Raw genomic sequence first — 60,948 nt, forward strand, 5'->3', positions numbered from 1 at the left:
ATTCACTTCTAAGATCTTTCTTGTTAGGTGTTGTAAGGCTACTAGTTCAAGAATACCATGAAAACTGAAGTTTGTTTTCAGTGTGTGTTCACTGCATAGTTGCTTTTGAGCCCAGCAGAAGGCATTATTTATATTTCTGTATATGTATGCCTTGGATCAGATGTAAAGCTTTTAATTATACAATGCCAAAATGTCTGCCTCCTGTAGTTAAGTAAATGTTCTCTTCTTTAAATCACATGTTTATATGCTCATGGACAAAAATGTTTGTCAGGCAAACAGTCATGAGTGGTGCAACCTCAAACCCTGCTGGCAAAGCAGCTCTCCTCTCGCTTCTCTGTACAAAGCAGATTGAAGATAGAAATCAGGGAGGGATCCAGTGGGAAGTGCCTGAGCCCAGGGAGGATGGAGATGGTAGGCATGTGAGCTCACATGCTTTGTGCTGCCACCGACCCACCAGAGCCAACCATCGGTCCTGCAAAGGTTTCCTTGGCTCAAGGGCTGGGTTCCCACCCTGAGCCCAACACAGAAGTGCTGTTCCTCCTGGGTCAGGAGTCTGAGCTGAGCCTGACAGATGGGCACCGCTGGTTGTCTCATGAAGGAATAGAAATTGGCTGCTCTTCTGATCTAGGGAGCAGCATTTATTTTATGGGAAATTCTGTCGTGGCAAGCTTCTAATTCTTGTCTTTGCAGTTGAGTAAGAACTGTCTAAGGCACACTGAGAAATGGAAATCAGTCATGTTACAATGTGAGGTGCACTGGTTATGAATGGGGGAATGGTGCAGCCTTCTGGGAAGTGGTCTTTAGGCAAATCCCTTTCTGCAAAAGGATTAGTTAATAAGATGGGACATAATCACCCCATCTGGGGTGTGCATTTTCCTGTTCTGTGCTCTCAAAACCCCAGTGCTGGTTGTCTTTGTCCTCACTGCTGCTGCCAGAGCAGGGGCTGGGTTGGGGTCAGAGCCTGTGCAGGAATGGCAGCTCTAAACGCCCAGCCTCAGAGTGTCCCGTGAGAGGCACAACGCAGCTGTCGCTTTCTCAAGCATTTTCTTCATGAGGCTGTCAAGCTTACTGTTATCTTTTAAATTTTTGAAGAGGAATTCAAATTGCCGACTGAATCATTCAAATAGCAAAGGTACTGACAGGGAAGTCAAATTAGGTCATTTTGCCTGCCACTGCCACTCTTGTCCTCCAATAGGTATTTTCTGATGACTTTGCTAATTTATTTTCCATTTGTCAGGGCAGTGTGTAGTTTCTTATTTGGAAAAACTCTACATCCTCTGCTGGCAAACTTCTGCGCCTTTTCCCAGCTCCCAGATGCTTTGTGCAACATCATTCTATCTGTAATAAAAATTAAATGTGGTTTAAAATAGGAAATTTGTTTAAAAGAGTGAAGCATGTCCCAGATTGTGACATGTTGTTCACATAATGCCGCCTGTGTCACTGGAAGTTGCTCATTACACCAGGAAGCATCTCAGGCTCCATAGCTGTGACTACAATGCTCACTAGACTCAGAGAATATTGTGTTACTTGAAGGAAATAGACTATTGACATTAGGTGGGATTTGACCCCTTCCTTCACCAAAGCTGACAAGCCTGAGCTGTGTCCTGAGTGAGGACATTTCCTTCCTTGATGTCAGTTCTATACAGAATGGTCTTACACTGATTTTCCTGTCGGTCTGGAGGCAGCATGTCTTTGATTGCATGTGAAAAGGATGTGATGTAATGACTGCATAACATTGTGAGCAAGATAAATGCACATCAGCCTTCATAGCTTGCTTTCTTCTGATGCCTGTGGGTTCAGCTGGAGAAGCAGCAGGACAGTGGTAGTAGCAGGTTAACACTGATTTCTTCTGATTCCTACAGGATTTGATAAAACTGCATCCCTTTATTACATGCATGATAAGTTGCAATGATGAAGTAAGTCCTAATTGTCTTGTTTCATGCTAAGTTAGAGCTGCCTTCTCATACTCTGCAGTCATGATTTACAAGTGTGTCCTGTTTCTGGAGGCTGACAGATAAACAGGGTTGTTCTATTATCATTCTTGCAGCAATGTCAGGACAGCCCCTGGCACTGCCTTTCATGTCTCAGGGAAAGTCAGGCTAAATACAAATGCAGAAGAAACAGTGGAAGAGTTAAGAAAATCTGATTGTCCCACTTACATTTAGAAGCAGAGGTCAGGGATGGGTGGGCTTCTTTGTTCACTCAGAAAAGGCAGGTTTATGAAGGGCAGGCGACTGATGAGCCTGCTATCTCAGTCAGCTGGGGCTGATGCCTGCATCACCACACTCCAGTTTCTAAACTTTCAGACATAGGCATGTTAGGTAGGAGATGAGACAGACCTTTGCGATCCTCCAGGCTGCTCTGCATGTTGGTCCCTGGGGAGCTGCTGTGCACAGGGTGTTGTCTTGCTGAAATCCTTCACCGAAGCCAAACCACTGCAGAGTCAGAAAGCCAAGGCATTTGAATCTGTCAAAAGCTTGTTCAGTATTTCATGCCAAAACCACAGGGAGAGCGGGTTAATAGTGTGGTTATTTCTACTGCAGAATGCTATTGTATTGTTGGAGGGAGTAACTTCAAGCAACACACACAGCCTGACTTCAGCATGCGTCGTACTAACAGAGACCACAAATGTGATAAGCAGCTGGAAGTTATAATCTTCTGTGCTTGGTTATTCCAAGAATATTTCTGAAATGCAGTAATGCTTTTTGCTCACAGATTTGTTTAGTGCTGAGCAAAACCCTATGGAAAATTCCAGTATTTCCACACATGGGGTATTTTTTTCTTCCTAAAATGAGTTGCTAGACAAAATATTAAGAAATTGTAATAGTGGAAAAAGAGTTCTGAAAAATTTTCTGTGGGCAATCCGGACTCTCCTTCTCCCTCACCAAGTCCTCCAAGGAAAGATTACTGTCTTCTCAGTGCCAAAGGACTCCCGTGGCACTGCAGGCCTTGCAGTCAGAGGCAAACTGAGTGAATTACGAAGTTGTTTGGGACAAAAGGCACCAGAGATAAGTAATGTTTTGAAGAGGATCAGAAGCACAGATCTGGCATCAGTATAAAACCCCAAATATTCCAACTTGGCTAGAGTGTGCTCGGCCTACCTGACCCAACAAAGAGGAACAGGTGGTGACCCTGGAGGTTCTGCACATCAGGTGAGCTCCAGCCACCTTCTATTAAGATGGACACACCCAGAGGTGTCACTCCAGATTTCTAGAACCAGCCAAGTAAACTTGTAGACAGTTCTGTTGTTTGCATGTCAATAGGTACCTTCAGGATCACAGTTTCAGGAATGGTGAGATTTTAGCCACTCTAACAGCTGTCTGGCCAGGTGTGGTGTGGGCTGTTAGGGCCTGGATGAGATGGATTTATATAAGGAAACACACATTCCATAAAAGTTTGAAGCCCAGAATATTCTGACAGACGTGTGCCACCAGATTCACTTCAAGAGCAGTCAGCCCACTTCCTCTGGGTTCATGTTCTGCATCTCAAAATCAGTCTCCTTCCACCTGGTCTGTTTGTTCCCTGCTTCTTGTATGGCATTGTCTAGCATCTTCCCTAAGCTGTGGGGCCTGGTTTGCCTGGTCTCACTGTGTGTTTGGCCTCTGTTGTGATGGCAAATGCTGACTTGCTTCCAATCATATCTGTTGTTGTGACTACCTCTCATTCCAGCTTATCTTAGGCATCACCAGCTACTCTCCTCTGTGCCTGCTTTTACTCCCAGAAATGAGCTGGAGGATTAAGCTGAGATTTCCTGGTTTCCATGGTGTTGCACTTGACCTAAATCAACCACTGCAGACCTACAGTGTCCTTTCTTTCAACCTCTCTCCCCTTCAACCTGTAGCTTCAGAGGAGTGCACTGATGCAAAAATGGGTGGTGTATCTAGAGATAATTAGTGATTATATGCCAGTGATTACAAGCCTATAACGAATAATGAGATGTCAGCAGAGTAGAGTCACAGTGGATTTAAAGGTACTATGTTTGCTTGTTTGTTTATATGGCTCCATGTGACTGTGAGGAAGCAAGCAGTCAAACATACTTTGGCCAGGCTGGTGAGGGAAACAGAGCTGCCATTTGTGCATTTCTTGTCATGGCCCTGCACAGCCTGGATAATGCACAAAAGTGGCTCTCTAAGTACTGCAGAAACCAGGCTGAGACAGAAGATCCTAGTCTGCTTGCCTGTCAGTCTGTTTGCTGCTGCTTTGGAGGAAAACCGTATTCTGTAAACTGGAGTGTCTGATGCCATGCAGGAGCTCGAACCTGTGCTTGCCATGTCTGTGACTACTTCTTAATTTTTCACTTAATTTTCATACCTCCAGCTGATCTAGTTATGTTAGAAATTGTGTTCAGTCTGTATTCACTGTCCAACAAAATTCTCCTTTGGAATCAGTGTTAAACTGTCCTACCATTAAGGACTGGTGGGCTATCCCTTCCACACAGATGTTAAAATAGATAAAAATAGATAATGTCCATCTATGTTGCTCGCTAAGTATGTCCTAGAGAAAAGCTTACAATCACCACTTTTCAGGGAATAGAAGAAAAAGGCTTCTATACCACCAAAACCCATCACCCAAACACAGCCTGCCCTCTACTCCTTTGTAAGACCACTCTTCTGCAAGCAGTCTTGGGATTGGTTGTTCCTTCAACTCTTTTTCAGCTGCTCACGTGAAACCCAAGACTCTGTCTGAAGGCCAGAATCCAATCTCAGATGCATCAAATACACCTGGAAGAAATCGCATGACAAAGAGGGACTTAATCCCAAATAAAGCCTGCTACATCAAGGTCAGTGTCAGCCTGTGACAGACCCAAAGGTTGAGAAGAGCAGGTTGTGCCAGTTTCAGACTACCTTTCTTTGCTGTTTCCCAGGGAAATCCTCACCTTACCTTATGGGATCACTGTGTTGCACAGACGTTAAATTATTTTGTCTGTGTGCTCATACCCACTTTTGTTCCTTGCTTTTCCTAGCTTCCTGACTTCTGGCTTGCTTCTTTCATCTCAGCTGCGTTTTACTTCTAAACCAGTGGACAGTGAGTGCCACACCTTGGGCAGACAGTGGTGAAAGAGCTGAGATGACTCATCAGACTGCAGGCTGTCTAACAGGGAATTGTGCATCACAAAATTCCATTGGCCTGAGTGTCACTGCTTTATGAATTTTAGTAAATATGAAAAATAAAGACAAAAGAGAGAACAGATAGTGAGCCAGATGCTATCTTGATGGAGAGGCTGGAACCCAAGGTCACATTGCAGCATTTTAATGTTGGTCCTTTCCTGAGCATAGGCGAGTTATCAGCATCAATTGCTGTGAAGTTTCTAATCACAGTAAGGTATTTTGCATTGGGAGAAGGTGAAAGGCAGTTTGTTAGTCATTTCCCTATGATAGCATATAAATGTTGCATCTTTTATGGTAAGCTTTGAATGCCTGAGACTGAAATCAATCTGCATCCCAGATGTGCTAATGCCTTACCTGCAATGCGGCTTTTATGCATTCAAAAAGCATATGTAATTCTAAGAATTTCAGACCCATTACTGCCAAATGAACCACTCACGTTCTGTGAAGCTAAAATCCTTTTCCCTTTCCCTGTACTTCTTCCATTGCTATGGAGCAAGAGATTTCTCTTGATAGAACGTGGCTAAGAACAGGGCAGGTTACTTTTGCATTGTGCCCCTTCTGATTCACTGTTAGTGATTTACCTTTCCATAATTTTTGATGTATATGTTGATACAGAAGTGGGAACCTGTGTGTAATCCACACATTTGTGCAGGTTAAGTGCAGGTTGAACAGTGTTAGGTACCATATCCATTGTTTGTTCTTACAAGTTTTGACTCAGTGGCTGTTCCTCAAAATATTCAAATCCTTCATTCAGTGACTAGGCTAGCTGATAAAAATTCAAGTAATAGATACCACAGTAACTTCTGAAGTTTCTGTGCTGAGAATGTAAAATCAGAGGTTTGTCTTTCCTGCCAAGCTGGAATGCTTGAATTCTTTTCACAGCCCCTATCAGTTAAGCAATTGTAACCACTGGCTGGCTTACCTGGGGCATAAAGAAGGATCTTGAGGGACCTGGCCACTTTACAAGTTCTCTGTTTTGTATACAAAGAAGCCCAAACTTCTGTAGGTTTTTACTATAACTCTTGGTTGATTTTGCTGTTCTTATCTCTTCTTAATTCTCAGAAGTGAAAGTTCAGCACCAATGCTTTCTATGTGTATTCAAAACCAAGAGTCTGGTTTGAGAGAGTGTGTTGGTTCTGGATGAAGAGGTTTACACAGAGGGCTTTCCCAGCGTCACCTCTGGAACTCCTAATGCTGCAGAGGGTCTGACCTACAGCTCAGACAGCTGCCCACTGCTCTCCTCTGGCTTGTCTTATAGACATGTAATATGTATGCATTAATTGTGTTAAGGAGTGTGTACCGTTTCCGTGTAATTTTTACCATACTTTACTTTGAAACTTGCTTAGTAATAGTTTCTAATGCATTCACATTTTTCCTTTGAGTATCACTAGCACTTTCCACGACAATAAAGAAAGGACCAGATTTTCCTGGCAGAGCTCCAACAACAAGGGCAGCTATGGAACAACCCAAAGTGGAGTGCTGGGGACAGTGCAGGCATCCGTGAGTGGTCTGCAGCTGAGGATGCATTTCTGGGAACTGGCAAGGAAAGTCCTAAAGCAACCGACTGAGAGAATGACTGTGGTTCTAAGCTACCGTGGTTCTGTGCCAGTTTCAGCTGGGGTAGAGTTAACTTTCTTCACAGTGGCTAGTATAGGGCTATGTTTTGGATTTCTGCTGAACACAGAGTTGATGATATAGAGGCATTTTTGTTATTGCTGAACAGGACTTACACAGAGCCAAAGCCTTTTCTGCTTTTTGTACAGCCACAATGGCAAGGAAGTGCAGCATGGGAGGCTGGGAGGAGACACAGGCAGGACAGGTGACCTGAAATGACCAAAGGAATATTCCATCCTAGATGATGCCATGCTCATATCTAACATGGGGGAAGAAGGAGGAAGGTGGGACATTTAGAATTATGGCATTTGTTCTCCCAAGTAACCATTGTGTGGGATGGGATGCTGCTCTCCCACAGGCAGCTGAACCCGTGCCTGCCATTGGGAAACAGTGAATTAATTCCTTGGTTTGTTTTGCTTGTGTGTGCAGCTTTTGCTTTACCTACTAAAGGGTCTTTTTCTCAATCCATGAGTTCTCTGTCTTTTACCCTTCTGATTTTCTTCCCCATCCTGCTGGTGGAGGAGTGAGCAAGCGGCTGCATGGTACTTTGTTGCTTGCTGACATGTTCTCCACATGAAAAACTGTTTCACACATTCTACACTGATGACTAATGATAATTTTGTAGTTTAGAATAATTCTCTGGATTTAAATTAAGGAAAGTATCACAGCTTGCAAACTCAGGACCTAAAATATAACTGCATCCAGTGCTACTTGTCAGAATGATTATGTAGAATTTCCTTGGCTTCCATTCATAAAAACATATTTTAGATCACTAATGAAAACACACTGATTTTCCTGTGTGCTAAGCATCTCCAAATCTGTCATTTTCTCACCTTCTTTTTCAGTGTAGTCTCTCCATTAATCCTAAAAACTATCTACTTGTATTCTCTGCATGCCTGTACAGAAGTTCAGATCATTAACTTGGAAACTGCTGTTGAAATATGCTGTCTTCTGCCAGGTCTCAGACCTCCTTTATCTGTCTCCAGGAAGTGAATTTCATTATGTTTCCCCTGGACCATGCAAAGCAGAACAATAATCTTGTTTTAAAAAGTATGTTTTGTGTCATGTTAACATGACTTAACTTCTGGGATGGTTGAAAACATACAAAGAATGTACAAACAAAAGAGTTCCAGTTCCATTCAAATCTCTGAATGCACATAACCATGGCTATTGTAAAGAAATCAGAATTAATGAGTCACTGATCATTACAGCAGAAGGATCTCGCTGAAGATGATCCTTACTGCATTTTTATCACAGTTTGTTGTTAAAGGAAATGGTCTGCTCAAGACCAGAGCATTTAAAGCACTTGAGTCAGCAGCTGATATCCCAGCACACGAGAGAGTTTGTGTCACTTGCTGAGTGGGTTTTTTTCTCTGATTGTGCCCTACGTGGCTCAAATATGCATGGTTTTCCTGTGTCTGAGGCAGTTGGGGAATTTGGGCAATTTGTAGCATTAGGTTAATTTCTGCATTTTACTAGGTAGGTTGTTGTAGTATAAGGCCAGAAGTAAACCAAAGAGTTATCATTAATTTAGGTACAACAGGAAGCAGGGTTGGTGACGGGGTCTCAGTTATGGCTCTGGACTCAAAGCCCTGCTGGCTGCAGCTCCAGGTTCATCAATGCCAAAGCTGTTTTCTCTCCCAGTCATTATCATGGAGCTAGGTCTGGAAACAACAAATTACACAGGGATAAGCTGACAGTGTGATTAGAATTCTTAGGGTTAGAGATCTGGAGTAAAAGTATTGTTGACCTTAGTTAATAGATGACCCTTGTTTGGCCCGTGACAATGGGGTCACCTGCTTGGTTGCTGATTGCTATCACTTCTTGTGTCCCAAGACTCAAAGGTATCAACTGAGTGTAGTGCTAGTTTTGTGGGCTCTGTACATCTCACTATATCGTTTGTTATTTAACTGACTGGGACAAAATAAGGCGCAGAGGAGTGGGAATAGTGTTTTCATCTTCTCCAAGGCCAGAATTCAGTAAGATGGGACCATACAGGGATTAGTATTATGGTCAATGTTCAGAATTGTATTTGGAGGTCCTGAAGATTTGTTACTGGTTTTTGGAGGCTCCCTCTTTATATTGAGAAATGTGACTGCCAATCCATCTCCACGGGAGCCTGTTTCATGCAGCTGGGCTCCTGCCTTTGAGTGCACGTCAAGCCCACTGCGCATGTTCCAGCTTCAAGATCTGCAGTGGACCAGAACTCCATGCAGCATTTGAAGATAAAAATGACCAAGAAAATGGTACTGTGACATTTTCCAATCTTTGTGCTTTCCCTAGTTATCCCTAAAATGGCATTCAGCTGTTGAGCACTGACCTCCCTTGACAGAAGTGCCTCTCATAAATGGTAAATGTTAGTCTATAATTAGGGAGTCTGTAATCCATGGATTAGTGGCTCCGTGCTCTAAAGTCTCCATCTGTTCTACACATTGAAATCATTATATCTCTAGTCTCAGTCCTGTTTCAGGCTTCTAAAATGGTTTTCACAGGATTTTCTTTGTTGTGCAAAGCAGCTTGTTCATGGCTGGCACTTGCTGTTCAGGCACTGGAGCAGATGTAGCACAATGGCCTCTTGTCAGTTTAGCACAAGCTATGGGATGCATCTCTACCCAAGCAGGAGCAGGGCTTTGAAATGTATATTTTGGTCATGTGCACACTTAGCCCCCCTCAACACAAAGCAGAGGGCACACTGCCAGTTTTTGGGGCTTTTACTATGTTTAGATGATATCCCAAAAATGGAAAACTGTTGCCATCCAAAGGGGCTACGGAGACAAGCCAGAGACCTTCCAATGCATAGTCAGACTTCAGTCTAGCCATGAGCACTCACCGTGCCTGCTCTGGCAAAAGCACAGCCTGGGACAGGGCTTAGTCCCTTGCTGGCCAAAGTATTTTATGATCAAATACCAGAGAAAATAGCAATACCTCAAGGATGGCTGCAACCCTGGGCCTCATATGATCACCCTACAGTCTGCCTGGGGCAGGCTGATGTGCTGTCATGTACCAGGGACAGACTCACACCCGGCCTGCCCATGGCTTGTCCCAGGACAGTTTGCAACTCCCTTGCATTGTCCCATCATTTTATTGTCTTGTAGCTGAAGATACCTTGCAGCCATCCCAGAGAAACACCCAGAGCATTTTGGACCGAAAATCTGGTGCAGAGTTCTTGTTATTGTCAAAAAAAAGGATCCCTAGGATGGCCATGCTTCCGTGTGTATACAGGAGATGGCAAAATCAGACATAACAGATGTTATAACACCTAGGCTTACCATTGTGAGCTGTATCTGTACAGGATGCCGGTTTTCTTGCATTCTGTCTTCATTCCATCAGCAAAGTACTCCTGGTGTACTCCAGCAGGTGTTCAGTCTGGGAGCTCATGCAGGAACTTTTCTACACCCCTACTGATCCAACTCCCATTACCAGCAGTTTCCCTGAAATACATTTCTGATTTTATTAGAGATTTTTTAAAAGTGAATGCTTCCTAGTCTGGGCACTGAGCAACTACTGTGTTGCGCATCATTTGGTGTAAGGGATGTTTGTACAGGCAAATGAGCTGCACAGCCTTATCCAGAGAGGATCCTCACAGTCCTTCTGAGCTGAGCTCATTCCACAGGCCCTGTAGCACACATCTATTTTATATTGTGTATCTTTAATTCTAAATTAGTGTATTGTAATATTAAATGCTCCTTCCATTTTATTTTCCAGTCAAAAGAAACAAGACTGCTTGGCTCAAGTTCTTTGCTTCATTCATTATTTAAAGATCATTGTGCAAGGGAAATGAACTCTCTAATATTTGAAGTCTCTAATAGTAGATAACTAAATCTAGATCCAAATTTCTGTGTTTCAGACTCACTTAATGTGTTTCAGTCTTCTAAGAGCACTTTAAAGATATGAACTGCAGTTCTTGGGGACTGGATCTTGCAAAAGATAATGTTTGGGATTATTTTAGTAAAGAATACTTTAATGTACTGGGCTATTCTGTAACAATCTGATATTCTTCAGCTTAGATTTCTTGAGTGCAAAAAGGATGAGAGAGGTACAAATAGCTGGCTACAAGTTTGCACTTCCAAATGTTCTTCCCATTTACTTTCTAAGATTTTCTTGACAATTTTCTCCCCAAAGGGCTGTTTGGCAAATCCAGAATCGGAGCCTGTCAAGGGCCGAAGGTGCGGCGCTGACCCCTGCAAACAGATGCGGGAGCCAGCTGCGCCCCTACAGCCGGTCACCGCCGTTACGGCTCTGGGATCCCGGTCGCTTCCAACGGTTCCGCTCACGTCCCTGCGCTCCTACCGAGCCTTCCCCGAGCGCCCGCTCCGGCCCGGCCCGGGGTCCCCGCGCTGCCCCCTGGCGGCAACGCGCGGAGAGCCACCCGGCCCCGCCCCCGGCCCCGCCCCCGGCCCCACCCCGGCCCCCCTCAGCCCCGGCCCCGCCCCCGCCCGGCCCCTCCCCTGGCCCCGCCTCAGCCCCGCCCCCGCCTCGCCCCGCCCCCTCCCCTGGCCCCGCCTCGGCCTGGGCCCAGCGGAAGGCAGCGAGCGGCCGCTGTTTTGTGTTTCCGTCTGCGGCTGTTTTGTGTTTCCGTCTGCGGCTGTTTTGTGTTTCCGTCTGCAGCTGTTTTGTATTTCAATCTGCCGCTGTTTTGTATTTCCGTCTGCGGCTGTTTTGTATTTCCGTCTGCGGCCAGAGCCTTCGAGAGCTCCCAGGCCGTGCGCCGCGGACTCCAGAAAGGCAGCAGCTTGCTGTTAGGTTTTGGTTTCTGCACAGGCCTGGCAAACAGCAGTAAATTCACCCTTGGCCCCCGCAGGGAGCGCTGCCTGCCGTCCCTTTCCCGAGTGATCGCGCCAGGATCTCGCTCACTCTTTAATCGGTGTACTCCCCAGCCCCTGCTGTGTCCCAGCCCCGCGCCCCAGCAAGTGCCTCCGTAACTCAGCTTGAACGTGATTCCTCTGAACCAGCTCCAGATATGCTGAATATATCCGTGAACGTCAAGTGTTGGTTGTTTTTTTTTAAAAATGCTGCTGTTTTATTTTTTATACAAACTAAAACACCAGAGGTCATTGAATCCTATATTAAATACATAAATTAAAAAATAACCATCCATAAAACTTTACATACAATAAGGATTCTCTCCTACACGTTAATACATATAGTACAGGTACATGTCCAATGTTTATCAAAGGGTCATTCTGCAAGTAATTTACAATTTTGTTCTGGAATAGACACCAAAAAAATCTGGAACAAAAAGTATATATAAAACCACAGAGGTGCTGATGTGAGAGAGGGCAGGGGAAGAAAAAACCCTTTGGATCACCAGCAGCTGAGTGTTCTCTGAGCCCTGCTCATGTCAGGAGAGCCTGGCCTGGACAGTCCTCATGGGATGCCACAGAACTGAAAGCTTCGGGTTCCAGCGGATGTTTCCCACTGACATAATGGTAGCTGGTTGGACGATTAACAACACCTTAAAGAAAATTCTCCTTTGTCCTCCAGGCACATCAGTAAGAAAGGATGGACCTGTGAGCCATGCTGGTAACACTGCAAGAAGTACCATTTCCTTACCGCAACCCCAATTGCCTAAACTCGTGTCATGTAACCAGGCCCTCATCTGAAGTGTTTAAATTCAAAAAATAGTCTTCAAAGTCTCATAACTTGGTCACTGGGGGGAAAAAAAAGCAAGTCAAATTGTGGTCAAGCTGATTTGTACTACCTTCTGTGGCTCACCTTCTGCTCTGGCAGGATGGATAGCCTGGAGTGCTGCCACTCCTGAACAGCCTCGAAGGGATGCACGGGAGGGATCCAGGGCTGTATTCGCTGTCCTCAAAGGCTGCAGTACATTGATTTTATTTTTGCTGTTGGCTTTGGGGAGGGGAGGTTGGCTACAGTGACTAATCTGAGGGAGGATTCTCAATCCTTTGCTTCAATGAACATCAGGAACAGCAGAAAGCCCAGGATTAACAGTCAAAGGACAGTGAAGAATCAAAAAAAAGAATCAAAAAATTAGCTGCCCATGAGATGTGAAACTAAACCTGGAGGAATAATCTGGATTCAGTTCCCCATGCCTAGATTAAAGTATACCTTTGTAAGCTACAGCAATATTTCTATATACAATCAGGAATTGGTAAGTATATGCATATATATGTATATATATGTACATATACATATAGATACATGTGTATATATATATACACACAGACATGAAACTCATTTTATCTAGCTGATAGCAGAAAGTTCCATTAACTCACATCAGCATGTGTGTTTTAGGCATGGCATGTGTTATGCTGCAATGAGAGTAAAGCAGCAGTGGTTCAGCTCCCTGGAGGGAAGAACAATCTTTGAAAAGTCTGCAGATCCAGGTCTGCTGCAGTCAGACTACCAGCACCCATCCCACCCTGAACCCTTGGCAATGCAATACCTGCATGCATATGTATACACACAGGAGTAAGGGAGGGCAAATAAGACAAAAAAGAGAAATTAAACAAGATAACATGACTTAGGGAGTCTAAATAATGAAGCCTGCCACAAGACCAGTTAGGTATGTTGTACAAGTGTGCATTTCTAACTGTGCCATAAACCTGTATGATTGCCTGAAATAAATGTTTCTAGGCTTTTTTTTTTTTTAAACCAAACCAGTGGTGGAAGTTATTGCACCATCACTGAAACCAAGAGCTGCTAATTCTTCTGCAAGAACTCCGTGCTTTAACTGCCAGCCCTAACACTGAGGAAAGCCACCTGAAGGTGGCAAATTACCTGATGCTGCAACAGAGGAGAAAAGAGTGAGGTGGGAAGGAACAACCAGAGAGAAAGCTCCCTCTAGCTAACAAGCTGCTGTTAAGCTGCTCAGTAATCTCCAGCTGTCACAGGAGTGGGACCACTCTTCAGGGCCCAACTCCAGAGCTTCAGGACTGAACTGCTAGCTCATGGAAAGCACAACCTTATTCACAGAGTCTTCTGCTAGGGAAAGGAATTTGAAAAAAAAACATGCAATATGCCTGCAGTCATGTAACGTATCTACCTACAAGCATATTTCTTTAAAAATGAGCCAGCAAACATACAGCTTGGTGCCAGAACTCAGTAAACCCCTTGGCTGAGCCAGTGTTTCAAGAAGATGTGATCATTCTATAATTTAAATTAACTTTAAGGAGCAGGAAAAAAAATCACTTGCTAATAACTTCTAATCTTCCATGGAAGGTTTAACACTATCTCCTGGCACTCAAGGAATAAGGATGTTAGCAGTCTTTGTGGAGAAATTGCAATGCAGTTAGTCATATGGACATTACTGATTAAAAGCTATTCTGGCCAAAAAAAAAAAAAAAAAAGGTATCTGTGAGGGGCAGGCATCATTGACACCAGAGAAACTCCCTCCCTCCTATGGCTAAGGAACTGCTTTTGATGTGCTGAGTTGCTCCGGCAAGTAACCTCACTGCTTTGTGCCTCAGCTGCTTTGTCTGTAAAAGTAAACAGGCAAGCAAAGGAGAAGATCTTTGAAAAACTCTTCGAAAGCTCTTTAAAAGCTTCTGATGTGCGTAAGATGTTGGTACATGTGATCCCTGCTTTGAAGGTGTAAGTAATGCACAAGCTGTATTTTGGCCCTTAATTTGCTAGTTTTTAGTACAGAAATCCATTTCTTCCAGTTAAAATTAAGGCTCCATTGCAGATAGAGCCTGGCCACAGGAATCCAAAGTCTGAACAGGCAGGACTCCGTTCCCCAGAAGATGAAACCAGAGGCACTGAGGAGTGCACTGTCAGCCCAGCAGTGAGAAAGGGAGGGCGGGTGCAGCTGGCTGCACTCCTTCCCTCAGCACAGGACTCACCGTGGTTGCTGCAGGCATTGTGCTCCTCAGGGAGTGCTCTTCTGAAAGACTGCAGGGGTGCATGGACCTACATTTCTGACAAAGTGATGGGTGCATGGACCTATGACCTCAGGGAGGCACCACGGCTGGGTTCCAGGCTTCATGATTACAGAGGTAAGTAATGCTTTCAAATGAAAACTACTTTTAGTTACTCTTAACTGTGGAAAAATCTAAACAGACTAGCAGTATTTCTTATCTGTAATAAGGTTGTGTTCACAATGTTTTTCCCCATTTTTGGTCTATGTATCATTGATCAGGAAGCCAACAAAGTCAGTTGACAAGCTGAACCAAAACATTTTTTCCAAGCTGGGACAAAACAGTTGGAAGCTGATGCTTTGTGAATCATGTCACATGGATAAGGAGATTAGCTTTCCTCCCTGCCCTGTCCTCCAACATCTCTTTTCTTTCTCAGAAGCTATTCTGTAGGTCCAATTCAGTGGTTACTCTATAGTGAAACCAAGTATAGTCTTGGTTTTATTATCTCAATGGCAGTCTTTAAAGAGTATGAAAAGTATCTGATAATAGACAGGCTGTTCTTCATGGAGGGATGGTGAAGAGAGATAAGGCTTCAGCTCCACTGGAAACCCTCCTTATGCCATCCACCCTCTTCTTCCATGCCTTGGCCAAGGGAGGTGGCGCTGTGTAACAATCTCAAGCACAAAACACGGTGATCTGTCCTGCCCACCCTGCAGTAACACAGACTGGGCTTTTTTCCTTTCTTCCTTCCACATTGCAGCTGTCATTTGTTCCTGAGGTTAAAACCAAAGAGGGAGAGCAGGAGTCCCTGCAGCAAGAAAGCCACATACTTCAAATTGAACACTTTGTTGTCAGCATCTCTTGAGTTTCTCCTACTCTCATCTGTTCATTTTTGATCCATTTGTCAGAAGACAGGGAAACATTTAAATGATTGCCCTGCACAGCAGGAATAGATTTTTCAATTGTAACTTTGGTTCCATGCCCAAGACACACTGACTTGATCAGCTGAAAGTGGTCCCTTCCCTTTAAGTTCTTCCTAGGTGATGTAGGTTATCAGTTTATTTTTCTTCCCCTTTTGTAATTTCAACATACAGGATTTCATTAGATGCAGCATATATCATAGCTTTAGACAGGAATTGTCAGGTAACAAATTTTGAGTGATGGCTTTAAAATACAAGGTGGTTGCAGTCTTGGCTACAGGTTGTTCATTTTTATACATTTGAAAATAGGTGTAAACAATATTCTCTTCATCGAGGGGTGGAAGCATTTGCCTTTATAAGGACTTATCTGTGTGGTCGGGCACTCTAAAAGTTAAAAAAAAAAAAAAAAAGAAGAACATCTGTATCAGATAAGGTATAAGTTTCTAAGTTCCTCTACCTACCTATCCCAGATTTTCCAAGATAGAATCAATATATCAATCAGGAAGCTGAAAAGGCTAGTTCTTGTAGCTATCAGTATGAAACTGGTTTTGTCTGCATGAAAAGTACTTGTGAGAATTCTGTGTATTTTGATAAGCTTGTCCATTGAAACCCCACGAAGTTCAACCCTGAGGTGCATAAAAGTCCCCATGGGCATGTTCACATGAGTAGTATGCATAAGTTTCAATGACTCTTGAACCAAAGCTGCCTACAACTCACCCATAACAAGAGCCATGGCAGCAGGCAATATCCTTGGGGTGTCAGAGCAAGCCCGGAATTTTGGCTAATGCAGCACTGAGGCAAACAGAAACTGCTGATGTTCTGAGAAAGCCTACCTTACCTATAGAAAATAACTTTGGTTCTCAGGTTTGAGACCAGGGAAAAAAGGGCATATTTTGTCTTTGTTATCTCAGCATTTAAGCCTACACAGTAAAATTCACTGGGTGCAAAATCCACACAGACCACACTTCCTTATGTGATCACAAATAAGTGAATACATATGTTCACAAGCACAGAGAAAATGCAGGTAGGAAAATCCCATATAAACAGGAATGAGAGCGCTTCTGGTCTGGATACTGTTATCTGCTGCACATGGCTTCCTTCATTTGCACATTCTTGTCCTTTGTTATTGCAGTACAGCAGTGAGTCAAGTGCTCACTGTGGGTGAGAAGGAAACCAGAAGGTATCATCTGTGACCACATTGTGGATTTCTCTCTCCTGGTTAAAAGACTGGCAAAGGATAAACTGCACCAAGGCATGAACAAAACCAAAGACTTTTCACCATCAAGTGGCTCCCCAAGATGAGCTGGGTTTTTTGTTTGTTTTGTCAGGGATCTGTATGAAGTCCCTTATGATAAGGCTATGACAGTTCACTTCCATCCAGTAGAAGTAAAGCAGTGTTGTAGTATATATGTATAGTATATTATACATATGACAAAATATACAGCTCAGTAGTTGTAAGAAGAAATGCTGATGGCACACTCCCCATGCCATGCTCACCTTTGCTGAATTAAATCACCTGGGTAGGCAGGTGTTTTTTAACATGAATGGGCAACACAAATCAATGTTAGTTATTCTCTCCAATTCCATGTATTCCAGCCTTGGAGAATATGACTTTGCTAAAATCCCTCTCCTTCTTGCCAACACCATTCCCAAATTGCCTGTGTCTGGAGATTTCCCCTCAGGTACTGAGGGGAGAGGATCCCATAGAGGAAAATGCAGGGGTGAAGGCAGGGGATGAGGAGCTTACCATTACCTTGTTTTTGAGGAACTGCTACAAGACTTGATGCTTTGCACCTGTGGAGTGACTGGCCTTGGTAAAACACTCTACAGGTATCATGCGTGCTGTGATGCTGGGCCTGCTGCAGCTGTCTTTACAGTTCAAGGGAGTTCACAGCAGTGCAGATCCTCTGGAAAAGCATTGAGTTTATATATCCCCCACACACACCTCTCCCGTAAGATTTTTCCACCTTCACAGTCAATGTCGATTCTCTAAGTCACTGTATCTCCACCACTGTCAAGGCTCTTTTCCTCTGTCACTCAGCTCACCGTAATCTGTCTTGTTGATCCCCACCTGATGTTCATCAAGCCAAATATGTAAAAGAAAGATGGGAAAGGCAAAAGAACCCTTCACCTCCTGAGTGGTCCTAGGAGTGCCACAACTGCCTAGCAGGCTTTATGGGGCTGTAACCCACATTTCAGCTCCTGCTGATGCTTCTCATCTTCTCTATGGGGAACTGGACCCCTGTGTGCTCCAGGGACCAGCCATTATGGAGCAACAGTGACTCCAATGAGTGAAACTCATCTTGGCATTGTAGTTAGAGCAGCATTCCTGGGCTCAACAAAGTGATCTCGAAGGGATTTACACCTGCTAAACCTTAGATGTTATGTAAAACAAGAGGAAAACCCATTGAAGGAGACTGGGCCAGAATGGAGGGTGGAGGGTGGAGAGAAAGGGCGTGAGGAGGGAAGTGAATTCTTGACACAATCCCTAATGGATCCATGTAAGTTCCCCTGCAATGACATCGGTCAATTGTGCAGCTGGGACAGTCGTGTATGCCTTAAGGACAGCACAAAAAATGTTTATATTGTTTTGATTTTTAGTCCTGTTCAATGAACATGACAGCAAGATGTGCATCAGCTCCGTGAAGAGCAAGAGCTGAACAGGACCCAGCAGCCCATGGAGGCAGGATGACTCCAAGTGAAAAATAGCAAACCTCCTAGAACTTAGGAAAAATATGGAGTTCTGACCTCAAGCATCTCATTAGCTTTTCTAACCAGCCAATACCTGCCCTCAAAAATTAGGCCAAAAGGACCTAAGTGTTATTAGCAAATGGTATTAGCAGATTGGTATTGGTAATACTAGGACGTAAAAGCTCACCAATTCTGTAGCTGTACTAGAAGAGGCAAATACTCATTAGAGAACCAATGCCATACCCACACTGGTGGAAAATGTAGGTGCAAACTGTATATATAGAAAACTCTGAACCTCTTATTGCCCAAGTTTTTCTCATATGCTGCACAAGGACATTATTTCAGTTGTGACAGGAACGAAAAAAGGACAACAGTACAGGCAAATGGAAAAAAGTCATGCAGGCAGGTTCTCACAAATGTCACTACAAGTTCCTGTGATTTTTCAAGGTGCACCTTAAATCCAATATTTTTTTTAATTTGGAATCTCCCTCTAGCTTGACTGCTTGGTCTAGACTCATGATTCTGTGGTACAGCAAAAGACATAGTCATAGAAAGTTATTTGCTACTACTGTGTACTGTGAAAATCTTGGCTTCTTAAAATTATTCTGTCCACAATTTGGTCACTTCAGAAGAGTTTCTAATTTTTTTCTCCATTATGAATAAGCAAGAAACTGTGAAGTCAAACTTCCACCAGTCAGAGATACCTAAAACATCTCACAGCTATACTATGGTGTACCATGGTTCTCAGAAATCCTGCAGTAGGAACACAATTAATGCAGTCATAAGTTATTGTGTTTCATAATCACTGGATCAAGGCAGTATGTTTGAAACTGCAGCAACTTGATAATGATACTGACTCTTGTTCACAAGACCTGTGATCCCTGATCTGTCTGCATTTCTCCTAATTCTTCTCTATGGGTTGCTCCCCATTCAAGCCAACCTCCAGGTATATTGCTGCCTCAGCCCATGGAAACATTCATTTTGAGGTCTGGCCAAACAAGGACACAGTGGATTCCAGTTGAAGTGACTAATTCTGAGAGTTGTCTCTGCATCAGCACAAAACTGCAAATGAAAGCTTGGATCTAGCTGAAATAAAACACGAAGTAGGGGCTTTTCCTTAAAGGGAAAAGGAAAACCCACCAAACATGACCCATGCCACTTAATTATAATCAATACCTTGAATTGTATCTGGAAACAAAAAATGAGCTGGTACAAATGGTGGAAGGGCAGAACATATTTCACACAACTGTATCTCAGCTTTTATCAGGTGGAGAGGAGAGGAATTATTCATTAACACAGCTGAAGCCAGAGCCAAGAGAGACTGAGAAATTTAATGGTATGGGTCTGTCCTCAAATCAGAAAATTATGCTGTCATTACATGTTCTTGAGACTTTAACATTATGTTTTCTATGCTGTGTTCTACTTTTGTTATCCTGGATCAAAAGAAAAATTGTTCTAGCCCAGCATCCTTGTTCTGGAAGTGGCTAGGCACAGATAAAAATGGGACCATTATAGTTCTCTGATTTATTTCCCCATCTTCACATTACCTTTTGAATTCAGAACTTTCAGCTGCTAAGCATACCGTGAAAGACTTCTTTACCACCTGTACCCTTAACTATGAATTTTTGTTTCTTTAAGCTTGTTACATGGTAATTGATTCTATTAGACGGTGAATAATAGCAAGCTGTCTGTCCGTCCGTCCATCCATTCTATGACAAATTTTTTAGACCTCTCCAATACCTCCTATCACCAGTGTCACTTCCTGAGCCAGAAAAATCCTTCCATTTCTCTATCTCTCCCTTCCTGTCTCTCAGCAGTTGATCATTCTTCCTTGTCTTTCTTTGTATTTTTCCTGCTACGGGACACTTGTTTTAAAAAGTAGAGCTGCTGCTCTACTTGTTTCAAAATCCTGATCTCCTTCCTCAGTGCTAGTTCAGAGTGTGTTTACGGTTGAGGTTATTTTAACTGTTTTCCATCTGCATCCCTTTGTAAACATCAACATTAAATTTCCCCTGCAATTCCCCTGGCTTTTTGATACTGTGAAATTCCTTGTTAGCTTTTATTTTTACAATTATGAATAGCACAATATCACCAGCAGCTTGGCAGTACAACAACCCCCTACTGTGAACTACTGCAAATCGACAACAACCTGCTGCATTTGTTGACTCCAAACATCCACAAGAACACACAAGGATGTGATCCTCCGGTCTGTGCAAGAAGTGCTAGTTTTGAGGAAATAAATAAAACAGTCTTACCTTTCCAAGAGGCACATTGACATCAAGGCCAAAGAATAAAGGCAAGAGAGAAGAACAAGAACAGAAATAGAAACTGCAGAAGAAAAATAAGACTGTGTAAAAATTAAAGATAATGGCATTGTAAGCATCAGAATTATTTTTGTAGTCTGTAGAACAACTCAGTTAGAGTATTTATTAATTCAGAAAACACTGTTACTCATTACTAATGAGGGTAACACTGTTACCCTCATTACTTCTGTAAGTACCACACCACCTCCCAGGCTTAGAAAACAGATCCAAATAATTTTGGTGATGGATTACAATTGGCACCATATTGAAAGCCTGAGGTGTAACTATCACATCATGATACCCCAGGGGTTGACAAGTCATAAAGCTAGGTAACAAAAACAGCATGTGTGGTCTTTTTAAACATGTTAAAAGACAGAGGCTGCAATCCATGCTAGAAATAGCCTGGATATATAAATACATAAATATAAACTTATATATATGTACACATGTATGTGTACATATATGTGTACATGTATGTACCTACACACACCCATAACAAACACTCACCATTACATGTTTAATAATGTAATGTAGTGTTTTAAGATTAAAGTCTGTATCTACTGACACAAACTGAAAAGAAAGGACAGTGGACCACCACCAACAGGTGCAGCTGACTGAGCAGAACAAAAAGCTCATATAGTTCAAGAGAACTGGATGACTACTTTCAAAACAAAGTTAATCAGTGCGCTTCAAAGGATAACAGAACCAACCTTTTCCTCCAGATCCTTAATTTGTCTCTTTTGGATGTCAGTTTTATCTTCTAAATCTCGGATCCTCTGGAAATCAGAAAAGAAAGCATATATACTGAATTCTCAGTAAATCTATCCCACTTAAGTAGCTTAATGTTCCAAGGGCCAAAACCCTAGAAATCAACAAATGCATTTTTGCATTTGTGGCAGGGACAATCTTGTGTCACGCTGTGACTCGATCCACTCATCCCGCCAAACCACAGCTTTACCTTGTGTGCAAATGCTCAAAATATGATCCTGCATATATGTATCTGGATCCTTAAATGCTAGAAATTAGTATAAATGATTGATAAGTAATATCTCCAGGGAAGGAAACTATACATCCTCCCTGGGTAACCTGATCGGTGGCTGGTTACTCACACAATGAAGAAATTCTTTTTGATGTTCAGGTGGAACGTCTCGTACAACAGTTTCTGCCCACAGCCCCCTGTTCTGTTGCTTGGCTACCTCCTCCTTCCTTTGCCTCTCAGCCACTTCCAACTGAGGCTGGCTCAGAGTCATTCCGAGAAGCCAAAACTGCTGTGGCAGCGTCCCTCGGGGCAGCTGGCATGTTTAAAATCAAGAAGCTTCTTATGTTGCAAAGGCCTGGCATCAAAAGGTGGACCCAGTCTCAAGTGCCCAACTCAGGATCAGGCAAAACTGTGAGAGCTGAGCCTTCCTGTGAACCAATTCCCCCTAACCACTGGGGATGTGCTTCTTCTCTTACTCCCATAAATGTCTGAGTCAGATCTGTTTCATGGGGCAGCTTTCATGTTATTCAATGTGCTGTGACAATTTGCCATTTTGCTCTGGGACCTCACAGCTTGCAGAGCAGCAAACAACAGTCTTTTAAGGTAAAATGCAGTACCTTATCTCAGCAGTGAAAAGTACAAATCCCCACTTGGGAGGGACAAGTAGTATCTGGAAAAACAGACAGCTCTCCTGTGCCATACGAGCCAGCAGCATTTACTCCGTTTCTCTCGTGCCCAGTCCAGTAACTAGAGATGACCATTTTTATTACAAAGCTAGAACTGTGCAGACAGAATTCTGGATGAAAACTTAAGGCTAGAATTTTAAAACTCAAAATATGCCAGAATAATCTTGCACAAGCTAGTATCATGTGTGCTTGCATGCACAGAAAAAACAAAGTAAGAGACAATTCAAAAAGCTGGATGCCAAGCTCCCTCATGGCCTGCAGCTTGCTTAGATTTGAGCTCAGATTGTGTTCTTACAAAGAAAGGCTGAGAAGATACCACATGTGTGTGGTTTCCTCTTCTTACCTGATGAGCCTGCTGGAGCAGCTCCATCCTCTCCTGAAGAATCTGGCAATCATATTCTCTGCTCTTCCTCAGCATCTGACGTCTTAGCTTTTCTACTGCTGTCCTCAGCTCTTCCTGCTGTTTTTCAGTGAGTAGTTCCCCAAACTTTATCACTGTTTCTTGCTGCAAAGCATTGTACAAGGTGGCTTCAAGCTCCTGGATCCTCTGGTTGATGCAATACCAAAAGTCAATTAGAGATGAAACATGGTTTAAAGCACATTGGAAACTGGGGATTGGTGGCAGATTCAGACCCCTGCATGAGAGGCAGTCCCTGTGCTCAAGTGTGCAAAAATGTGAAAAACTAAACTCAGAAAATGGTTCTATGTTCTGAAAAAAGGATAGGAACTTTTATTTTTAAAGTATTTTAATATTAACTTTCACTGAAATCCTTCACTTCTACTCTTTTTTTATGGAGTTAGAGTTGGACGGAATGTTTCTATCTGAAGTGTAAATTATTTCACCAATTCTAAAATTTCCACCTGTTGCCCTAAAAAACTCCAGCTGGACAAGCCAATATTAATGAGCAATATCTGCCTTAAACTGACACGAGTTTCAGACTTCAGGAGATGTGCCTTTTTATGACATGAAAAGGTGAGCTACTGTGTTGAAGCTGTGCAGATTGCATGCTAGTACTCAGAAGAAAGAGGAAAGAACAATTTTTTAAAAATCCAGTACTAACAAAAAAGCAAAAATCTCTCCTCCTGATTCAAGAAAAATCTGCGTGCTATTGCAGAGCTGGCCAGTAGGTGCTGCAGAATTTCCTTTGTACATACCATGTACGCTTGGTCAAGAGCTTGCTTTCTGTAGTCTAATTCTTCCTCCAAATAACCTTTTATTTTGCAAAATTGCTCCTACAATGAAGGATCATTTGGACAGAAAAACAAATTAGTTACTCCAAATACTTTAGGAAGTTTTATCAAATCATTTACAGATATCTAATTCAGCAGGACAAGAAGACTGGTTTTCGACTGATACTCAGCAGAGTTATTAATACCTGACTCAGCTAGAAAAGAAGGAAGGGCAAATAGCTGTAGATTGCTCTTGTAAGTGAATATGTCTGATGTACATGGAACTAAATCCATCCTCTCTGTTGGCTTCAGTGGTACTGTTTGGCATTTCAGTAGTGAAATTTAGGGTGTTCTTTGTGATTTTTCTAAAGATACTTCCTCTGGCATCAGGAATTACTCTTTTTGTGCCTCCTCTTATTTTTGAAGAGGTGTAAAAGTGGACTGAACTAAAGAGGAACTAACTATACATTCACATTCACATTCCTTGGGAGCAGCTGCTGTGCTTTATCTTATCAGTCCACCTTAAGCTGAACAGACTTAAGTACAGACATATCACAGGAACAAAACAAGCCACTACTGCTAATTCTTGTAGTTACGTTTGTTCATCTTGTAGGCTGCTGCCATTAACTCGAATAAGAACAGGGTAAGATATTAACTTTACTTAGTGTGTAATGAAAGCCAACAGTGTTATGATTCAGTTCAACAATTTCTCACATGCTGGTCCTGAATAAAATGCAATAAAATAGCTGATGTTTAGGCTGTGAATCTTATGAGACAAACAATGCATGCATCTCTGAAAATTACTGAGAAACCTTTGAACCCTCGGTACTTGTTAATAAACAGTCATCCTCGTAGAAAGAGAGGCATTTTTTAAACTTTTACTATTTCTGTTACTGTTATTCTGCACGTGAACTGGACCAGGAACAATTTTATGGATTCACCAATAATCAGACAAAAGGTGCATAGTTCATTTGTCAATACATTTTCCTAGTTATTTTTTGGCACATCAAGTAAGTGTGACACAATCTGTGTCCCTAAAACGTGTAGTAAGAAAAGTTTTCTTACCATATCACTTTCCAGTTCCATCATCTTCTGATGCAGAGCAGCTTCAGCTCCCTCAATCTGCTGGATCCACTGGAGAGAAGACAATGAGACCTGTAACCTGCTGTGTTTTCTAGCACACAAGCAGTGCCAAATGAGCTATGTACAGCATCTTGTTAGTCTGTTTTTAGCAGCCTATTGCTGCGGGCTTATCTTGAGGCTGTTTGTGACAGAGGCCATGATGTCTGCATGTAGCACTAGGCAGGGAAGCAAGCAAAAGGATCACCACTGCTGGGTCACCAGAAGATGGAAAAGCACACACCCTTTGATGGACAAGGAACCCACTCCATCCCATGCACAAAGGCCAACAATGGGTCTATAGCATCTCAAAAATAGCTTAGTTGGCTTTATGGCAGTTCTGTTTGAAGCAGAGGCATTGTTGTGCAGAATCCTTGAAAGCTGTCATGTTGAAATCTGCGTGCTGCATTTGAGCCTTAGAAAGCAATTTTAATCACTCTCCACTTTCTTCCTAATTTTTGAAACAAAAATACAGACACATACTTTCAGTGATATTTTGGCATACAGATGCTTTTGGAAGCTTTAGAAATCTCAGGAATGTAAATCCCAAACTTTATCTAATTACAGCTTAAATTTCTAATGATTTCTCATTTGGTTTTCAATTGCAAGTTTTGTTTCATATTATTTTTGTATTTGTAGTTTTTTCCATTACACAGCTTGGGTCAGCTCAGTTTGTTATTTTTGCTGCTCCAGCAAGGTGTTTGGGACTATGCTGGCACAGTTTATTTTATTTGGGGAATACTCCCAACAGTAGAAAGTTTAACGATATTGATGACAACAACAGGGCAGAAAATGCGCAGATGAGGCTTTAGATAACACGTGAGAAAAGCAAGCATGTGATTTACCTTTTCTGCCAAGGACAATACCGTGGAAGCCTGAATTATGGCCACTTGTTCTTCATTCCTTAAATTCTGTGAAGAGATTAACAGGAAAGAGGAAAATTGGCAGCAGTTTCCTTCATGAACAAAGACAATCCAGCCTACAAACCAGCTCTACAGTTTTCAGAGGATACCTGTAGTACTGAGTATTCAGTTTCCATTGAAACATTCAGAGCCTGTTCACATATTATATTAAGAAGACCACTAGTTTTGCCTTTCTACATGATATGGATTAATTGTATCATTCATTCCATTACACCTTAAGAGAAATGTAAACTAAAATTAGACCCATTTGTTTGTCTTCATGCTAGTTTTACAAAGCTGAATTTCCATTAAAGCTTTTGTAAAAACAGTGCTGATCTACATCAGCACATGAATAGACAATAATGATCTTTTGTTTTTATTTCTTATAAACTTTTTTAAGATGTATCTAATGTCGGCCAGAGATACAGCATCTCTTTTACATGGGCAGCTATGCCCTCTTAGAAAGCCACAGGGAATTTGATAATTCTTGCCTATTTGTGAAACTGTGAGAAAGAATCCTAGTCCTGATGAAGAGTGGTTTACTCAGACTGCTGAATTCCTTCATGTGTTTTCCTGAGTGAACAGGGCCCAGTCCCAAATGTTAGTAGTCTTTGGACATTCTTCCCAGTCTGCTAAACCATACAGAACAGATGCATAATTTAACAAGTATCTTTGAAAATAGTCATAACTATACATAAAACTTACCGCACTGTACAAAATGCAGCTTGTAAAGACAAAATATCTCCCATTTCAACTTACCCCATTATCACCTAGGATGTCTAACTGCTTTATAAGGTCTGGGATGCTGACATCCTGCAAAGAGAGAGTAAGGTAAAGGCATGGCATCCACCTTTTATCATGGCTGTAATATCCATCTATCCTATGAACAACATGGAAGTCAACCATTTTATTTTATCCTATGGAAATGCATCATACATTGATTTCAATTGCCTTTGAACCAGATTTTATCATTATGGAGAGAATTTTGAGTCTAATTGAACTGTGTCTGTCACCACACTATTACATTAGACCATTTTTAAATACCTAAAGTCTAGTGGAGTTATTTGTAATGGATTATATGGGCAGCACCCACCACTCCTCCCACTTCTCCTTAGGGAGAAGCACTCCTTTATACAACTGACCTACCTTAACCCCTTCCTTCATGCAGTAGATCTGTAGAGCACTCACACCATCTGAGAATGGGTGAATCTGGAGATTAAATGGTGGGGACCGTCTCTCTCTTTCCTGCAAATTAATTGAAAAGATGCTAGAGAATCTATTAGAATGAAGGAGATGCACATAGAGAATGCCATAGCTGCTGTTTCTATCATGCTTGGCTTGCAAAGCCAAGCTCTTCATTCTATAAGCCAAGGAAAGAATCATGTAGACCTAGTCTGAAAAAGTGAGCCAAGTCGGACAGGATCCTAAATCTAACGTAACTACTTAACAGGAAATTATTTGATAAATTATGCCAATTTGCAAACTGGCTGTGGAAAGGCTGTCACCTAGCTAAGATTCAAGTGATTTGCTTTATTAAGTGTTGAACAACTGTACATGATTGTAAGTACTCCCTTTAGAAACAGGTGTTTGACTTCAGATATTGGGAGACTCAGATTACATATTTTCCTCATCCTGGTATGCTACACATTCTAACATCTGCGGAAAACCATATGTTCAAAAAAACTGATCGACATAGCTATTTATAGACCTTTATTGCTTAAAATTTACAAATATTTCTGCAGTTTTAAAGGACCAAAGACAAGAAAAAAAACTGAAGATGCTATTTCTCATTCCTTTCAGGTATTCAGGCAAGCATGGAAGTAAAGATTAGACTTTACTTTCACACATATTTTTGGTTTATGAATACGTAATTCATTTGATCAGTTCAGCTCCCTGCCATATGGAAACACAGCCGTCAGGTAAAACTGTAGGACAGTTCTGTGAATAAGGTGCAAGTCTGACACAGCATTAAGTTATGAGAACCAGGAAGGTCTCTGTGTGGCAAATGTATTTGCCCTTGGACAGCAACTGAAAAGAACAAATAAAAAATAAACCATCTTACACTGGGGAAGAGAGCAGGTGAAATTTTGGTTGGCTGGCACTCCAAAGAAGAGTCTGGAACTAGAGGCAGTCTGGGAAGAGGAAGCTTGAGGTCCTGCAGAGGCTTCTAAAGCTCCTGCACCAATGTCCAGTGTCACCTGAGAGACTGCACCCACTGCAGGTCATGTAAGAGCTGCTCAACAGGGAATGTGTCCAGTGCCCGCAAAAGGAACAGCACTCATACATGGGCAGACAGGCATCTCCAAGTATTAGAAAAATCATGCCCACAGGTGTGGCAGCTAAGAGGCACACTCATGTTAATCAGTTAAGCATACCTTTGCACACTGGGCACCTGGCTCAGGCTAAAGTGAACCAGCTGAGCATGGTGCTTACTATTTCCAGGATACTAGAGCTGACATACTTCAGCTCACAATTAAAAATGCTAGGCCTGATTTGTTACTCTGTTTTATTGCTACAACACTTGTGTAAATCCTTGATTAAAGCCGGTGTCCATGCAAGTGCAGTCATTTAATTTTCTACCAGCTCTACTGCAAGAAGCACATGCATCACCTCCAGCTCAAGGTTGCGGAACTCCAGCAGCTCGTTCTGGTCTCGCGCATCCTGCAGCTCCTGTTGCAGACGGTTGTTTTCTGCTTCCGTTTTCTCTATCTAACAGAAATATGTAAAATCATGACCTGTGTGACTGTTACAAGAACCATAAAGTATTTGGTGAGTAGTAGTTGAGGTAGCATAGCCTGTGCAAAATCTGAACACTTAAGATGTCTCACAGGATCCAGATAACCCTTCAAAGTGAACATGCAAACCTTTGGAACATACCTTGTCTAAAAGCTCTTGGTTCCTCTTAATAAAAAGCTGCTTGTCTTCCACCCAGTGTGAGTCCTGTTGAATGAAGTAGTAGTATTACAGAATAGTCAAATTCCATAAGCTGTGCACATTTATTGAACATTGGAGTCACAATGTTCAGGCTTTAACATCCTACAGGAACAAGCTGTCTTTTACAGAACAACAACATTTTAAGTTTACCAAGGTGTAGCAAGGCTTCTGAACTTGCCAGATCTGCATGTTTACTGACTGGCAACATTACATCTCATGGAAGTTTATACTGAAGTTGTGCTTGGTATTTTGTAAGCAGAGCGGGTAAGATACAGAATAGGGGAAAAAACACACAAGAATTACTTACCTGCCCTTTCTGAGCCAAAGTTTTCTCCAGATCTTCTATTTTGGCTTTATACCTCTGGACTTCAGCTTGAAGTTGCTCCTGAGCCTGTTGAAGTCAAGCACCACATTAATGAGTAACAAAGCCAGCAATATGACTGGTATAAAAAGGAAACCAAGACCAGCAGAGCCTAGCTTCATGCTGTCAGTTCCACTGAGTGAGCAACCATTAGAAAGATTCTGACTTGGTGAAGTTTTGTGCCACCCCTTAGACTGACACACAGATGACACAAGAGAACAGAGCAGTGGATCAGCCCCAACTCCCCACCCAAGCCTGTTCCACCATGGATTGCATCGGAACAGCAAAACACAAGCTCAGGTATTTGGGGTGCTCTGCTCCAAGACCCTCATAAGGGGCAATCCCTAAATTACAAAAAAAGTGCTTAGCAGATCAGAGTGGCAACAGGTAGTGGGAAGAGGCAAATTTAACTGCCAGGGGGTTCTTCAAGAGCTGACTCAACTAAATACTAAAAATCTGGTATGATCTCACAGCTAACTGCTTTGAGCAAGAATTTGGGCTGGAGACTGCCTGAGGTTCCTTCCAGCCTGAATGATTCTATAATTTTATTAGAGGGACAACATTTTTAGCCTTGGAAGTTTTACTGTAGCCTGCATCATATTAAAATTTAAATGTAATTTGCACTTATCTGTTAGAAACATTCAGGTGTTCCTAAAGTTGGTGCAATGTGCGCCTTTGTGAAAACCCACAGGCCTTCATTTGCCTTTAAAACCCAAGTCCCATCACACCTAGACAAATGATGAGAAAACCCTTGTGATTCTGTGTCAGGCTGCAGAGTTGTCTGCTTTGGCATGCCTGCCTGACTGCAGTTTTCAGGTTCAGGTGGAGGACAGCTTCCTGTAAACTGAGTGATTGTGTCCATTCTTAATGGTCACTCTCTTTCAAAATGTACTCAGTAAATGAGTGAACAGACATTTCTCAGTGTTATGGATGCTGTATGTAGCACCATTCCATTGTATGTCCCTTTGAGGGTTTCTTGTCCTGACAGCAATGAAATACTGTAACTCTCAAACAAATACTGACCCTGGCTTCTCTTTCAGCATCTATGACCCCTCCTGTCTGTTCCTGCAGCAGTGCATACGCTCTCTGCAGGGCCTGGTACTCCTTCGTCAGCTGTCGAAACCGCAGCTCTGACTCTTCTGCTGCTAAACCCTGAAGAATAAGAAGTGACATGTCTAAGCCATGGAGAGCAAAGCACTGTCAAAGCAAAGAATGCAAAAGTGATTTGTTAAGCACAGTAGCTGCTTTACAGGTCTTGATTCAAATAGTGTTCTGGATCACAGTGAGCTTGCTGTGATCTGAAATTAAAAAATGGGGAGATTATACAGCATTTACATCACAGTATCAGCTGAGTTGGAAGGGACCTACGAGAATCATTGAGTTCAACTCCTGGCCCTGCAAAGCACCATCGCCAAGAGTCACTGAGAGAGTTGTCTAAACACTTCTTGAACTCTGTCAAGCTTGGTGCTGTTACCCCTTCCCTGGGGTCATTCCAATGCCCAGTCATGCTTTGGGTGAAGAACCTTTTTCTAATATCCAACCTAAACCTCCTCTGACACAACTTCACGCCATTCCCTCAGGCCCTGTCACCGGTCACCACAGAGAAGACATCAGTGTCTGTCCCTCCTCCTCCCCTCATGAGGAAGCTGGAGACTGCCATGAGGTCTCCCCATAGTCTCTTCTCCAGGCTGAATAGACCAGGTGACCTCAGCTGCTCCTCATACAGCTTCCCCCCAAAGCCCTTCACCATCCTTGTTGCTCTCCTTTGAACACTCTCTAGCAATTTAATATTTTTCTCATATTACGGCACCCAAAACTGCACACAACAGTCAAGGTGAGATCACCACAGAGCAGAGCAGAACAACAGGACAATCCCCTCCCTTGACTGACTGGCAATGCTGGGCCTGATGCCCCCAGGACTTGGGTGGGCCCCCTGGCTGCCAGGCCACTGCTGACTCATATTCAACTTTCTGTCAGCCCCTGGGTCTCTTTCAAGGCACTGCTTTCCAGCATCTCATTCTCCAGTCCATCTGCAGATCCAGGGTTACCCCATCCCAGGTGCAGAATTTGGCACTTTCCCTTGCTGAACTTCATCTGGTTGGTGATGGCCCATCCCTCTTGATTCATCGAGGTCTCTCTGCAGGGCCTCCCGGCCTTCGATGGAGTCAACAGCTCCTCCCTATTTTGTATCATAGCAGAACTTGCTCAGTATCCCTTACAGTCCTGTGTCCAAGTGATTTATGATGAAATCAGAGGGCACAGGGCTTAAGATGGAGCCCTGCAAAACCCCACTAGTGACAGGTCACCAGTATGATGTCATCCCATTCACTATAACTCGTTGGTATGTCTTTAAGCTACAAGAAATGTGATATGTTTCCTTGAAAGAGGAGAGGAAAAAAGAACACCTCAAATTGCAGGGTAGTCATATCAAAGACTCTACAGACTATACTGTGGAAGAAACTCTCAGCATTTTAGTATAGGAGTAATCAAAATTAAAGTCAAACTTAAAAAGTATTTATCACTCAGTATGCACTATAAAATCCCAAGTGTTCTTGAGAGCCTGAGAGCTTGTTTTCAAAGTCATCTCTTGAAAACCTGTAACTTGTCTGTGGAAAGAGTCAGATCTTACCTCATCCAGATCATCATCTGGGGTTGCTGGTGTCCTGTCTGTTCTATATGAGGCCACAGAGGATGTTTCAGAGTCCATAGAATCATCATCATACCCAAAAACCGTATCCACCACATGTCTCTATAGAAGGAAAAGTGTGATTTCTGAACCTTCATGTAAACAGAGGGGGCAGTTGCTAGTTACTTAAAAGATGAGGTGTGAAAAGTGAACAGTGGGCTACCCCTGCAATTACCATCTTCACACAAACTCAAAGGAAACCCATTGAAGATCAGGTCTTGTGCTGGTGGAGAATAAGTTTGCAGACTAATTTTTCTAAGGGTCTGTCTCAGTTTATTTGGAAAATCTAATGTGAGCAGCAACATGCCAGAGGAAAAGTCTCTGCCCTTGCTGGAAGGCAGGAAAATTGTTTGCAAACCAAGAAGTTCTTCAGAAGACATCTATCAACATGCAAAGCGCAGTGTAGTGTGCAAAGGTTACACCATAAGGGCTAGAAACACGGGTAGAATAGGCAGCCCTCCTTCTTCTCTCACAGACACTGCTGATACTTTTAATGTCCAGGTGCTTCTCTTGCTGATATTGCTGTTGGATCATATGAGTGAAAGCTATGCTAATACAAAACTAACATGAAGGAACTTTTATTGCATCTTTCCAGGACTAAGGTAACTGGCACCCATTATAAACAATTGCTCATGCTCCACAGTTTGGCTGTATGTCTGACACCTCCCTATTGCCAATTTCGTAGCTGAATTAAATCAAATGAAAACTGTGAGACGTGTCCTGTGAAGACACAGATGCTTGACCCTGAAGGCTTGGTTTCAGGGTACCAATTTGAGCATTTAAATACTCGGCTCATGGATAATTCTGAAGACAAACTGATCAATGAGCAATTAAGATGCACTTCTTCTTAGCAACATCTTTCACTCTGCTGACAGGTTAAAACCTTCCAAACCTGGAGTTTGAATCACATAAAAAACATGTAGCGAAGACGTCAATTAGCTTTTGCATGTATTATAATTTTTGCTCATTGTGTTGTCAAGTGAAAACAGTTGCCATATTCTCCAATGTTATAATCTCTGGTAAAGAAATAAAATTTACTGATGAAAATATTGCTGTGTCTGCTGTACACCATTTCGCAACCCACACAGAAACAATGTGATGACACAGCTAGGATTTACTGGTCTGAAATTCCCAGTGTAGATAATGCTGTGTGACTTTCAAAGAATATGGGTGACATACTAAGGGATGTCCTTGGAGGACTGAATGCAACCAAGGAACCCCTATTTCCACTTTTTGGAGGTGGGACATGAATGCTGCAAAGTCATGCTTCACATCTAGCTGATAAAGGAGCTATGCGAACCACTCCTGACTACTCAGCTCTAAAATTGTTGTAAATTATACCAGCTTTGGACTTAACATAATTCAGAGTGATACAAAGGTTAGTCAAAGGCATGTAGAACTGAGCAGGAGAGAATGACACAGTATCTCAGGCAGAAATTTCCACCTGAAGAATAGAGATGCACAAGGATTTGGCTTTAGCCCATATGTGCTGTGAAAAATAGATTGCAAGAAAAAAAATGAGAAGGTCTCTGATAATGCTAGTACCTCTCAGTATAACAGACCCTGAGACCATACTTATAGATACCAAATGGAAGGACCATTATTACTACTGAGTGGGGGGGGCAGGTGTGGGAAGGACAACGGATGGGACAGGAGCCCCATTTTGCTGAAAATAAAATAGCTGCACACCCTTTTGCTGAAAATAAAATAGCTGCACACCCTTAACAGAATTTCAAAGTGGATTTTAAAAGCCCTCTCAAAGTAACTAAGGAATTTATAAACCTGATCACTAAAGCAGATGTTATAATCCACAAAGCTCTGTTTAATCAGATTGCTAAAGTGTGTTTTCCTACACAGCCTACTTGAATACTGTAAATAAGAAACGATTTTTCATCTTACCTTGATTGGTTTTGAGCTCCTTTTATGCTTTCTCCGACGAATGAGTTTCTCCCTGTCCTAGAAAGTAAGATTAAAAAGTTACTCTCTCTTCTCTTCTTTAAAGCTGACAGATGGCCAAATACATGGAGGAAATAAATAATAAAAGTTCCAGTGACTCTGTCCATATGTTCAAACAGGAATCTGATTCCAGGTAGAAGGGAGGATTCATATCCAAATCTGTATGTGTGTCACCTAAAATCCACCTGAAAAAAACCTTTGTGCATTTGCCTTGAGCAGCTGTCAAACAAAAGGAGCTCAGGGATTGCCCTCTAAAATCACTGGGACGCCTGGTGCATGGTTTTGGGCACTGTATAAGGGGCTGTCTGCCTTCCATGATGAGGAGATGCTGCCCCTGTCTCAAAGGCATTAAATGATGGGAGTGTCGATCTCACCATTCCTAGCAGTGATACCCCGGAAGAAACAACAGCCTGTTTTGGAATCCTTCTCCTCCTCAGTATCATAATGCAAAGTTCACTGACAAAGGAATTGTCAGCATTAAATGACAGAAGAATTGGAAACCTACTGTCTAGCTGTACAAGCTTTTCCAGCACATGATACAGCACTGTGGGCCAGCCTCCTGTTAAGGGAACTTTTTAAGCATGACTTAGTTATAATGGTAAAACACCTCAGCACAGTCCTGCCTCGTGAACATGTAGGTACCTACCCAAGCTCCACAGCTCTTAGTCTGCATTCCGTTCTGGAGCTCAATTCACAGTGTTATGGTTTGAGTTGTAGGGGCTGATGCTCCACTACAAATTCAGTAAACTGCACACATGCACACCTACACCTAAACATCTGAGGATGTTAAAAGCAGGTACGGTAAGGTATTAATGCTCAGATCTCTAGTTATAAGAAAAAATACTATCAGCAATAAACTGTACACAGCAATCATTCCTAATTTCCTTGTGCTATGGACATACCCTTGTTAACTCATCAATTATGTTCTGCTGTTCTATGACCTGAAGCTTTAAAAATTCAGTTTCTTGTTCCTCATTAGCCTGATCCAGGTCATTGAGAGATCTTAATTTCTTTAGAGGAGGATGTGATGTTATTTTTTCTCTCTGTGGTAAGAAGAAAAGATAAAAGAGATAAAATAAGATCCAGCAATTAAAAGACCACCTTTCAGTTAAAAACTAAACATCACCTTTTATTTAAGCTATACAGACCTTTAAATATGCTTCAGCTACACCAATTTTTTTAATTCATGTCCATCAGCACTTCTTAACAATAAAATAACACAGCACAGCTGAGTTCTTCAACCAGAACAATAAAGCTTTAGCTGTTTAGTTACCATGTGGCAATACAGCCTCTACATACCCTAGCTCTTCCTTGGCCACGTGTGGCAAATAGAGTTGAACCTGTCCCCTGTCCAGTGGGTAGGCAGATAGTATCTACTCTCACGACCTTACTGACATTCAATGTAGGACCGTACACAGTGAGGCAATGGACCTGCTTTACTCATGTTAAAGACATGCATTCATTCACACCAGGAAGAAAGGCAAAAACTGTGATAACAGATCTATTGTAATCACAGCTCAATATCCTGCCTGCTCCTGAGCATATGTGGGAAAGGAGATGACTAAAACCTGTGAGAATTGCTCTAGCCACCAACAGCTTTTGTGATTTGGGCATCCATAGTGTGAAGAGCAGATGTCAGGGAGCTAACTGAGCACATATACACTGTGTCCACAGATATGCACCAGTGGTACTGCCCACTGATGCCTAATGCATGCAGATTCCCGAGTCCTTTCTCTCTGCTGTGGGAGACTCCAAGCGACTGTGATCTGCACTGCCACAGCTGTGGAAGAATAATTCTGATCCATGACACCTGCAATAAGTTTATCTGTCTTCTAGGCACGGGTAAATTGCAGAGTCCTTAAGTGGATTAACTGTGTAACACTAGAGTCTGTTTTCCGTGGGACAGGAAAGTGAATCTGATCAGCTCCACCTAATCAGCAGGAAAGCTGCTCCCATTGCAGGGCACTTAGCCTGCTCAGGACAGTGGCTACTACAGGTCAGGGCAAGGTCCATGAACACCTTTAGCAAGGGAAGTCGTCTCAGTCTGCCAGCTTACATCTGGCAACCCAGAACATCCACCTCCTTTTTCGTTAATGCCAAAGCCACATCAGTGCATGTGTTGGAATATAGGGCCTGGAAGCAGACTGATAATCAAGGCAATCCCATCTGAAGGATATACAAACACAACTGTTTTGACCCCACTTCATATGGCCCTGACATAGGAAATGTATAGCCCTAACTAGATTTAAACACCACCATTCTTCCTTTCCCATATCCACCTACCATGCATATGTTTCATGGAAAGATTCTATGTGCTTAGTGCCATACCTTAAGTTTACTTTGTCATCATCAGCTCTAAAAGGAACGTGTACGTGACGCAAGAACGTCATTCTGGCTGAAAACATCACTCTTAACAGCTTCCTTTTTGAGGTCCAGATAAAAAATAGCACAGTAGGACATGCCTCAATGATATAACATTTTCCTCTTTTGTTTTTTTTAAATGATTGACATTCAATATTCTAACTTAAAAAATATAATTAACTGTGATTATACATTCATGTAAATATATTGCCCATGTATGCATAATACACAATGTTATGGTATGCAAATCTGTAATAATACAGACCAAAACATGGCTCTGTCTTAACAATAGTATTACACATTATATATAATGCATATTCTCTATTCATATACATAATGCATTATGCAGATGTGGCCACCAACACACAGATCCTCCAGTAATACTCATTTTGCTCTTCAGTACCAACCATTTCTATATTTTCTTTAGTGACTGCTTTGAGTTTATCTTCCATGCGCTGCAAAGACTGCATAAGTTCATCATTTCTCTTCGTGAGGCACTTGTTCTTTTCCAGAAGAGGTTTACATTGTTTCTCAGCTTCTCGGACACGCTTCAACTGGATTGATAATAGCAATTAATAATTGTCATGAGAGACACATAAATATACGTTTAATTTGTAATCTTGACATCTATTTTGCAATTATGACATAAAGAACATTGAAGCTGGCTAAACTGATATGAAAGGAGTGCATTAAGACTTCTAGGTCAGGAATAAAAAAACCCATAGGAGTTCAATTTATCACCCTCATCCTTAAGCAGAGAAGTAGGAATATACACAGGTTAAATAGCCAGGGTCCTGATTCAACACACAGATATCACCACAGAGTAGACAATCAGATAAAGGGATCAATTCAAAGTTGCCAATTCTTCCTAGACTCAGTACTTCAGTATTTTCAACCTGGTCAAATACTGGACTACAGACCTAACAGACATTATTTCATTTACAAGGTAAGTCTCATCATGTACAAGGTAAGTTACCAAGCACATGCTGTGCGCTCAGAGGGAACAGAAGCATTCACACAGAGTCCTACAAGCCTTGCTGCCTCAACCTCTGCTGTGATTTTGTACTCGCGTAATTTCAATTACGTTTTATTATTACATTACTGTTTTATTCTAGGATAAAAAGTCCTCCTCAGCCTCCTGAGTGATGGGCCTGATGGATGGACAAGGCATGTTCATCCCCAGCTTTATCCTTGGATCCTCCCCCCCTCTTTCCCTTCCCCATGGCTCTCAACCTCCTCTGTCTGCCAGCGCAAAAGCTCACATACCAGCTCATTTCGTTCATCAACAAGCAACGTGTTCCGGTCTTCCAGCTTCCGTATGGTGGCATTCAGCTCTGCTATCCTCTTCTGGTTTCTGCGCAAGTCCTGTGCATGGGCAACAATGTCACACAGCTACTGACTCTCTTCAAAACACATGCTTGGGAAAAGAACCCTTAAAAAAACCAGTCAACCTAAGCTGTCATCATCAACAAATTATCTTTAGGGACTTTCAGAGTCCTGAATATGTTGGCAAATATATATATATATATGTTAAGGAGAAAGCATCTGGTTTGGGGATACTTTAATTGAAAATTTTAAGCCATTAAAAAAATTAAGAGAAAACAACCAAACAGATGATAAATTTGTATGACAGAGATAAAAAAGCTAAAAGATTCTAAATTTCCTTCCCTTTTCCTATAGATTGCTTCTATTAGCTGAGCCACTACCTCAGGTGAAAAAGCTAGGACAACCCTTTCTGTATCAATTACATTCACTTTCTTAGTTCTCATTTGTATATATGAAAATATGCTTTTAAATATGCATTGGTTGTGTAAACATCTTCTGTTTAGTCACACAATGAGTGACTTGTGTGCTTTGTGAATGACACCCAAGGGCTGTCTGTGGGAAACAGACAAAGAGGAGGATCTCCTAAGGGTCTCACAGATTCTCCACGCCCAGTGTTTTCCTTGCCCCTCCCTGCTCATCCTGGTAATTCTATCTGGTTTTGAGGATGCATGTTCTAGGTAGTTAGGTTCATCGATGATTCTTTCAAAAGGGCACTGATTATTTAGGATGTGTTATATTTGTGACTAGAACAACTGATGAAAACAAAGTTTTGTCCAACTAGCATGCCCTCTGAAGACTCTATGGACATTAACTTGTCCGTAATGAATGACTGGGAATGTTTTCCTAGGGCCTGAGAAGGTATGTCAGAAAGAAACACACATCCACGCTACTGTTTTGCAGAGACCAGTAAAACCTGCATACAGGGCTGCTGCAGTGCTCCGAACCATCTCCAGCCCTTCCTGGGATCTCTCTCTTGGGACTGCTCATGTTACACTCTGCCTCCTTCACCAAAAAGAGCTGTTCATCCAGAGCTTCCTTTTGCAGCTGCAGCTTCTGCACATAGCCTGTCTGTGTCTCCAGTTCTTTCTCCAATGAAAATATGATCCTGTCTTTAGCCTTGATCTCATCCATCTGAATGAAAGAAACACCAGAACAGTATTACCATGTGAAGGCAACAACATTTCTCCAATTTGTATTGTGTGATTTACTTAAGAGCAGTGATCACCCTTCAAATCTGCTCTACCATACTGCACCAGGCCTGTAAAACAACACAGTCTGAGCCATACCCATAATTTGGCACAGGAGCACATTCATTGAGCCTTTTGGCAACACAAGAATATACCTCTAGGATGCAGACTGTGGATCTGGGGAGGGGGGGAAGGTGGTGGTATCATTCTTCAGAGTTTAAATTCCCATTTATTTTACTTAAATTCTAAATTCTTGAATTCCAACTTTCAAGCTCAACTTTCTACCATTACAAGTAGGACCAGCTCTCCGCATGACAGTGTGTCCTGGTTCTGGCCAGGACAAGGTTAATTTTTGCAATAGCCAGAGGTTATTCTATACCATCTCATGTCATTTTCTGGGGATGGGGGAAGGACTCCCTTCTGGGTGAGGGTAGCATGGCTGTGGTCAGGTCAGAGGCTCCACGGTGACCATTTTGCACCTAAGTCACTCTCCTCTCTCGTGTACATATTTCATTGCTGTTTCCAGTCAAGTGCTCTTACTTCAATTTGTGATCTCATCTTTACCTTTTGTGCCTCCGATTCCCCTCTCTAGCCCACTGCAGGAAATAGGGAGTGAGCAAGTGTCAGTATGGTTTGGAAAGTCAAAGTGGGAGCACAAATTGGGAAGTTTCTAAACCACGACACAGGGAAACAAGTCACCTTTGCTGGTGTGAGCTTCCTTTTGTTAATTTTCCACAGAAATTACTGAAGGCTGCACCAAGGCCAACCCAAAAGATTTCTCCTCTCCTGCCATGTTTTATTGTGTTTAGGACACTATAACACAGGCTGGAAAAACCAAAAAGCTGCAAGTGCAGATGCAAATGCTCTTTATCTAACCCTTTGCACCTTGCATGTATTAACAAATCAGAGAGCCAGATCCTCATGGATTAGACCACACTCCTAATCTGAGCTGTTAACTGCCATAACAGTGTTATTGCTGACTCACTGTGATCTATTTATTCCTGACAAATGACAGTGCAAAATCTGTAAAACTTTTTCAAAGTGAGTTGCATTGCAAGAGATCTGTTACGCAGAAAGAGCTAAGAGACAAAAAATGCAAACTCAGTGCGGCCTAAGAGAACACATGAACTGTTTTGATTACTAACCAGGCGTCGAATATCCCTTTCACTCTCCCATTTGATCTTGGAAATGGCCTCTTGGTGGGACTGATGCTCACTCCGAAGATCGCCTGCCTTGATCTTGTCAGCCTGGATCATATTGTTAAGGGCCTCATCCACCTGCTTTTTGGCAGACTTCAGTTCAGTAATTTCCTGCAGAAGCTTAAGGCGCTCAGAGTCAAACTGTTTCCTGGCCTCCTCACGAGCCTCAATGGTCAGCGCAGTCCGTACTTTATCACTGCTCCCATCCCGCAGTGCGCACAGCGCCGACTTCAGGCGCTGGATTTCACTGTCTCGGACTTTCACCATTCTCGTCATCTCCTGCTCATGCTGTTTGATGAGGTTCTCCCTCACCGCCTGCAGCTCCTTCATTTTCTCTTCATGGAGTTTGGCTTTTAGCTCTGTGATCTGCACGGTCTGCTTGCGTTGCTCCACTTCACGGATGCGCTTCGTTTCTTGAGTCTTTTCTCTTTCGAGCTTAGCAACCTACATTAAGATAAAATGAAAGTCATCTGCTGCCAATGTAACATTATCAAAACAAGCCCCCCCAGACACATCCATGTCAAATTGAGGAAAAACCCCACTGAGACCCTAGACAATCCTCCATACTCCTAAAACAAAATAGAGGCCAGCTCCTGAGGTATTCACATAGATTATATTGTCTTTACTCAAACAAAAACCTCACTCTTCTCCAGGTGTCCTGCCTCACACAATGATGCTACATGTAGTTTTAATATTTCCTTCAGAAATAAGACTCCATATATATGTGTGCATTTGTGTAAAAGCTTTTTAACCCAGAAGTCAAATTCACCAGATAATTGGAGGGCTCAGAAAAAGCAAAATTCCTACAACTTTCACATACTGCTCCATTTGAGGGCCAGAGGTTTCTCCAACTCATAGCTCAGTAAAATGGAGTCTTTTCCAGAGAAGTCATAGGACATCCATAGTAAATGTTCTAAGTTGGTAAAGAATCAGACCACTTTTTTTAGGAAAGAGTTGTGTGGCCTCTGCTGAAGTCTGTGCTACTATTTTTTCCACGTGTTTGCCTTCTTCAGCAAACACTTTTATTTAAAACTGAACTGTCACTCACCTTAGATTTCTCCTGATGCAGTTCAATTTGAATGTCTGTTAGCTTGGTCCTGAGGTCCTCATTGGCAGCCTGTAGGGCAACAATCAGTGCCTCAGGCTTTTCGCCCTTGCTCCGTCCTTTTTTTGACATGGTTTTTTATCAGAGAGTCCACACGTTTATTTCAAATATGGATTGCCATCTTCTTCTGTTCCTTTCAGTGTCAGTTAGGTCAGCAACTACTGCGTGACATTCCTTAAGGTCCTTGACTCAGCTGCTTTGGAAGCCCTGTTAAGAAATAAGACGTACTATTATCTGTCAGCGGATGCTGCATCGGGACAGCTCACATGCTTACAGAACACAACAGAGAGCTCCCATATCCAAAACACTGCAATCTTTGCCTGAAAACCTACAAGGCAGATCCCAGCACAGTCATGCTTCTGAACACCAGCCTGCCACACTTTTGGGAATTCCATGCTTGCCCTTTTCTGTTCTCAGAAAGGGGCGCCATGCATTGAAGAGAGGTGTTCACTTACCATAAAGATTGTGCTACTGAGAGCACGAGACTGGAAGGGACAGGTTATTTACTCCAATCCTTGCAGTCTGAGGTAACCACAAACCAGATGCTTTAATCTCAAGAATCTACCAACAATATCATTCTCTTCCCCTTGCCAACCCCTGATCCTGTTCAAGATCCTGTGCCAAACTCAAAGACTCTCCACAACACTGCTACTATCTGTCACAAGAGGAATAGGCAAGTGAAGTCCTCAATCAGCATTCCAGGTCTCTGTGGAAGCAGAAATCTAATAACATGCAAGGGCCTGTTTACACTAGAAATTGTCCCCATGGAGTGAGAAATGAATGCCTACGCCTTTTGGAAGATTAAGATCCTAATTTACAAATGAAGCAAGAAATTACAATATCACACTGTAGGCTAGCAATTGAGGTTTTAACATCTGGTTATGAACAGTAAAAAATAAAATTCTGGACAAACATCATCATTATCCCTGTATTCATTTTAATTTTATAGCATTATTATTCCCATTTGTGGCCCCTAGCTGAAATAACGTTTGGAGATGTGGTATATCAGTTTGGAGATGGGCAAAGCGCTGAAACATTAAGACTGCAAAGAATGGGACAGAGCACAGTGTAGTAGTGGTAGTGATGAAATTTCCCAGCAATAATAATTATTGCTCCAGTGCTAGATTCCAGGCAAGCTTTCCTCCCTTATTGTCAGGTTGCACATTAATTTTTTATATTTTATTTGCTTTGGGTACAAAACATAAATAGAATTATCATTTCCCATGTTAAAACAGAAGAGACCCCCAAATATGAAAGAATGTTTAACTCAACAAAAACTTCCACACATCAGTTATAATTTTCTGCTTTCTGAGGGCAAGAGCAGATAGAAACCCTAACTCATATATGTGCTCCTCCCAACATCTTGCTCTCAGATATTTGGTTCTGCTCAAAGAGTGGCTCCACTGTGAAGAGAATTTACCTATGTGAACAAGCAAAACCTCCGATCTAAACTTGTTTTTCTCTGAGCCCAGAGCCAGCATTTCAGCTCTTGCCAAGACAACAATTAACATGCTAATTTGGAAACCCACTGATCCAACTCTCCATCAGAAAAAGGGAGCTGTGATTCAGGTTAGGTAACTCTAACATGAGGGGATGCTCCAAATCACAACCGCTGATCAAAGCACCGTGGCTCTAGATCCCAATCCTCACTCTAGAACCAGAACTTCAGAATGTGGCAAGCATGATGAGAGTATTATGAGAAGCTTTTTCATCCTTGGCAAATTCTCATGACCTTTCTGAGCTTCACCATCTCTGCCAACAATCTGCAACAATTCTGAGAGAGGCATTTTCTATTCCCGCAGAATGGTGAAAATCCCTTGGAACTAGAGGAGGAGTTAAAATGCTTACCTGTTGGAAATTCCAGTAGCCAGACTGGATTCACGCTTGTTGATTGATCTGGCCATAGGCAATACTCTAAGGAAATAGTATTTCAACATACGCTAAATCCCATTACTGCAACAGTGGGAATACCCAACTCCCTGTGCCTCCAAAATCTGTCTCATTTGCCTAGTGGGATTTGAATGAATCCTAAATTAAGTCTTTGCTTTGGATTTTATTTACCAGGTTTCATCTATGTTTTGCATTTTTTCAGAATAAAATTCAACCCCTAATTATTGCATACTATTCTGTGTGTGTTACGACACATAACAAAATACATAATAAATGAAAACTGTGATTAAAAGCATGAGTTACATTATTTTAGTATTTTATCATAATTCAACATGTCAACATCAACCCAAAAACTCAGCTCAGACTTGACAAACAGCTCTTCAGGACAAATCCTAACCACCCTCTGATTTTGACTGCACAAAAATCACTGTATTTTAGTTAGATTTCTAATCAACACCATAATAATTTTCAGGAATATTAAAATACCTTCTGAACTGAGCTCACAATATCCCTTGGATATGAGGCTCTACACAAGGAATACGCGATGAATCTGGTGCTGCTAGGCTGCTCATGCTAAAATTACCATTGGCCCTTGCTCTAAAACATGAACCAAAAAAGCCCTATCCAAGCTGATGACTCCATGGAAACAGTAAAAAGGGTACAGAAGCATTATTGTTACCCGCAGCAAAGCTAAGCAGATTTGTTAAAACAATATTCTAGTATTTTGTGGCTAAAATACCATCTGTCTCTTCCTCACACAGTTATTTTCCTAGAAGTTGGCATAACACAATGCACACAGAGAACACTAACAGTGATGAAGAAAATCCTGCCCTATCCTAAAAGCAAGTGGACATTTCTCAGAATCAGTACTTTTCGGCATAAGATGCAAATGCATACTGACTGGAGGCTCTACTTAAGAATGGCAGGATTGTCAGAACAAGGACAAGCTCTAACAACCTGCTCCGTTCACTACAAGATCGGAGCCTAACAAAACATTTTGGTGGTTTTGTACTTCGCGCATTATTTTATGCAAGTGGATCACATTCAACCAACAGACAACATGTACCACCTAGAAGAGAAACACTGCAATTCATGGAGTTCATTGTATCAGCCTCTCCTTGATTCGATTTTAACAACCCAACAAAACCCTGTTTTATTTAATTGAAATGCATATAAACAAGAAAACAACAGAGAGAAAGCCCATGCCCCATATCCTTCTCCTGAAATCCCTTCCTTTTCCTTCTAAGGCTATATGAATGATCACGTCTTGGCTTACAGACACCAGAGGAAGGTATCTTACATTCACTACTAAAAATTGTCAGATATTTAAGTAATTTCTCTACTTAAAGGAATAAGGTTAATTTTGGAAGGTTTTGCCATTTTTACCTCAGGTCTTGATACAGCCGATAAACACAGACATTGGTTTCGCATCAGATTTTTAAAAAAATCTGTACTCTGGCCTCCCGTATTCACTTTTAACAATACAATTATCTCTACAATGAACTGTCTTCTTTGTTTGAATACCTTACTTCCAACTAGATTACTACCTTCTTGCAGTTTCTTATCAACTTGCAGTTCAATATAGCTTAAAAAATGTATTTTCTTCTCCCACTCTATTGCTCTCAATGCCTTAAAGAACCTCATGTACACATTGCTCTAATTTCATGTGTCCTGTATCCCTCTTGCCTTTTTCTTCCATTTTCTGTGAAAAGAGTATGGATGTTCCCATTACCAGGGAAGTTCAGCAAGATCAAAACTAGCAGTTTATCTCTTCACATTAACTTTCTAGCAGAAATCTAAACACGTCTTCTAATTAGTCATTTCTATACATCTTTTAGACTCAAAATACCTCTAAAAATAAAAACATTACAAGCAATAGTTTTTTCTCATTTGCAAATTGTTGTGAATCTTACCCTTCTATCATATGAGGAAAGATATGTTCCTTTGTCATCCCTACAGGCTGTGAACTCTTTAAGAATGGTCTGAAAGAACAGAAATCTTTTCCACCAGTGTCACAGCTCAGCTGACAAAAAAGTACCCGTCATGCTTTGCCTGTTTCCCAACAAAACAATCCAAATTAAAACATACCATATAGTACCATACATGCTGACTTAGGTAGCTCTGCTCATAATGGGACGAACAGAACTTGAAAAATAAACAACTAGAATAAAGTGAAACTCATGTTAAATGTAGAATTTGTCCTTACACTTTACTATTTAAAAAGTACCCCTGAAAATTTACAGGATGATTTTACAGCTGCTTTATAAATGAAAGCACCAGCTTCCATTTGTATTATGATGACCAGGGCAGCAGCACTCTCCTCCCATATAAGTAGGTGATGAACTGATTTCTCAGCTGGAAAAGGCGTAAGCATGAAACACCACCCACTAGATCCAGCTGAGATGCTGGTCACTAGATCCAGCTGAGATGCATGATGTGACAAAGCACAAAAAAAATTAAGACATTCCAATTATAAGGCATTCAGGAGAACGTGCAGTTTCTTATTAAGGCTGAAACCAGAAAAATATTCTATAGCAATTTCAGAGAGATCTGAATGAGCATTAAGCTATTGTATATAATTTCAAATAAATTTCCAAGGACAATGCTTAAATCCTCATTGAGTTCACCTAACATAGGCTACCATGCTGGTCACAGACACCCACCGCATATTCCAAGGCAACAGCAACATGTAGGTCACGCTGCAGCCCACAAAAATCCGTGACATAATGCAGAAGGGATCTGCAAGCAGCCTGGCTGGACATAGCTGGGGAAGGGATGAACCACAGCAAAGGCACAGATGTTTGTCAGCTCTCCAGTGTGCCTCTGAAACAGGTACTGGACAAACACAAAACTTAAGAGATTTATTCCTGAAAGCGCTTCCTAATTAATTACGGAGTCTTTCCTTAAGTTATAAGCTACCAAACAGTAACCAGCACAATTATTCTTTCAGATGTAAATAATCCAATCTTTTTCCAGTGCAACAGTCCCCACATACTCTTTGTTTGCCTAAGACTTATTGTAACTGAGCACAATTTCCTGTCAGAGAGGGGACATGAAAAGGGGATATTATTAAGGGCTACATTAAATTAGGCAGATTCTCAAAAAAATGCCTGCATCTCATTTTGTTCCTCACCAATGCACAGAGATAGAATAGAGCATCTTACAGAACCCTAAATATTAAGTACAAATAAATACAGGGAAAAAAAAAACCAAGGACTTACCTACAAATTACAGAACATAAAACAAAAATCACATTCATGTTCATGAAAATCTAAGTGCATGTTATGTATTAACATCATTATAAGTCTTTTCATAATTTTTGTACACCATGTCTACCCCCAAATACATGCCAAACAGTACAGTATTGATTCTCATTCATTTCTATCACGTGTAACATTTAGAGTTCTTAGTATTTTGCTTACATTATAGAAATGAAAAATTAAAAGTATTTCTGCACCCACTAAAAAAATCAGCTTAGTGAATATTAGCAAACCAGCGCACATACAGGGGAAAAAAAATCCAGAAGCCCTGACTCTACCATTTCTCACAACTTTATATGCTCACTCATTACTGTTACCCTAAACCACCTGGTACCTCAATGCGATTTTCAACAACTGTTTTTTCTTTTTTTCAGTTTTAATTTCCATGTTATTTAGGCTCTTTGTTTACAATCCATGCAATGTAAGGCTTAACAGGTCCTTCCCTTAAGCACTTTAAGGAGTATTGTAATATGCAATTTCAAAAAATAAACTTATAGCTTGAGAAATGGAGTATGGGATGAAGATATTACCTTCTGGATAGAGATGGAAGAAATGCACAAAATAAAAATGTGAGCCAACATGCATTTTAGCATCAGCTGCCCTCAATTAATTCAAATAATTCATTATTTTTTATAAAATAATCTGAGATGCTTATATACTTTGTATTATCATTTTTAACTAAAAGATCTGCCATACTAGACTAGCTCTTCTAGCCTAACCATTTTCTCAAGCACTGAGTCAAGTCAATTTTCTCAAGCAATCAGTCTGCTTTATTATTTATTAGAGTACATTTAATCCAAAGTTAGAAAAAGAACTGTAGTCTATCTAATCTTCATTTACATTCCTTATTTGTTGGTATTTGTTAAATTTAACTAAGAAGGTTTCACTGCATAGCTGTGTACTAAAGTGTGTGCTGCACTTGTGTGCCTCTGGTGAAATGCCACTGTGTGGATGGTGACATACATCAGTTCACTTTGCCTCTCTTGTGACCATGGCTGATGCACACTGTTCAACACAGGAAAATGTGATGTCCAAGTACGATCTTCCAGAGAAAGCAGGGATCCTAAAGTTTACAGGATGAGTGATGGTTTCTCAGCAACCCACAGTGATCCAAATGCATGGCAAGCAAACCATACAGCATCACCACTTCTAGCGAGAAGAACTGAAAGCCCATGTTCCTGAAAATACTCCATGTTTTATTTTTCCTTTCCAGTTCATTGGATGTTTCAGAGACCAAACTGCAGACTATGATCCACACTGCTGTGTCATTTCCAAAGAAGCTGTGTTTACACTCATTTGACCTGACAATGTTCAGTGTGGCCACACCACAGAGCTTTCTCATGGTTCTTCTAGCATGCTGTTGAATTTTCTATTTAGAGCCCTACCTCCTGAAGCAAAGATTTCTAGTCCTCATATTTTAAAGGAGAAATTCAAACAGACTTTAAAGATACAGAAACTAGAAGTACTACCAAAATTACGTTTTTCTACCCTCATAGATTCTGGATTTTGAGAGCTGATGACAGAGAACTGTACAGATGCTTTGCACAGATCTATAAAGAGAAGGAAGCAGGAATCCATCTCTGAAGATGGGAAGATAAATTTGCTATAATCTGACAAAGACCCGACCTTGAAGGAATATAGATTCATAGAGGAGCTTTGAAGATGTTACCTGCTTGGAAGCTATTGATTTCAAAACACATAATGCAAACATGTAATTATAAATTCAAGCAAATAATATTAATATATAATAATATATATTAATATAGATTATTAAGAAATAATATTTAAAATTTGGTTTTTAAACCAAGAACATTTGGTTTGCAGTCTTGTAGTACAAATATTGCACTGCCATGCACAAAGACTAAAGAGAAATCTGATGGATGTAGAAGATACAACATCACTGGAAAGTAATTCAAAATTCAGGCATCTGGCAAGGGTTATTTTGCTGCCTCACAACTTCACAAAGCCAATAGAAAGCAAAATATTTACCACTATTAAAAATTACCATGACTGAGTAGTGAAAGCATCTTCAGGCTCTCACAGTTTGGTTAAAAAGAAGAGAGGAAAACCCCAGAGGTTATAATTAACAAACTACTTGGATTTCAACTGCTCAAGCTACATCTGAGTTATACCAGCCTTACAGCAGTGGAATCCATCCCCACACCTTTGTTATAGTTGGAGGACTATTTTTGTAACTTTCTAAACCACAGTACCAACTATTACATTAATTATTAGAGATCAACATTGAAAATTATTCTGGGCATCATTCTACAGTTACATTTCACAGCATTTTCCTGACTTGAATACTCTGAGGTCACTTATGCTTTGTAATGACAGAGAACTTATGCAGCATCTTTACAGCTACATTGAAGTCTTGAAAGTAAAAAGTCTACCAGAACCCAGCATATATTTACCAATTAAAATAGCCAATCACCTCCATAAAATACAACCATACACAACCATACATAACCATACATACAGAAGACCCACCTTATGTTCAATTCTTAATGTGCAGGATACCAAAGCTCTTACACAGAAGATTATTTAGCTGGGAATGGCCTCTGAAAGCAGAAGGATTATCAAAAGCCACTGAAAAGTACAGTGGCAAGGTTCTCAGAAAGGAGGCAGAGTCAATGCATTAGCAGTATCACAGAGCTTGAACTTAGGCTTGGAGAGGACACTGGAAATACCTGGCTCAAAACCATCTCCAAGGTGAGAGCTATATTTCTCTATCTTAGGCACTACCAAAAGAGTCAGTCAGAGAGCAGGAAGTCAGAGAGGTTGCAGTATGACACTGACAGTCTACTCCTTTCTGCTAGGAGTTCTGCTGACAAAGCAGGGAATCTCAGCAGACCACCAAACTGCCACAGTTCTGGGAAACAGACAAAGTCAAAGGAGCAATCCACCAACAGCTTCTGGGTAACTCCTATGGAAATCCCAGCAAAAACTTTCCAGCCTTTCCTCCCTGAGGCTTCTCCTTGGGATTTTGCTTCCTGTAGAAGCAAAGGTGGAACTGGCTCAAACCACAGAGCTTGAGTAGAATCACCGAGTATCTCAAATTGGAAGATACCCATAAGAACCACTGAGTCAAATTCCCTGCTTCTCACAGGACCACTTAATACTGAACCACATGACTAAGAGCATCATTCAGATGGTGTTTGACAGGTTTAGTGCCCTGACCGCTTCCCTGGAAAGTCTGTTCCAGTACCCAGCCACCCTCCCAGTGAAGCAGATACTACTGTACAGTCTGAACCTCCCCTGATGCAGCTTCATTCCATTTCCTTGTGTCCTACTGCTGGTCACCAGAGAGAGGAGATCAGCACCTCCCCATCTGCTGACCCCCTTGAGAAAGCTACAGACTGTGATGGGGTCACCCCTCAGCCTTCTTTTCTCTAAGCTAAACAAAACAAGTGACCTCAGCTGCTCCTTCTAATCCTTGTCCTGAAGCCTTTTCCCCATGCCTGCTCTGGATCGACTCTCAAGAGTTTGATGTCCTTGCATTGAGGTGCCCATGGCATCTTTTAATTGATACAGAAGTACTGACGGAGTACTTGTGTCTTGTGCCCTGTTCAACAGTGACTGTCTCACCACTCCCAGATTTCACCAAAATCATACCCATTCCTAGAAAACCTTTTTAAATCAGCAGGTGTTCTGTCTGAGCCACGTTGAGTACCATTTACAGCACAGCAGCCCTGGGTTTTAAATTCCTATGCAGAGCAGTAGGCCAGATCAATAGAAACAAAACCTGAGTCAGAGCAGAAGCAATAAACCTCACATTACTGCCTGAAAAGGAACAAAACATTCTCCTGATAGGCTACCTTGATGCTTAGGTCAAGCATGATACCTGCACCACGGCAGAATCTGACCCAGCAAATCAGAGATGTTGAGAATGGGAGTCCAACATGTCACTTTACAGGTTAGGCACAGGACAGCATCAGAATGCAAATGTTTTTTAAAAATGCAGCTCTGGGGTTTTTTTCTTGCAAGAGGTCAAAAAAATTTTTAAAAATATGTTTCAATGTTCCCAACCTATAAGGTATGAGCAGCATTTTTTATTTGCATTCTCAGCAAAAAGCAGAAATGTATAAATAGTATAAAATGAGTATTTAGTGTCATAAGGTAACTCAAACGTAGGCTCTAGATCTGTCGCAAGTGGCCAAAATGAAACTGAGGAATGGCAATCCAGTAATTTAAGCATAAATTGCACACCAGTCCAAGAGGCAGGTTTCCTCCATCAGTAGCTGTGAAAAAGGCATGCGTTGCATGTACAAAGAGATGCACTCTGCAGGGTCGGTGTTTGCAAGACAGCATGCCTTCTCACACATAGACACGCCAGCCCTGACAGCCCAGGACACGTACAGGTGCAATTATGAACATTCTGCTGGGCTGGAAGCCTTGCGTACCGCCGTGGGAGCGGTGGAGCGGGCACAGAGGCATCGCGAGTGGAAGCGAGCGCAGGGAGCGCCTGAAGGGCCGCGCTGGCCTCGCTCCGCTCGGGCTCCCCCGCGGCGCCGAGGCCCAGCCCGGGCTCCGCCGAACGCCCCCAGCCCTGGAGCATCCCTTCCCTTCCCTTCCCTTCCCTTCCCTTCCCTTCCCTTCCCTTCCCTTCCCTTCCCTTCCCTTCCCTTCCCTTCCCTTCCCTTCCCTTCCCTTCACCAGCCGCCGCACCCAGCGCGCCGCGCTCGCTTCGGGCGGACAATGACCGGCGGGCATACAATGGTGCAGGGCCGGCGGGAGGCTGAGGCGGCTGCGGGCTGCGCCTGCCACACCTCTCCCGCCATCTCCTCTCCATCACCGCTGGCTCCCGCTCGCGCTCCCCTCCCGTCCATCACCTCCATCCGCGCCGCCGCCCCGGGGCCCGCAGCCGGCCGGTCATTGTTCTACCGCCGCGGGCACCTCGGGCGACCCTCTCGGCCGCTGCCGCCGCTCACCGTGCCGCCAAGGAAAGACGCCGAGCGGCGAGGCACGAGCACGGCGCATCCATCTTCCTGCCGCCGCGGCGGCTCCAGCGCCCGCACCGGCCCCGCCGCCTCCTGCGCGCCGGCGCTGAGGGCGCGCGCCCGCCCCGCCGCCGCCGCCCCGCGGCCGAGGCTGCGCTGCCGGTCCGGGGCTGCGGCAGCCCCGCCCGCCCCGCCGCAGCTGCGCCCCGGCAGCGCAGGCAGCGCCGCGGGGAGCGCGGCCCGCCCGGCTGAGGGGTGCCAGCGGCGCCCGGCTCCCTCAGCACTGCCTGGCGGCGGGGCCCCAACAAGCCAGCCTCTGAGGGCGAAGGGCCGCCGCCCTCGGACCACCGCCCTCGGACCACAGTGACTCGAGGGGTCCGGAGGCTCCGTGGCCTCAAGCTGGAGCTCGCCCCAGGCCTTGCGACTTCCGAGGGACACACCTCATCACTAGTCTCCATTTGGACAGCACGTCAATGGCCACTATAGTGGGGAGTGTGACCTTCGTCACCCTGGGGTCCACCTATCCAATCCATGTCTTTCCAGCTTAGAGACAAGGACACTGTCTGGAAGCCACAGTATCAAACGCTTTGCACAATCACAAGTAAATGACACGAGTCACTCTTCGTTTATCCACCAGCACATTAATCCCCACGCAGAGAGGCAGTACCAAGTTTATCAAGCACAATTTGCTTGATTGTTCCAGTACCCTAGTGACAACAATTTTATAAATGGTCTCACTGATATCCTCAGGTTTGCATGGAATTAGCAGAGTTCTTGGAAAAATACATCACGATCCAGTTTCACTGTTGAAAACCATCTGCAGTAGAAATGGTTGTTGAATGGATACTATGGAACATAGGACAGTAATTTCTAGAGATGCCCAGAACTAAGAACATGGGTTCCCTCTGCTCCATGGAAATGTAGCAAATGCATTGTACAGAGAGCCCAGGGCTGTGACCCAGGTTTCCTGATGTGCCCACCTGTACAACTGGTCTCATGAAACACAGGAAGCTATGGCTAAATGGGAAGGGTTTATAAATGCTTTGTCCTTCATTTAAAGTCATGCCACAGACATAGGGGTGTGGCTGTAAATTTATAGGCTATAAATTCTGAAACAAAGGCATAACTATCTTTTTGCCTTCTTAACAAAATGATCCATTTTAGTTCATTTGATTCCATCGCTACAGTACACATGGAACCTGAACCATAAAGCCCAAGAACTGTAACTTCATTATTTTTCAATTGTGCTATCCCAACTGCTTTTCTACTGAAAGACAAAACTATCCATCAGATCTACAGTGAGAACTCAGACAGCTGTCACCTGAGGCTACTTGGGATTCCTCTGACATTTACCAAACCTTTAACATACCCATGGGACCTATCTCTAAGTGCCTCTTCTACTGCTGTGTAGTTCAAGACAAGCAAAAATCATTACGTAGACAGATGGGTAATAGTTTCTGATGAAGACAGCAGTGATACCACTAAGAGGTCCTCCAAAGAAGTGCAGTAAAGACCAGAGGTAACCTGGCAGAATCAAACTTAAAATGTATTTTAACTCAAGCAGACAGCTCTTCCAAATGCCTCACTTAGCAGTCCTGTGTAGTGGGACATGTCTGCCCTCTGACTGGAATGACTTGGTGAGAAGTAGAGCAGGTTCTCACATTGCAGCACAGGCACTTTGACATCAGGCTCCCCTTTCCCTGTTGGGGCCCGTCTCTCTTCAGCTGTGGACTCTGCTAACTCCTTCCCTTTATGGGAGGGCAACAACAAAAGGAGGAATTTCCCTAGAAAGAAGTGGTTGCATGTCCCACTTGCAATGTCACATCCAATGCACAAGTTAGAAGTATCAGAATTGTTCATGGAGTTACAGAAGACAGATTGAGGGGGGAGACACGACGTGTGGGAGTGTTGTTGGCTGACAATGATGCCGGAAGGAAAAAGGGAGCGGCAACATCTGTGGATGATGTTTCTCCTTGGTTGCGAAGCTGTAAGATCTGGCGCAGCAGGGCTTTTCCTTCTTCTCTAGTCTGAAATTAATTTGTAGAAAACAGAACAGTACAACTATGAATGGATGGTTTCTGGGTCAAATTCAGTATGTAAGCAGTGTAACTTAAAGCAGCTTGTCATTCTGTAAAGCTACAAGCTATAAAAGCCATTCTCAACTCTTTTTTCTTCTGCTCCTTAGAAATGTTAAGGTAAGTCACTTTTTTTCATTTTAGTCTTTCCTCCTTTTACTCCTGATTGGTGTGTTTCTTGGGTATTTCAGAGAACAGAACCACCAACCACTGAAGCTGTCTAAATATTCCAGCAAGTAGATTGGGAAAACTTTGAATAAGGTGAACTCAGGTTGGAGAGAGCTCCAGGCAGCTTTGTCAAGGATAAGCCAAACACCCTGCACTCATGGTTAGTGTCTACCGCTAGGCTGAAATTAAAAATCCCAAACTGCCCACTTACAGATACATAACATCACAGAGTATGAAGCTGCACACAAAACCCAAGTACTATTATACTCTCTGCACCGTCTACACAAAGAAGATGAGGAAAAAAGTTTTGAAAGTACCACCACTACACAGTGTGTGGGAGTTTGTGACCATTCCACTACCTCAACACCAATATTTTTAGCAGCTTTAAGACTGCCATTTGAAGCTTCAAATTCTTTTACTTAGTGAATTCCAATGAGGTATGGTTCAGTTTCACTATCTATACCACATTCCATGACTTTTATCAAACATACTCAGCATAACTGATCAGGCATAGATAACAACCACCATTCAGGATGCAACTTGTATGGCAGACAGCCCTTATTCATAGAAGACTCCTTCCACTCTGAGGGGAGCCAAGATCAAGGTCATAGATCCCTTAAGAAAGAAGCACTAAAGACTGCGCAGGTACTCACATCATTGAAGGCACAGCATTTCTGAGCACATGCTGAGGCTTCATCCCAAAGCTTACATTTGAAGTAGTACTGGGCAAGGTAACGAAATGCAGTACTGACCTCCAGGTGCTCCACTACCTCCTACAGTGAGTGGGGTATAAAACACCATTTTTAAGTGCCTTCCTAAGTAGCTGTATACCATGTTAACTTCTCCTTTTATTCCCAAGCTATCTTCTTACCCCACAGGAATAGATATCCTGGATGTATTTGATGTAGCACTGAGCTGCCTGTTCAGATTCATTCAGCTGTTCATGCAACCTACAAAAGGAAAAAAGTGGGTCACTGGAACAAGGCTGCCCTGTTGAAGACCTTCTTGGTCTGTAAGAATGTACCTGCTCACCCTGACCTGGACTAAAGCCAGGTCCTTTCCTTCAGAATTTGCAGGACATGCAACATGTACAACCCCTTGTGGAAGGAGATGATCCAGTTTGCATTCATGCTGACAGACAGAGAGGCAGTCAGATAGTGACTAGACAGCTAGAAGCCTTTGTATATTCTGTTGCATTTTAAACCTTTTAACAGACCTTTGCCATTCTACTTACTCACTATTTCCTCCAGTGCTCCTTCTTCCCCTGCTACAATCCAAATTTGTACAGCAGTTTCACTTTTCATTTGCCCCCTTTTTTCCCCCCTCTTCGCTTTTCCCACTTCATACTGCTTTATCCCCACCAAAACAAAATTAGTGCTGATGTCACAGTATTCACATTAGACCTCTTTCAATGTCACAGCTATATACTAGAAAGGAAAAATAAAACCAAGCTACAATTTTATACATCATGTACTGTCATGGTCTGCTTTAAGTTGCAATACAACAAATACAATTGCTAGTACTACATGCTCAAAACACCTAAGGTTCAGAAGTCATTTGCAACCCACATAATGCTATCATTCTCTCTAGTTATCCTGATGGAAACAAAGATAAAGCTGGACACCAAAATTTGCAGTCACTACAGCCCTAAAGATACCAATTCTTACACAGCTCCAAAAGTAATATTAGCTAGCAGCAATTCCACTTGTTTACATTCTGTATTTTATCATTAGGTATCAAAGTGTGACTTGCATTCAACACAACCGTGACAGTTCAGTGAGGGTACATACTCACTTGGCGAGTTTCACAAGTGCCATTTTCTCCACATCTCCCACAGCATAAGCTCTCCAATAGCACTGTCAAGGAAGGAAAGTCAGTGAAGCATGCCACAAAAATTAGTCCAGTTCATGACTCCAGCATGCAAATCAGAAACAAAAAATTACAGGGATTGTCAGCAAAAAGGGCATGTATCTGTAGACCACTTCTTATTTATCAGCTGCTCTAGTTATACTGCAGCAGTACTTCCCCAACTGTAACTGCCAATGAGTTTAGGTAGCACTAGCTATACAATTTTGCTGCAATTTCACCCAATGTTCTGCAAGACACCCTAGTCTTACACATCAGTTCTCACCTTCTTAGCTTCCACCAACTGATTGAGTTTCTCATAGCATTCTCCTAGAGCAACCAGCATACGAGAGTCATTTGGTCTGTAAAAGAGCAATTCTTCAGGTAGTTTAATGGACTGCCAGCTGATCTCAGAGTGAGGGGAAGATGGGGGTTGGTCAAGGGAAAAAAATAATCTACGTCTGGCAGTCTGTCATCCTTTTGCATAAAGCATCACTCTTACTCCTGACCAGTCACCCTCAACATTTAACTGACAAAGCTTTTGTTAACAGTTAACACAACTAAAAGGATTTAGAACAGTGGGACCGCACACATCACAAAGCATAGATGTTTTATTCCTTCCCCAACTTAGTTCTTGCATGTAAATTCCTTAGCCAGAATCAACCAGGTCAGAATGAAGACCAAAAAACACGGCTCCATTCTCAACTCTACCTGAGCTGGTGGGCCCGTCGGTAGTAGTAGAGACAGTAAAATGGCATTTTGAGGATTTCATAGGTTTGCCCCAAGCCATACCACGCTCTGTAGTCCCTTTTGTTCACCTCTATTGCATGCCTGTCAATGAAAAGGAGATGAACTAGACAGAAATTCAGGATCAAAACCAAGACCAGCAAAAACACTAAGAAAAAATAGAAGATACTACTTCAGAAGCAAACACAATTTTGCGCAGTACATGAGCGGTACCTATAAGCCTGGATAGCTGCAGATGTGTTCTTCATCTCCATATACTCATGTCCCATAAGTGTCCAGGCTCCTAGATAACGAGGATTCAGTTTCAAGGCCCTCTGGAAATAGAGTGCTGCTTTTTCATGCTGGGAACGCAAGCTATAATAATTTCCTAAAGTAAAAGGCATAATATTTAAATAATTTTTAAAAACCCACAACCAACCAACAAAAAAAGCCAACACCGATAGAGAAGTAGAAAAAATGATGTAATGTGTATTATCTACTACCTCCTAACAAATTTTAAAAGAGTCCTCATAAAGACAAAACTAATTTAAACCTCAAGAGACCTAATAGCACTCTGTTCACCAGTCTTCTGGTCAATCCTTTTCCAGCTGTACCAACCAATCCATTTATAATTCCACCGCCTTGGAGCGTCATGATCTAAGAAATCAATTTCCTGCTCCTGACACACAACTATTTCTACTGGAGTTTGAAGACTATAAAGGGATTTTTAGGTACATGGGTCTACTTTCTACCCCAGTACTATTACAGCAGCCTTCAGAGAGAAATAAGGGAAAAGGGTACTCTGTCATTTTGTCTGCTTTTCAGGCTGCCTGAATCCAAATTCAAAAAGCGTCGATTTTAATTGCCTTGCCAGCTTATCACTTCCACAAGTGTTTCCAAGATTCCCTCACACAGCCTACATGCAGCAAAATAAGATGTAAAAACAACATGTTACAGAATTGGCTCTCACCAATTACACAGCAGGTCTCAACACGGTACTTGTCTATCTCACAGAGATTATGAGCCAGGTAGCTCAACTCAGGCTTCATGCCCTAGTGGAACAAAAGAATCAAGTAATGAGAGAGCACATTATGCTTTGAAAGAAATTGCAGTAAACAATTGGCAATGCATACAGTGCCTCTCTTCCATGGAGTTGGGAAGAGGAGAGCAAGTATTCAGAGAGGCCAGACACCACCAGCTGCTTCGCCAATGTTTAACATACCTCCAACAAACACCATCACCAACAGGCCACAGGAAGAATGCTTACCCTTACATAGAGTAAGTTGGAGAAAGTGTCCATGTTTTCTATCCTGTAAGGATCTTGTTTCCTTAGCTCATTAAAGATCGATAAAGCTTTGTCAATATCTGATGAAAGAACAGCATATGGGACATCAACAACTATAAATGCCCAGTTTGCATTAAGGGGGTCATTCCCACTTAGTGTCACTGACCTCTTATATTGTGGTAGGCAACTGCAATCTGAGAAATTATATAAGTGCTTTTGGAAAATCCTGCATCAATGAGAGACTGATACTTCTGTAGAGCTTCCTCTATCAGCTGCAGCTCTGTATAAATGTGTGCAAGAAAGAACTCTTTCATCCATGTATCTGGCAAGGACAGGAACTTCAGCTAGCAAGAATCAAAGAAAAGAGATGACAATCAGAAGTATTCTACAAGATACACATCGCAAAGAATCCATTATCTTCCCTCCAATGACTTAGTAGATGGTCCTGAGGTAGGAGGCCTTCCTGCAGTCGCTTTCTTAAACCCATTTGGTCAATCAGGGAAGAAATTGCCTTCAAATATGACATTACCTGGCTCTTGCTGAAGCTATTAAATTCAGACTTTCTTCCTATGTTTAAACATCAATATCGTAACACTAATTTCAATGAACCATGTAAGCAGACTCAAAATTATGTAACAAAACTGCACTTCCTTTTTCCACAAATTGGTAACACTCTTCTCCATCACTTTTTAAAATATTTTTTAAGTACTGTTTTAAATACTTCATCATTCAGAATTTACTGAAGAATTCCAGAAGTGGACTCAAATTCCATACAGAAAGAAAAATAATCTATTTTGGTTTTATATCTGAAGTTAGTTTCCCTGATACAATTCACCTCCTATGTGGCTTTGTACATTATCTTTTCAGCTTTGAACGTAGCAATTCTATATATCCTTTCAAGCTATGAGAAGTGCTCAATAACTGAGGAATTAGAATCAGATTAATAAAAAATAAAAAAGGCACACCTCTTAGGAGGATCTCCTTCATGTGACAAGATGATAACTCCTGACAGTGACAATTGCTTCCAAAAATACATTAATTGGAAATTTCTTAAACCACTTTGTGGGGGAATGATAAGAAATTAGTCGTGCCTGTATAAGATTTTCAAGCTACAGCACAACAAGCTATTTAAGATAAAGAGGATTTTACAACATAATTTACAGTCATGGATTGCCTTGCCTGACAGTGTCTCACAGAATGAAGCAGTGGGCAACATCAATCTTGTGGAAACAGAAACACTGGTCACTGAATCAGGCTAAACTCTTGAGCTTTGTTACCACATCTTGGTATCTCCAAAGTTTTACCATCTCTTTATCTGTAATCAAGTTGCAAAGTTCCAGCCAAGCTCCCCAGTGCAAAGGCAGAACATGAGCAGCTTCAACAAACACATCTATTGCTTCTTTCACCAGGTCCAGTTTCCGCAACACAACACCATACCTGCAAAAAAAAAGTATCAGGTTGACAAGAATCATGCAATTCTGCATATCCACACAAATATTTAAGAAATACGTGCCAACACTTACAGATAAAGGCCAAATCCATCCAGTTCCTGTGCCTTGTGTTTCTTGCTGAGCTCAACTCTCAATTCTCGTAGAGCTTCATTTTTCACCTGTCCTTTTTCCAGAGGTCCTACATGAAGAGAAAGTCACACAGCTAGCTTTCAATAAGGAGTCTCACCACAGCAATGCCAAGTCTAGAGTACAGTCAGAATTATCACTGACATGACGGCTTCCCAGCCTGTGTTTATGTTCCCCATTTTAAAGAAAATTGCTTAGTCTGGTCACCCAGTTTAAAAGAGGACCCCTCAGAGATGAAAATCTGCAACCTGTAATTAAGCCAATGAATTGAAAGAGAAAGAAAGAAATAATGTTACAGAACCTATTATCCAAAAAATAGAGGGGAAAGCCATAGACCCAGGATGAGTTACAAGAAGAATCAACAGCAAAAGCTTCATTATCTCATCATGCATTTCTTGACACAAGAGACTTACCCAAACTATCAACTGTCTCATCATCCTTTTTCTTTTCCCCTGACTGTGGAAAAGAAAGAAAATCCAAGATTATATTATAATAGTGTTTTTCTTGTGTTTGCTGCAGCACTTGCAGCAGTGTTTAAACTGAGTTTTCACAGACAGCACAGTTCTGAAAAGAACAGCTCTATCTTTCTTTACCCCAACACAGAACTTGGACTTCAAGGTGGTCACTAGGAACCAAGCAAAAGAATAAGCAAAAAAATAAGATATGCCAGGGAGGGGTCGGAAGCAGAGGAGTTCAGTGCTAGGAGGCAACCCTTTTTCTACCTTACCAGGTATCTGGAGTACATGTACAAGAAGTAAGCTTTCTGGCTCTTGCAGCCCTGTAAAAAGTAGGCAGCCCTGTCATATTCCTTGAGATCAAAGTAAGACTTGGCCAACGTGTAGGCATCCAGATCACGAGCATCCTCCTGCAGGGACACACAAGAGTTTTAAGACCCAAGAAGCTCTGACATACTTTAGGAAAATCACAGTTACAAACATAGCAGTGAAATTGCTCCAAAAGCTAAAAATGTAGTTTGTCCCTTTAGAGATGGTTTCAGTAGTATCAGAAAAGTTCCTCCACTCCCTCACATGATCCGATTCTAGAGTTCTCAAATAACAAGTACAGACTATTTAAGAACATTTAAAATAAATGGTGAGATTTCAGAAACAAATTGTGGCAAGCTGCCAGAAGGCAAGGCTTAGCTGTTCAATTGGTATGAAAAACCATAAACAAGAAATCTACTCAGGAATTCCACATAAGAGAATATTAATCTGCTAACATACAAGAGAACACTTCCTTGGTAATTATACCTTGAAATGCATTTATGACTTGTTACACTTCTATAACTCACCAGGACACACACCCCTGAGTTCTACTGTATTCCTACAGAGGTGGGGATTGAGACACAACTTGTTTCTCTTGTGCCTTAGCAAGCACAAGTTTAATGGCAAAACATAATTGGTATTAAAATAAATTTTGACCTCAGTAAAGAGGAATAAAAATAAACTAGCAGGCATATGATTTCAAATTTGGCTCACAGAGTGCTTCATTTAGGACACAGCAACAGATAATGCCTTCATCTGGGAAAGCACATTAAGCTCTCTGGCCCTGTTGAACACACTATGGAAAGGATGTTCCCAGCATAATGGCAAGATCGGAGCTCAGCGCTGATCCCGCTCGTGGGATTTGGAAGATTGCAATCACGTATTTTCCTCCACAGTTAAGATTAAACAGCCCACCCACACGAGCTGCAAGACCTTCTAGGGCTCACAGCCACTTCCCCCCAAGCACAGCCTGGGCCCGTACCTCGGTGAGCACGGGCGGAGGCGGCAGCTCGCTCAGTGGCAGTGGCTCCAGGGCGAATGCAAGTTCAGCAGCCCTGAGGGAAAGAGAGCAGTAGGATTATTGAATCATCGAGGTTGGAGGAGACCTGTGAGATCACCAGGTCCAACCGTCGGCCCAGCACTACCAGTGTAATCGCTAAACCACATCATCTAGCGCCAGATGCAGACACCTCTTAAGAACCTCCAGTGACTCCACCACCTCCCTGAGAAACCTATTTCAGTGCCTGACCACCTGAACATTCAAAAAACATTTTCCAATATCTTATCGAATCTCCCCTATCTCAACTCAGGGCCATTTCCTCTGGTCCCCTCCCCGCCGGCACAGCAGAAGAGACTGGCTCCCGCCTCACTGAGAACTCCTTTCAGGGAGTTGCAAAAAACGATGAGGTACCCACGAGCCTCCTCTTGTCGAGACGAAACAAACCTAGCTCCGTCCCATCCTCCCTCCCGGCACAGAACGTTAGCCCGGGGTCCGCCGAGCTGTGCCCGGCCCCGCTCACCACTTCCCGCTGTGCTGCAGCCCGCGCTCGCGGCTCCGCTCCGCCACGCTCAACAGCTGCTTCTTGATCTCCCGCAGATCCGAGAAGTCGCTGCCGCCCGCCGCCGCCACCATTGCCCCCGCCGCCATCGCGCCAGCCCGGCCAATCACAGCCCCGCACACTGCGTGCCCACTAGCCAGCCCGACCAATCACAGTCCCGTCCGCCGTTTTGGCCAATCGCAGCCCCGCACACTGCGTGCCCGCCTGCCGGCCCGGCCAATCAAAGCCTCGAGCACTGCGCTCCCCCGCCCCTATACGGAGTCGTCTGCTTGGGCGAGGGCGAGAGGTCTCGTGACCAATCCCAGGCGCGCGCAGGAGCTGTGCCGCCTGATTGGCCGGTTGTGGCGGCCGCGCGCAGGAGCCGTGCCGCCTGATTGGCCGGTTGTGGCGGCCGCGCGCAGGAGCCGTGCCGCCTGATTGGCCGGTTGTGGC

At 42.5% G+C, this 60,948-nt stretch overlaps 2 protein-coding genes across 2 annotated transcripts; both read right to left on the bottom strand.

Moving 5' to 3' along the window:
* Positions 1-14,054: 14,054 nt before the first annotated feature.
* On the bottom strand, positions 14,055-50,626 carry JAKMIP2 (janus kinase and microtubule interacting protein 2). Its single transcript, XM_058815654.1, has 22 exons — positions 50,509-50,626; positions 40,371-40,634; positions 39,269-39,766; positions 37,858-38,067; positions 36,877-36,975; positions 36,018-36,164; positions 34,152-34,292; positions 33,193-33,249; positions 31,237-31,356; positions 29,631-29,759; positions 28,554-28,637; positions 28,190-28,252; positions 27,923-28,021; positions 26,459-26,557; positions 26,072-26,125; positions 25,256-25,321; positions 24,357-24,425; positions 23,277-23,354; positions 22,465-22,668; positions 21,167-21,232; positions 20,409-20,481; positions 14,055-15,846 (listed from the first exon to the last, which is right to left on the bottom strand). The coding sequence occupies exons 2-21, from the start codon at positions 40,497-40,499 to the stop codon at positions 20,431-20,433; spliced, it is 2,463 nt and encodes an 820-aa protein (XP_058671637.1). The 5' UTR covers positions 40,500-40,634; positions 50,509-50,626; the 3' UTR covers positions 14,055-15,846; positions 20,409-20,430.
* Positions 50,627-51,227: 601 nt separating this feature from the next.
* On the bottom strand, positions 51,228-60,608 carry CDC23 (cell division cycle 23). Its single transcript, XM_058815303.1, has 16 exons — positions 60,478-60,608; positions 59,940-60,012; positions 58,921-59,058; positions 58,607-58,649; positions 58,140-58,245; positions 57,921-58,053; positions 56,783-56,960; positions 56,599-56,696; positions 56,302-56,383; positions 55,566-55,719; positions 55,317-55,436; positions 54,892-54,967; positions 54,555-54,616; positions 53,632-53,710; positions 53,414-53,533; positions 51,228-52,544 (listed from the first exon to the last, which is right to left on the bottom strand). The coding sequence occupies exons 1-16, from the start codon at positions 60,603-60,605 to the stop codon at positions 52,374-52,376; spliced, it is 1,761 nt and encodes a 586-aa protein (XP_058671286.1). The 5' UTR covers positions 60,606-60,608; the 3' UTR covers positions 51,228-52,373.
* Between the last annotated feature and the right edge of the window lie 340 nt (positions 60,609-60,948).

The sequence above is a fragment of the Ammospiza caudacuta genome, chromosome 16 (genome assembly GCF_027887145.1).
Source record: "Ammospiza caudacuta isolate bAmmCau1 chromosome 16, bAmmCau1.pri, whole genome shotgun sequence".
NCBI lineage: Eukaryota > Metazoa > Chordata > Aves > Passeriformes > Passerellidae > Ammospiza > Ammospiza caudacuta.

Coding starts and splice junctions, on each gene's coding strand:
- CDC23 (XM_058815303.1), bottom strand. CDS start 60,605: ATGGCGGCGGGGGCAATGGTGGCGGCGGCGGGCGGCAGCGACTTCTCG. Junction 56,697..56,782: donor TGCCTACCACAATATAAGAG/GTCAGTGACACT, acceptor TTCTTTCATCAG/ATATTGACAAAGCTTTATCG. Junction 53,534..53,631: donor AGGATATCTATTCCTGTGGG/GTAAGAAGATAG, acceptor CACTCACTGTAG/GAGGTAGTGGAGCACCTGGA.
- JAKMIP2 (XM_058815654.1), bottom strand. CDS start 40,499: ATGTCAAAAAAAGGACGGAGCAAGGGCGAAAAGCCTGAGGCACTGATT. Junction 36,976..37,857: donor CGGAGCACTGCAGCAGCCCT/GTATGCAGGTTT, acceptor GCCCATGCACAG/GACTTGCGCAGAAACCAGAA. Junction 24,426..25,255: donor TATTGTCCTTGGCAGAAAAG/GTAAATCACATG, acceptor TCTTCTCTCCAG/TGGATCCAGCAGATTGAGGG.